At 56.7% G+C, this 66,539-nt stretch overlaps 4 protein-coding genes across 4 annotated transcripts; all 4 read right to left on the reverse strand.

Moving 5' to 3' along the window:
* Window positions 1–20,750: 20,750 nt before the first annotated feature.
* Window positions 20,751–23,561, reverse strand: SOCS1 (suppressor of cytokine signaling 1). Its single transcript, XM_046667657.1, has 2 exons — window positions 22,480–23,561; window positions 20,751–21,886 (listed from the first exon to the last, which is right to left on the reverse strand). The coding sequence occupies exon 2, from the start codon at window positions 21,834–21,836 to the stop codon at window positions 21,174–21,176; it is 663 nt and encodes a 220-aa protein (XP_046523613.1). The 5' UTR covers window positions 21,837–21,886; window positions 22,480–23,561; the 3' UTR covers window positions 20,751–21,173.
* Window positions 23,562–31,838: 8,277 nt separating this feature from the next.
* TNP2 (transition protein 2) lies at window positions 31,839–34,101 on the reverse strand. Its single transcript, XM_046668683.1, has 2 exons — window positions 33,060–34,101; window positions 31,839–32,064 (listed from the first exon to the last, which is right to left on the reverse strand). The coding sequence occupies exons 1-2, from the start codon at window positions 33,388–33,390 to the stop codon at window positions 32,048–32,050; spliced, it is 348 nt and encodes a 115-aa protein (XP_046524639.1). The 5' UTR covers window positions 33,391–34,101; the 3' UTR covers window positions 31,839–32,047.
* A 3,014-nt stretch (window positions 34,102–37,115) lies between these two features.
* On the reverse strand, window positions 37,116–37,385 carry PRM3 (protamine 3). Its single transcript, XM_046666388.1, has one exon. It carries the CDS (start codon window positions 37,383–37,385, stop codon window positions 37,116–37,118), a length of 270 nt encoding a protein of 89 aa, XP_046522344.1.
* Window positions 37,386–38,792: 1,407 nt separating this feature from the next.
* On the reverse strand, window positions 38,793–39,399 carry PRM2 (protamine 2). Its single transcript, XM_046666389.1, is given in 3 exon segments — window positions 38,793–38,891; window positions 38,894–38,937; window positions 39,141–39,399. Coding segments are annotated over 3 exon segments (402 nt in total).
* Window positions 39,400–66,539: the final 27,140 nt, after the last annotated feature.

Consider the following 66,539-nt stretch of genomic DNA (forward strand, 5'->3'; position numbering starts at 1 on the left):
TGGGTGTTTGAGTGTGAGCGTGTGAGGGGTGGTGAGGGTGTGGCGTGGGTGTGAGTGTGAGTGTGAGCGTGTGAGGGGTGGTGTGGGTGTGGCGTGGGTGTGAGTTTGAGTGTGAGCGTGTGAGGGGTGGTGAGGGTGTGGCGTGGGTGTGAGTTTGAGTGTGGGTGAGTGTGAGGGGTGTGGGTGTGGCATGTGTGGTGCGTGGTGGGTGTGAGCAGGCTGCAGGGTGAGGTCGGGCGCCCCGTCCTCTGGAATCGCGTGGAGCCGCCCTGGAGCGGCCCAGCCTGTGGCCCTCGGCTCCAGACAAGTGGGACCAGGGGACCCGGGTTCTTCCAGGAGACTGAGGGGCCTCCTGCGGGCTGTGTGACCTTGGCAGCCCACGTGACCTCTTCTGTGCCTCAGTTTGCACCTCAGGGAGACGGGATGGAGCTGGGACGTGGCAGGGCCTCGGGGGTGGCCCATGGGGAGCCGGCTGCACCTGAGCTGGGACCCCCTGGGTGGCGCCGGCGGCCACTCTCGGCTCCGGCCCTGGAAAGAGCCACACACGAGCTTCGGAACCACGCAGACTGCGCCTCGCCATCTCCTCTCGTCATCGCGTCTGAGGAAGTGACAACGACCCCTAATGGAAAATTAAACTTTCCCGAAGTCAGTGTTCTAAAGTCAGTTTTCTAAAATTCACTAAAATCCCCAAGGCTGGCTGTGCCGAGTGCCGTCGGGGATGCAGACGGCAGGGACTCTGAGGCAGGGCTGGGGGACGGAGCCCACCCAGCCCTCGGGAGAACCGGCACATCCATCCACTCACCCTAGGTGAACACGGCCTCTGGCCCAGCGTCCCCTCCTAGGGATTAACCCCAAGACCGAGCGCCCCTGCCCCACAGCCAGGGACCGGGTGTTAGCAGCCTCATCTCTCAGAATAGCCCCCCGCTGGAGACAGCCCCGTGCCCACCAACAGGATAGTGGATCAACAATGTGATGCACACACAGCGGAATACTACTCAGCCCTGAAAAAGAACAGACTGTGGCCATCCGCTACTGTGTGGGGGACACTCACAGACGTCGTGTGTGGCGAGAGAAGTCAGATATAAGCCATCACACATTGCGTTACTCCACTTATCTGAAGGCAAAATTCATCAACAGGGTCGGAAACCAGAACCAGGGACTCCCTCCGGCCCGGAGGAGGGGCAGGACGCTCTGAGGAACTTTCTGGGTGCTGGCAGTGTCCTGTGTCTCGAACCCAGCGGTGGTTCCATGGGCACACACCTGTGTCAAACATCTGGAGTTAAACACACCACTGATGGGGTGCTTTCCCTCAATAAACACTTAAAAGTCATCTTTTTAAAGGAACTGATGGCTTGTAGGAATCGTAGGAAAGAGGCAGTGACACAGGCCAGGACGTGGCCGAGCCTGGCACACGTCACACCCTGTGAAAAAAACCAGACACAGAAGGTGACACCTATTGTGTGATACTGTCGATAAGAAATGTGCAGACTAGGCAGATCCATCGGGAAGAAAAGATGATTCGGGGGTGGGAGGGGCTGGGGGCGGGGGAGTGGGGGCTGACTGCCAATGTGCACGGGGTCTCCTTTGGGGGTGATGGAAACGTTCTGAAACTCGAGGGTGACGATGGTTGACAACTCTGTAGGCGTGCCAAGTGCCGCTAAACTGCACACTTGAAAATGCTGGATTGGATCTCATGTGTCTTTGACTTCAATTTTTAAAAAGTAACTGATGGTGAAACAAAGCCTTCGAACTCCCCTCTTAATCCTCCCGATGTCCCTGCATGGGATGTCCTATTTTCTCGGTCTTGCAGGTGAGGCAGTCCAGGCCCAGAGAGGTGTCGGAGGTCACACAGCCTCCCCAGACCTTGGCTGTGAGCCATCCCCGGGTCACAGGAAGCGTTCCTGGAAAGCAAGCCGCCCCGAGTTCCTCGTAGAGATCAGAGGAGCCGCAAGATCCCCAGGCCAGGGCAGAGGTCCCCACCCTGGACGCTGGTGACACTTCCCCCGGGTGGGGGTGTGGCGGGGGGGGGGCGGGTACACACAGATCTCAGCCCTGAACAGCCTGTCCTCTCACCTTGTGGTTCTCGGGAGGCAGAGAACAGCCTGTCCTTTGAGCTTCCTGTCGCTTCTCCGCGCTGCCTGCGGGTCTCTGGGGCTCCCGGGGGGGGAGGGGGGTGTCCTGGGGCCCCCTGAGCTGAACGGCCCCAGCCCCCTCCCGAGTGGTTCTCCCTGAAAACGGGTTTTTCAATTAACCCAAGTGATGGGTGGCAACGTGATAAAGGCAGAAAATGCAGAGAAACGGAGTGGGTGCCGCACACCTGGAAACATGGGTAGCGGTTTCCCCCTCCCCTCCCTCTCCCACCCTCTCCTCTCCCCTTCCCTCCTCTCCCTCCCTCCCTCCCTCCTTCCCTCCTTCCTTCTTTCCAAAAACATTTATTGAGCGCCTGCTGTGTACCAGGTGCTCACAGCTCCCAGGCACTGGAGACGCAACAGTGAAAAAAACAAGTCCCTGCTCCTGCACCGTTTACATTCTGGAGGGACTTTCCGTGTGCGTGTGTGTGTGTGTGTGTGTGTGTGTTGGCGGTGGAGAAGACAAGCCAAGATGCTTGTCGAGTACTTTCTCCGAGCTGTTCCGTGTCCTGGACATATACCCACTCCGCTAATCCTCAGAACACCCCCGTGAAGTAGACGATGTTAGCAAAGAGGCCCAGAGAGGTGAAGTGACTTGCCCAACGTCACACAGCCAGCCAGTGGCAGAGCCGGGATTGAACGCAGGCTGCCTAACCACGGCACTGAGCTGCTGCTGGAGGCGATGGCAGCCGAGGATGGAGAGAGATGAGGAAACAGGTTTCTCTTTGCAGCACCGGCCTGCGTTTCACAGGCTGTCTTGTCTTGACGGGTTTTGTTGGTCCCCGGAGCCTCTGAGCTCCTTGTAATGGGGACAGGCAATGTGGAAACTGCATAAAGTCGGCACTGAAATCCTCTCCTCCCCACGGCCCCGTCCCCCCCAATTCCGCTCCCACAGTTCGGGGTATCCAGGTGGGGTTTCTTGGGTTGGCAGAATGCCACCCTGGCTCCCCAGCCCCCAGGTCCCCTCCCCAGGCGGTGGACGCAGCCCCTCCCCGGGGCCCAGCCCGGTTTCTCTTTCAGGCGTCTGTAGTCCCCGGCTGCTGTCACCCACAGCTATTCTCGGCTCCCGGCCCTTTCACTTTCTGCTCTGCCTCTTCCTGCCCCGGGGTTCCCCCGCAGCCCCTGCTCCCCCTTGTCGCCCCAGCTCGCTCTCCGTGCCCCTCTCACCGTCAGCCCGAAAGCCGCGGAGGAGGCCGCAGACAGAAGGCAGCCAGGTCTGGGCTCCGTCCCGCTCTGTCCCTTCCTGGCCGTGGGCCGTGTGCCTCTGCCCTCTGAGCCACGTGGCCCCGCCTGGGCAGGGGTGCCACTCGTGTCCACCTGCCGGACTGTTGGGAGGGTGCAGGCTCCCAGGAGAACCTCCCAGGGGTCTCGTCCTAGCACCGGACCTGGTGCATAGTAGGAGCGCAGTGAGACTCCCATGGCTGGTCCCCCGTGGGCTGGGACGCTGAGAAGGAGGAGGCAGGTGGGGCGGCCTGGACAGCCCGGGGTGGGCCCAGCCCTGCTCTGCCTTGGGCCAGTCACTTCCGCTTTCTGGGCCTCAGTTTCCACATCTGCGCCATGAAGCAGCTCAACAGAAGGATAGAGTGTCACAGTGCAGAGTGACAAAGGCAGGGCTAGAGGAAGCCTGGGGGGGGCTGTGGGAGCCCCGAGGGGCTCTCGACTTGGGTGAGAAGTGGTTTGGGAAGGTTCCCGGGAGAGGGAACACCTGAGCTGAGTCTCAAAGGAGAATAGTGTTCAGAGGTCATAGAAGGTGGGCCAGACCGTCCAGAGGGAGAAATCAGCAGGTGCAAAGGCCCGGGGGCAGAGGGGCAGGGGAGGGGGAAGGAACAAGGCTGGTCTACAGGGACAGGTCACGCAGCTGCTAACCCTCAGGCAGACCTGCTCCCCCGGCCACGGGACGGCTGTAAGTGGCAGTTGACAGGTCCGTCTCCCAGCTAGAGTCGGGGCTTCCTGAGGGGGGGGCCAGGCCTCATCAGTCTTTGAGTTTCCTGCATCTAGAAACCACATGGAATGGGCGAGAAGAAGCAGTCAATGAATGGATCACACTTTGTGCTCCTCCGGAAGGCCTGGCCTCTGAGGAGGGGTTCACGGCGTGAGGCGGTCCGTCCCCGTGTCAGCCAGCTCTTGCTGTGTAACAAACGTCCCCAGCACGAGCGGCTTAAACCAGTAAGCATGGCCGGGTGCTCGTGAGTCTGTGGGTCGGCCGGGTGCTGCTTCCCGCCTGGGCTCATCTCGGCTGCTGCCTTCTTGCATCCACAGTCAGCTGATGGGGCCGCCGGGCTGGCTGGTCCCTGGTGGCCTCGGCTGGGACCGCTCCTCGTCGTTCCGTGGGGTCTCCCGTCATCCAGCAGGCCCGCTGGGGCTTGTTCTCATCGCGGTTGCAGAGTCCCAAGAAAGCAAGTCGAAGCCCGAAGGCATCTCGGGGTCCAGGCTGGGAGACGGCCCGGCATCTCTCGGTCACCTTCGTCACGTCCTGTTGGCTAGAGCGGCCGAGGCTGTGAGTGGAGATAGAAGCTTCCCGACGAGGGGGCAGCGAAGGCGTGTTGTCAAGAGCACGGGTACAGGGAGGGACGAAGAACGGCAGCATTGATTTCCCAGCCAATCTGACACCGCGTGCCACCACCTCCCGCGTCGCTAAGGAAGCTGCAGTCCCCGGTCAGCGACCGTCTCAGCAGCGGGCGGGGACCCAGTTCTGGTCCAGGAGGCGCGAGGAGAGCCCGCGGGGCTTTGGGGGGAAGCTTTCTGGGCTCCTAAGGGGAGCCCTGGGGAGACAGGGTGGCTGTTTTTCTGCTGGAGGTGACACCTGGAACCGCACGGCCATCCTAGGACCAGCCTCAGGGGAACCAACGCCGAGGTGTCACAGCAGAGAGATGGTGGCCCACGTGGTGGGGCCGCTGAATCGACCGGGCCAGAAAGCCACGCTGCATCTGGACTTCCTGTCGAACGAGATAGAAAATCTCCAGCGTCTTAAACTCGCTTTATATCAGGCTTCCTGTTACTGGGACCCACGGCGTCCCCGGTGACCCTCTGAACGGGCCAGGTCGGAGCTGAAGGGGCGCCAGACTTTTCTCTTCAATGATGCTGGCGGGTCCCAAGGGTGGCCCCCCAGCGTCTGCCTTTCATTTTGCACGGGGCCCACCACCTGCCAACTGCACCAGGGCCTCAGCCCCAGTGGCCGACCCAGCGGCCAGCAGCCTGGCTGCAGATGACCTGGGTTTTGTTGAGTTGGGCTCTGCTCCTTTGTGCTGTGCAGCACCAGGCAGATCTCCTGACCTCTCTGAGCCTTAGGTCGCTCTTCCATAAAATGAAGAAATGAAACCCATCTTTTCATGGTTAGTGCTTAATGATAGCAAGTTGAAAATATTTCAAAAGCTCCGTCGGGCAATGAAAATTTGCATCTCAATAGCTTTTTATAGTTTCCAGTTTGCTTCCTAGTACCTAACAATAATAATAACCACAGGAATAATAACAGCTGGCAATTATGGAGCCCTTCCTATGTGCCAGGACCCCTCCTGGGTGCTTCCCACGCACTGTCTCATTTAATCCTCCGGCAGCTCCTCTGCCCGGAGCCGTCCCAGCTCCCATCTCACTCTGAGTGAAAGCCTAACTCCTGGCAAGGATCCACAAGTCCCTGCAGGATCTGATACTGCCAGCCCCCCGCCGACATCGTCTACTCTTCCCCCCCTGGCTCACATTGCACCAGCCACACTTGCCTCTTTCCCTGAACGTGCTGCCCCAGGGCCTTTGCACCTGCTCTGGCTTCTGCCTGGGATGCTCTTTCTGTGTCCAAATTAGTAGCTCACTCACCTCCTTTAGTTCCTTGCTCCTCAGAGAGGCTTCCCCTGACATCCCCCCAAAATAGCAACTCTTCAGATGATGGCAGTCCCGGCCAACATCTTGTCTGCAACCTCAGGAGAGACCCTGAGCCAGACCCATGCACCACTCCCTGATTCCTGACCCACAGACACTGTGTGAGATAAACATTTATTATTTTAAGTATTTGTGTGGGTTATCTACTGCTGTGTAACAAATTACCCCAAACTTAGTGGCTTCAAACAACACAGATTTATTATCTCACTGTTGTCGCAGGTCAGAAGGTTGGCGTGGTGTGGCTGGATTCTCTGCTCGGGGTCTCATTGGGCTAAAATCAAGGTGCCAGCTGGGGTTTTGGTCCCCACTTGGAGGCTCTGAAAAAATCCGCTCCCAAGCTCATTCTTGATTTTGGCAAAACTCAGATCCTGTGGCTGTAGGACTGAGGTCCCCGTGTCCTCGCGGAGGGCTGCTCTCGGCTCTAAATGTGGCCCACGTTCCATCCACACGCAGCCCCTTCCCCCTCCGCTCCAGCACCAGTGCATCCCATCTTTCTCGTGCTTCAAATCTCTGACTTCCTCTTCAGGCACCAGCCAGAGAAAATGCTGCCCTCGTAAAGGATTTGTGTGATCAAGTGAAGCCCATGGGAGAATCTGGTTCTTTGTAAAGTGAACCACGTCACGCAACATAACCTAATCGCGGGAGCAAGATCCACATATATACACATCCTGGGGGTTAGGCGGGGCGGCGGGAAGCGATGGGGCTCTCTTAGAATTCTGCCTCAGCCTCTGAGAGCCGGGGAAATTTATACACAGAAATAGGAAATTAATGCAGTCGCTGATGGGTTTTCCAATATGAAACTCACGTCCTTCAGTTTTAGAGAATTTCTTCTCTCTGTTTCCTCTGTTTCTCTCTTTAACTCCTGTCAGTCGGGTGTTATATCTGGTGGAATAATCCTCTAACTTTCTCATCTTTTCTCTCATATTTTCAGTCCTTTCCTCTTTGCAGATTTCCTCAGCCCTCCCTCCCAGGGCGGAGGTTCCACTTTTTCTTTCTGCTCCCATCTCTCTGGTCCTTCCTCGTTCTAGGAACGTTCCTGACGCGGCCTCTTGTTCTTGGGTGATAGATGCGGCATCTTTTATTTCTCTGAGGGTTTTTTTGTCATCTTGATTTTTCCTGCCTTTGCCCCGCACTGGCTCTGTTTCCTAGAAATTCTTTTCCTCTGTTGATTTGCTATCTGGCTTTCGTTTTACAAGCTTGCCTCCATGTCTGTGGATCCTCGGCGATGAGTTCCCATTGAAGAGCAGAAAACTGAGAACGGTCGGAAGCTCCGTGCCTGCGGGCGGGGCGTGTGGACGGGTGAGTGTCACCCAGGTGATTGGGCAGGGTCTGGCTGCCACTGGAGGATCCCAGAGGCAGCATCTGAAGCGTCTCCTGCTGGGCAGGTCAGAAACTCCTGCCTGGGGGAGAGCAGGGCTGCCAGCTTCCGGGGACCAAGCCGAGGGATGAGGAAGGGGCATCTTGCTGATGGGCACATGGCCTTTTTCTCCACCCCTGATCCCACCCTCCACTCAGCCTGGCGCCCTCAAGTTCACAGCCTCCAGCACAGTTGTTATTTGGTTGGTGTGTTTATTAGGGGTGTGGGGAAAGAGGCGGATATAGAGACTGAGGGGCTGAGAGCCTCACAAATTATCCCTTGGCATCCCATGATGCCAGGTGGTGGGGAATAAAAATGAACCAGACATGCTCTGCTGTCAAGGTTGAAGACCTACTAATTTCTGAGCACCTACTGTGTGCTGGGCACTGAATCTGGATCACGGTTTTGCCCCTCAGGGGTACATTTGGCCATGTCTGGAGACATTTTTGCTGTCACAACTGGGGTGGGGGCTGGTTGGGTATTACTGGTGTCTACTGGGTGAGGCCAGGGATGCTGCTGAATGCCCCACAATGCACAGGACGGCCGCACAACAAAGGATTCCCCAGGCCTGAAAGCCAAGAGTGTCAAGGTGGAGACAATATGTTCTAGGATTTCCTGACTTCACGGGAAAGGAGCAAAGAATTTCTATGTCCTCAGCACCAACTATGTGTTTTCTCAGCAACCTACAGCTTAGGGATCCTCGGCCCCACTAGCTGGCTGGGGAATCAGAAGGTGAACCAGCCTACAAGGGGACACAGGGGACGAGAAAGCTGGCAGGGGACAGCTCTGCTCTCTGCCTGCGCCAGGTATGTGTTCGGGGAGCGGGGGGCCGCAAACGCCCGCCTTCCTGCCCAACCCCCTCCTCCCGACGGCCCCGGGGAGGGGGGAAGAGCAAGGGTGGCAGCAGCTGCCGGGGTGCGAGCCGGCCCAGACCTGTGGCCCTGCCTGACGTTTGTCCCCACCGAGCCATGTGACAAGCCCAGGCCACAAGAAAGAGGTTTCAACAAGCGTTATCGCTTCCTGGAACTCCGACGCGGCAACTTCCCCGAAGACCGGCTGTGCCTGGCGGGCGGGCTGCGCGCAGTGGGGACCAGGCTGCCCTGTCCTCCTCCGCTGTCTCCGCAGCTGCCACCCTCTATCTCAGTCTGACTACCTGGAAATGCTCCGCCCCTCCAGGCCCGGCTTGGCCGTCAGCTCAGCAACATCCTCAGGAGCCGCGGGGTGGGGCTGGACCAGAGGGTCCTCCCAGCGGCCTCTGGGATGCTCGGCCTGGGCTGGACCAGGCTGGGATCCCTGATGTCCAGAAACCCAGCCCCTCTCCTCTCGGCCCCTGACGAGGGCAGTCGGCAATCAGGCTGGGCACAGTGGCCTCAGTGTTACTGGCAGCAAAATGGGCACACATCTCCCATCCCGTTTCGTCTGCCCGCCGGCCAGGGGCCACTTGCAGGCAGGCACATGATTTCTGTTCCTGTCTTGCTGCTTCTGGCCTTGGAAATCCAGAGAGGTGGGAGAAAAAAAAAAATCCCATTTTGGTGAGGGCAGGGGGGTCGGTCAGAAACTCCGAATTCTTGGATGCCCGTTATCTCTGGGGTGGCTGTGATGACTCTGGAATAAGTCATTTCCTCAGTCCCCAGTTCACAGAAACCCCAGGCCGTAAATAGAGAGCCGACCGCAGAGGGGCGGGGTGGTGGGTGTGCGGGTAGCCAGAACGAGAAGGCGGGTGAAGAGGGAGGGACCAGGGACAAAATCGGAATCCTCAGAGCGGGCAGACCCCTCCCGGCCCCGCCAACGGGGTTCACTCGACCTGCGACATGAAGATGCTGTTAAGGCGAACCGCATGAAATTGCCAACACGCTGGTGTTTTTCACCTGCGGAAACGGCAATTTCGTGTGATTCAGCCTCACAGGCGCTGCCCGGAAGATGTTTGAAAAGTTGAAGGCGCTCCCGGGAGGCGCTCGGCACAGGGCCTGCCTGGCACACATGCTGAAGAAAGAGCAGCCCTCATGCTACCTTATAATGCACACTTTCTATCTCCTGTCTAGCAATAGGGTGGCCAGTGAGAATGATGGTAAATATTCCTGCCTCTTCCACCCATCCTCCCCTTGTCGATCCCATAGCGACTTCCATTTATGGAGCATCTCGCACGTGCCCGGGATGGGCGTCAGCATTCCCTGTTGTCACTAACGCTCGATGTCACGCAGGATTCCTGAGCATGCGCCGTGTGCAGGCACGACGTGACGGCTCACCGTTCGTGCCCACGGGGGACATAAGCCAACACTGTCACTGTGGGTCACTTCTCATTCTGAGCATCCCGGCTAGGAAGGTCCTCTTGCCGGATGAACTTGAGCGAGCCGCGCTGTGCTCACGGTTCGTCCCGAGCTTATGCTCAACTAGAGTGTGAAGGCCAGAGGTCACCCTGTCCCAGGACGATTGACTCTTTTAGCCCCAGTGTAGGACTTTGCATTAATGACTTAACTTTCACCTTGGCGCCCGCTCAACGTCTTAATCCAGAGCTCATTTGGGATCCTGATTCTGCTGGCCAGTGGGTTCGCCGTCCTTGCGGTAAACAGATTGTCTCGATTCCTAGGAAGGGGTCCAGGAAGACGGAATGAAGGACGGAGCTGCGGCCAGCGCTCTGGGGCACACCCACCACTCAAGACCGCTCAGCCAGCTGGCCTGTGCGTGTGCATGTGCGTGTGTAGCTAAAAATTTACAAAGTCAGCGGCCCAACCTGGATGTTGATGCTTCTGCCTGGATTCAGACCTCACTGAGGTCTAATTCTGGTTTTGTCACCCATTAGCTGTGTGACCCTGGGCAAGTTGCTTCATTTCTCTGGGCCTCAGTTTCCCCATCTGAGAAAGGGGGCTAATAGTGGTCCGGCCCCTATAAGGGGGTAAGAGGATTGACTGAGACCGTGTGTGTGTGTGTGTGTGTGTGTGTGTGTGTGTGGAGCTCCCAGCACCCAGGGGACACGTCACACGGGCTCCAGTTTGAGGAGTCTGAGGCACGACGCGCTTCTGCACCAGACACATCCTAGAAAGTGAAGCTGCAGGGCGTGCATGGAGGCAGCACTCTAGCCGAGGCAGGGGTAAGGCGAGGCTGTCCCCCAGGGACTGGAGGAGCACTCGTGTCCCCATAGAGGGCCCCTCGGAGGGCCAGCCTCCCTCCTTTCCCCACCCTGCCCAGGGGTTTGGGGTCCCTGTGCCAGAGTGACAGCGGCTCCCTCAGCGGCAGTTTCCCCATCCATGAAAAAGGAACAAAACCTCAGTGGACAGTGAGAACATTCGATGAAACGTCCACCCCGAGGTCAAGCCTGGGCCCCTCCCCTGCTCCCACTGGGCCCCCGCTTCCTCCCCATCCTGCCTTGTCCGCTGTGACCTGGAGGGCTGCTCATGAAATGCTAAGTAGAAAAACTCGGTGACAATACGGGTCATAAAGAATTGTGCCCTTTTCTTTTTCAAAGAAAAAAAAATCTATGTCTCTGTAGAAATCAGGAAAATATATATGATGCATTTAATACTAACATTATTGGTAGATGCTTTAAAAAATTTAAAAGCAAATGTGGAAATGAAAACGTAATGTGGACTGGTGTGGGATGTCGAACGTGGGGGAGGCTGTGCCGTGGAGGGCGGTGGGTACACGGAAACTCTGCTTTCCATTCAGTTTTGATGTGAACCTAAACCTGCTCTAAAAATAGTCTGTTTCAAAAAATGGGAAGGGAAAATTTTTTTAATGTGGAATTTTTTTTCCAAAGCAAAGAAAGTAAACTGTTAAGAAGAACCACGAGTCCGGAGGTGTGAGCGTCTGCATTCCAACAGACATCACAGAGGGGGATCCCCGTGGGCCCCAGCTCCTGGCAAAACCAGTCTTGCCTCTTCCAGACCAGAGAGCTGTTTTGTCTCTTCTTAGGATGCGTGGCTCCGTTTCCCTCACTCGCCCTTCCTTCCAGCCAAACCTGACCCCGACCCTTGCTGCTCTTCAGGCTCTGATTACCCAGGGCTCTTTGGGTTGCAAGTGACAGAAACATAACTCGGACAGGCATAAGCAAAAAAGGGAACTCGTGGTGTGTCTAACAGGTAAGTCCAGAGGTGGGTTTCAGGCATGGCTGGATGCAGGGGCTCATACAGTGCATCAGGGCTTGCTTGGGCTCCATCTCTCCCACCCCTTTGACACGGTGAGCACAATGGCTGCCTGGGGCAGTAACACCGATGACGGGAGATAATAACATAGATCACTTTGCAAATGCTATTCCTCTGCCTGAGATGCCCTTCCCCACAGAGGCTGCCCAGGGGAACTCCTTCCCACTCATCCTTGAAGACTCAGACACTGACGCCTCCAGGAAGCCCTTCCTGACTCCCAGTCTCCCACCCTCCTCCCCACGATTCCTGGGCCTAATTACTTCTTCTTTTCTTGGTGCCACCCCAACCCTCCAGCCACCTTCTTGTGGGGCCTGGATCAGGCGGTGCTGAAACCCTGTCTGTCCTTTTCTTCTCTCCGAGTGGCTCAGGTTCTCCTGCTCCGCCCGCATGTGCCACACAGGAGACGTGAATAAACATTTATGGGATCTGTGTGTGACCGTCATGCATCTGGGGAGCATGCTGCCGGCTCCAGCACGGGCCTGTCTCTGCCGGCAGCATGGCACCCGCCAGGGCGAGAGGCCCCTTGGGTGAGGGAGGCAGCTGGAAGCCCAGGCACCTGACTTCTAAGAAACCAGCTGAGGGACAGGAAGGTTGGGCAAAGCCCTGGACAGCTTTTGCTTTCAGTTTCCTGGGGCTGGAGTCCAGCAGGTGCCCAAGGTTCTCGGCTGGAGGGGAGAGGGTTGAGGGCACAGCTTTCCAGCGTCCAGGGTCAGGAACACGGTCACCACTTCAGGACATGACCCAGGCCGGAGCCCAGAGAGGTCCTGCATCGCCCAGACACACAGCCATGAGGGCTGGAGCGGGCGGCTCCCGGGGCCAGGCGCCTGCCACCTGGCTCGGCCACCCTTGCTTCCCCTTCCTTCATTTGCCCTTTATTTTACGAGTCTCGTATTGTTTACTCCTTCACCCGCTCATTCACTCATTCATCCTTTCACTCCTGCATTCCTTCACCCATCCACCCTGTGCCCCTTTTTTTATTCTCACGCCCTCTCTGTTTCTCCTGCCTTCTTTTCTTCCTCCTCATCCTCCCCCACCCTTTCTCCCCTCTCCCCTCTCTCTCCGTCCTGCTCTCTCTCCCTCTGTCTCTGTCTCTCTGTCTCTGTCTCTGTCTCTCTCTGTCTCTCTCTCTCTCTCTCTCACCCTCTCGCCCTCTTTGCATGTCTCTCCCCGTCGCCATCTCTCTGGCGCCTCTTCCCTCTCTGTCTCTCTCTTTCTCTTTTCTTTTTTCACTCCAGCATTTCTCAAACTCCATCCTTCACCTAAGACATTCTTTACATTTTCTAACCAAATGCTCCTCCCTCAACTTTTTAGAAACCTAAATACCTTTAGTCTTGTCTCAGGCGGGAATAGCCACGTCAGATTCAAGGTGCTAAATTTTCCCTAATACACATTGCAATAAACATGGAAGAGAATTTTTGCCAGTTTTGTGCCTCACATATCTGTTGTGTGTGTCGGGGGGGGCACCCCTGCACCTCGGGGAAGGGCAGCGTTAGTGCCTCCTTCACGGGGGGCCCTGGTACCCACTTCTCTCTCTTTTCTCACTGCCCTTCAGTTTACTGTCACCTGTACTCACCGTGGATTGTTATTGCATTTCTAGAGAACTTTCTTTATACCAGGAATGCTTCTAAGCTCTGGACAGGCATTAAGACATCTACTCCCCCTAACAGTCCTGGGAGATAGCCACGATAATAATTGGGAAACTGAGGCACAGAGCAGCTAAGCAACTTGCTTGTATCACACAGCTAACAAGTTGGTCCCTGCCCTCCTGGCACTCAGTCTTGAAGACAGAGCAAACCTCTCGGCACTCTGACGTGGGCTTTGACAGAGGCAGGAGAGAGGCAGTGCGGGCCAGCAGAGTCAAGGAGGGCTTCCCGGGGGAGGCGATGGCTGAGCTGGGCTTTGCAGATTGAGTAGGAGTTCGCCAGAGTGAGGAGGAAGCAAGAGAAACATCAAAGGCTCTCCCTGGCTTGCTCGAAAGGCCTAGGGAACGATGGGAAATTGGGATGATGGAAGCAGACGGGGAATGTACAGGGGATGGTTTGGCTAGAACTGTACTTTGGGGCCCGTGGTGCAGGACCTTGCCTCCACAGGAAAGGGGTTAGAATTTAGTGTCCAGCAGTTGGGCGCCACTGGAATGCTCCGGAGTCATCTTGCTGGGACCACATCTGCTTCTACTCCTTTTACCAGCTGTGAGATCACAGGCCTTAACCTCGCCTGAGGCCCCGAAAGTGCTGGATAACAGGGAGCTAATAGGAATCGTCATCGGCAGCGGGGGCTCGCTGTGCGTGTGATCAGGCGTGGGAGTGATTGAATGTGCAATTTGGGCAATCAGGCCCACTTGCCTCCTAGTGCCTGCAAAGGGGCCGGAGCCCACCTCCCTGGTCCTCAGTTTCCCCATCTGGAATCCAGCACGGGGGAGGCCCACTCATGGCTCAAGTGTGCATTCCCGCCCTGCCCCCACGCCCCTGCCCGGCGGGGGAGCCCACAGCCCCTCCCAGCTGGACCTGAGCGAGTTTCGCTTTGATCCACCTTCCAGGAACTGTGGCCCTTCCTGTCACCAGGCTAGCACACAGGGGACTCGGCGAAAGATGAGACAAATGACACGGAGGAGCCCCAGGCCGGGCACATTGGGGTTTCATTTTCAGTGTCCCCAGCTGAGGTGGGGGGGCCAGGTCCCCGACAAAGGGCCCAGCCTGCCCTGCCAACATGGGGCTTCTTACTGAGCACGTCCTCTGCACTCAACAGTTTACATCACTTCCTTCAGTCCTCCATACCCTGTGCCATCCAAACGCTTACCCAGTTTCACAGGTGAGGAAAGTGACGCTTAGGGTCAGTAACGGGACTGCCTGCCCAGGACACACATCTGGCAGCCAAGCTGGGCAGTGTTTCTGGGCTTGAGATGGGTACCCTGGAGAGTCTCTGGATGATGGTGTTAGGTCTTTTCTTTCTTTCTTTCTTTCTTTTTTTTTTTTTTTTGCTGAGGAAGATTGGCCCTGAGCGACCATCTGTTGCCAATCTTCCTCTTTTTGCTTGAGGAAGATTGTCACTGAGCTAACATCTGTGCCAGTCTTCCTCTATTTTATGTGGGATGTGGCCACAGCGTGGCTGGATGAGTGGTGCTAGGTCCGCACCCAGGATCCAAACCCGCAAACCCTGGGCCGCCGACGCAGAGCGTGCAAACTTAACCACTATGCCATTAGGCCAGCCCCCAGAAGGTCATTTTTATAAAACATTGAGCCCCCCCACGCCCCCGCCCGCCAGGAACCAGCAGTTTCCTACGTTCATTCCCTTGCCGTCTTTCTGCTTAAGTCAAGGAGAAAGTCCCATGGGGGGGCCACTGTGTTTTAAGCACCTCTCTGACACGTGACATATCCCGCCCTTTGCCTCCCTCCTTCTCAACCCCACACAGAGCTGACCTTCTCAGAGCAGAGCCAGCCGCCAGTACCTAGCTGGGACTCACGAACGTGGTCTGCATTTCGCCGCATCTTTCTAAGTGTCGCCTCTTTGTGGCCGGTGGCTCTGGCTTTCCATGTGTGGGAACGCTGCATTTCCCTTGAAATAAGACTTCCTTAAGGAAACCGAGTAACTCCCCTTGCGGAAAATAATAATGGAAGGACAGACTAGCTGGAACGTGGATGGATCTGGCAAAAATCCTACAAGTGGAGCTCCAGGGCCTGACGGTTTGGCAGCCTCCGCTTAGAGCTTAAAAAGAGGGAACGGCTGTAAAATCGGGCTGCCTGTGTTAGAATCCCCTGGCTTCTGCCCTCTATCTGCTGTGTGACCCTGGGCACTTTCTTTAACCTCTCTGTGCCTGAGTTTCCTCATCTGCCAATGGAGGAGCATAAGAATGATTGTATCTGTTTCATAGGGTTCTTTGAGGATTAAATGAGATACCAGGCATGGAGGACATATGACAATGCTCAGCGTCCAGTGAGCATTCCATGAGTTGGAGGCCCGGCAGCCAGCACTGGTCTCAGCCAATGGCAAGCTGGGAACGGGAGCAGGTGTGTCTGCCTTGATGGCCATGCTGATTCAAATACATCTGCGTGGCTCGTGTGATGTGAAATGATAATTATTATTATACTTCTTTATTTGAATGGTGATGCATTTTGCCTCCACTTACATTAAATCGGTTGGTCCTGCTGACCCCTGGGGAGCAGAGCAGAGCGGGGGTAATCGAGTCTACTGCTTGTTTTACAGATGAGGCCACTACAGTCGGCAGGCTCAGGACTCGAACCCAGGTCCCTGGCAGCTCCTTCGGCTCCTCCTGCTGCCTCCGGGGTGAAATGCTGGTGGGGAGGGGCCAGCCCAGGCTGACCTTCGTAGGCCTTGCCCCTTCCTCTTCTTCATCGCACCTTTGGCTGCCCCTCCCGGCTGCACCCGGGTGTGGGAGGGCATACGCATCTCGTCACACAGGCCCCTGCAGGTCCCCAGGTGGAGCCGGCCCTGACTGCCACCCTCCCAGCCCTGCCCTGGCCCGGGATCCAGCTCTCTGGCTCACGCGGTCCCCTCCCTGTGCAGCCCCATTTGCATCCACAGCCTCATTTGCAGCCAGACCCACCGGCTCCCAGAGCCACTCCCAGGGTCCCGTCTCGCCGCCGTTCTCCTAGTTCTGATGCAGCCTTGCAGATAAGCTGCCAGCCCACGGCTTCTCCTGGCTTCCCGGCCTGTGCCGTGGGGAGAGGGTGGGACAGAGAGATGCTCTGAGCCCCAGCTGGGCCTCGGGATTGCTCTGAACATCCTCCAGGGGGGTCCTACGTGTCAGAGACGGAGCGCAAACCCATGAACCCTTGAGCATCGTAGTGGTAAGATCACGAACTTGGGCATCAAGCACCTGGAGTCAGATTCCGGCTATGCTATGCCCTGGACCCACACGGGGCGATTCCTTCCCCTTTCTGAGCCTGTCCCCTCACCACGCACCTGGTGAGGTGTTGGCACCCACCAGGTGCTCAGTAAAGGGCATTCTTTTAAAACAGCAGTAGTGCAAGGACCAAGAAGCAGAGAAGGCCAGTCCCGAGTATTGGAGGCACCCTTTACTTGGCTGCTCCCAGGGGGTGGGGACACTCCTCCATCCTGTGTCCAGGCGAGGAGATGCTAAGGGCTGTGAGTCCGGGAGGCAGGGATCCATGTGGACTGGGATGGGGTGAGGTGCTTTGCGGTCTCTGAGGACTAGAGGGGGCGGGGAGACCCACTATCATGGCCTTGACCTGGCCTGCCCTTAGGACACACACTCTCTGGGCCCCGGTCTTCCCAGAGCCCACAGATGGCCCGCAGATGGCCTATGAGCAGCAGCACGGGTGGCCTTAGGACCCCATGGAGGCGCAAGGCTGAGGGGAGCTGAGCATTGGCGCAGGAGTCATCGGCACATGTCATCACCACATGTCGGCCAGGGGAACAGCATGTGCAAAGGCCCGGTGGCTGGAGGGCTCATGGTGAGTGCTGACACCAGACACGTGGGCAGGGACCACCTGCAGGCCTCGAGGGTCCTCGTGGGTCCTCGTGGGTGGTGGGCCTTCTCCCAAGTGTGGCAGGGAGCCATTGCAGGACTGGGGCTTGGCGATGTGCCACCCCACACTGGGTATGTGGGTGGGGGAGGGGACGGGGTTGTATGGGGCCAGTCGGTGTACAGCCGGGAACCCAAGTTTCCCATGAGGGTGGTCTGTCATATCCCATGGCCAGGGGCAGGGTTGGGAGGGGCAGTCTGAGTGCCCACCTTGGGCACCATTGTCCCTGGGTGAATTTGCTTTGTTGAAAATTGCACTCCCCTCTCTGCAGGACCTTGAGACCCCGGAATCAGGGGAAGCCCATGTGATTCCCTGGAAGCCTCGGGCCCTGGGGAGTCTCTGGATGATGATGGTGGAGGCCAGGGGAGGGGGCTGCAGAGTGGGCCTCCAGGTGGCATGGCCACACCCACCCTGTGCCGGGCCTCAGTCCACCTCCACTCAGGGCCTCACATCCTCCCCCAGAGTTGAGGCCGCCCCGCCCTGCACAAGTGAGCCCCACCTGCGCTCACCTGCACTCCGGGCCCTGCTCAGACCAGGCCGGGGGGGGGCTCAGGTCTTCCTTGGGGTTTCTGCGTGACGCCTGCCCCAGGGCCGGCCGCCCCAGGCCTGGCCCACGCTTGGTCCTGTGGCTGTCTCTGCCTTGCTGTTGGCCTGACTGCCTGGACGTGAGGGGTCTGGCCCAGAAGGAACCAGCCCCCATCCCTCCCCCTCCCCGGGATACACACATAAGGCAAGAAGCCGAGGGCCATGTCTACCCAGCGGTCACCCCCAGGCCCTTGTCACACTCCACATCCACACTCCTCACCACGGCCCCCAGGGCTCCGGGCCTGCCCACCCATCCCACCTCCTCTCCTGCGCTCGCCTCCTTCTGCCCCTCCAGCTCGGCCAGCCTTCTGGAACCTTCTGGAAGGTGCTGAACTCCTCCCCAGCTGACTGCCTCTGCCCTTGCGTTCCCTCTGCCTGGAACTCAGCAGGTGCTCCGTGAGTGCTCATCACTGAGTGCTGAGATGGGCTGCCAGGTGCTGTTCTAAGTGCTGTGTACATCACCTCAGGAAGAGGCACAGCTCGCTACTTCCTGGCTGCGGGACAGGGCCAGCTCCGCTCCAAAGCTGGGGAGGATCAAGCAGGTCGAGGTGAGGCCTAGGAATATGCCTTTTCACAGGCTTCCTCCCCTCCCCTCCCCCACTCTTTAAGAAACAATTGCCTTTAGAGTCAGCTGGACCCGGTGCCAGTCTTGGCTATCACTTTTGAGCTGTGTGACCCCAAGTGAGTGACTGTACTTCTCTGAGCCTCTAAAATGGGGATGAGCGTCCCCGGCTGCGGGGCGGCTTTGATGTGGGTGGAAGGCCACTCCCACACCTGTACACAGTTCCCATCGCTCTCAAGAGCCGCTCCCTTCCCATCCTGCAGGCCCCATGCTGCCCAGCTCGCCCCCTCTGGGGAAGGACACCTCAGAGGCACCTGGGCCCCCAACCCGGGCCACCACCCCCCCACACACACACTCACAAACCCTCCTCTCACTTTTCATTCTTGTAAATTGACGTCAGCACTGCTGAATCATGAAGCTGAGGTTTGAGACAGAGAGAATCTGTACCTCCGGGGAAGCCACATGGCACCCATCGCCCCCGGCCCACCCCAGCCCTCTCTTCCTCTGCAGCGCTGTCTGCACACATCTGTGACACGGGCCTGCAGTGCGGCCCACTGTGCACGGCTTAGCATAGATCTTTTTGAAAAGGACTCACAAAGAGAAGGGGCCGGCTCTGGGGAGCGTGCTCAGATGGGGGCCTCGATTCTTAGCTGCTGGGCTCCAGGTTTTCTAAGAGGAAGGGGTTTGTGGAAGGAAGATGTGATTTTTCCACTTTTTTTTTTTTTCAAGGAGGAAAAAACCCTGAAAATATTGGAAACTACCTGCGAATTCATCCGTTAGATGCGGACCTGGTTCCTCATCTGTAAAGCGGGGATAGTCACAGGCCCTAAGTCATACACAAGGCGGGGGTGAAGGCTGATGTTTTAATATCAGTCACTAGGGGTCTGGAGTGGGGCCAGCAGTGACGCTATCTCTAAAAATGTCAGCAGCTGCTGCTGTTTATTCTTCTTATTATTGAAACCATTAGGCCCTCGTGGGAGGCTGTGTTGCCTTGTGGTACCCAGCCGCTGAAGCTGTACAAAGTTTGAAAATCTGGCTCCCCTACTTGCTGTGTGTCCTGCTAGGCCTCTCTGAGCCTCAGTCTTCCCATCTGTAAAATGGGGGAGCGGTTTTTAGCTCACAGGCTGGTTGTGAGGACTCAGCGAGGGAGCTCAGGACCCGGCACGCGCAGCAAGCGCTCCCTCCGTGTCTGTGATGTGCCCAGGCATCGTCTCCTTGGACCTCTCTATGTCTCCACGCACTGCCCAAGCTGGCTGGGGGACAGGGAAAGTCAGGCCCAGGGCAGCAATGGATCCACACAGCCGACAACAAAAGGCAGGGAGGTGGTTCAAAGAAAAGGCACAGAGCCGAGCGTCAGCTCCCTCGCTCCCACCCCCTCATTAGAGGATGAAATTGCGGAAACTCTCGGAGATCCCTCCTCGCCGTCCTTCACCTGGAGGCCTGGAACCTCTTTAATCCCCAAGACATGCCGGGGCCGCTCCGGCTCTCCGACGCTCAAGTTAATTTTATGCTGCACTTTCGAGGCGGAAAGGTATTATTAAATATTAGGACACTCCATTTAGAAGCGTGCCCAGGGCTGCAGAGAGCCGTGCCAACATCTCGGAATGAAGCGCAACGCGTCCGCTTCACCCTAAACCCGAAAGGGACTCGGTTCACTGGGGACAGCAGTCCAGCGTGGCTTATCTGTCAGGCCGGCCACAGACACAGGAGGAGCCCTAAAACCCGGGTCACAGGCTCTTTCTGGGGACGCGAGCCGGCCCCACAAGCATCCTGGAACAGCGGCTCCCTCCCCTGCCCTTGCAAACATCACCTCCTCCGTAAGATGCAGACTGAGGGTTCCAGCAGACGCCTCCTCCTCCAGCGAGCCCATTTCGGAGGCAGACACGGAGGCCCCAAGAGGGGAAGGGAATTGCCCAAAGCCACCAGCAGGGCCCTCCTGCCACTACAGCCCACAAAGCCGCTTTCTGGCTCCAAGCTGTGTGTTCAGCGAAAAGTACATGAAACAGAACAGGGTGGGAGGGAAGTCAGGCCCAACCCCGGGTCCCCATCCCATCTAAAATGTCTCCCTTGACTCCGGGGTTTCAGAATGTGCCACTCCTCCTTCCACAAACTCATCAAGCGTCTCCCCCACCCCGGGTTCCTGGAAGTAGCTGTGGTCACAGAATGAAAGCAGTTTCCTCTCTGTCACCCATTTCAAACAGATTCTGGGTGGACAGCCAAAAAAAAAAAAGACCCAAGTGTCTTCTGGGACACGGGAATGACCACAGGCCGATTCACCCCAGCCTTGGTTTTCTCTCCTGTAAAAGGGGGCTAAGAGGTGGCTTCACAGGGTTGTCTCTGTAGGATTAGATTTGAGCCTGTAAAGCACAGAATCGGGCCCGGCACACATTAAGCGCTGAAATGTGAACTTGCATTTTCCCGGACACAAAATACCAAAACCAGACCCACGTCCCCTCGGAGCCCTGAGAGCTGTGGGTGGCCCCCAGCCAAGGAGCACCTCCAGCCAACCACGGCAGCCTTAGGGCCCCCCTCTCCCCGGCCCTGTTCACAACCAAGGAAAACCTCGGACAAAGCACACGCTCTAGAAACCTTGTTTCTTTAAAAAAAAAAAAACTTTCATAATAAAGTTTATTCCCTAAATTAGTTGTAAAAAATATAAAATAGGTTTCTGCACAGCAGAAAAATAACGCCAGAGGCCCTCCCCCAACCCCTGGTCTGTGCAAAGATAAGTGGATATATGTAAACATGAAGAGGTAGGAGGTTCGACTTCAGGTCGAAGCTGCTACAACAACCAGGGGGACCCAGAGGGAGCACCTGGAGGGGGCGCGCCCGCCCCAAGAGCTGGGGAGGGGTCTGCGGCCTGGACCCCCGGCAGCCAGGGGGAGGCGCATCGCCCCCCCGCGCCCGCTCCCTCCAACCCAGGCGTGGAAGGCACCCCCAGCCCCAACGTTATTATTCTAGGGAAATAATAATTAATAATGGGAAATAATAAGGAGGCGCCCCAGTTAATGCTGCGTGCGCGGCCGCTCAGATCTGGAAGGGGAAGGAGCTCAAGTAGTCGCGGAGAACGGGGTTGAGGGGGATGCGCGCCAGGTTCTCGCGGCCCACGGTGGCCACGATGCGCTGGCGACACAGCTCCTGCAGCGGCCGCACGCGGCGCTGGCGCAGCGGGGCCCCCAGCATGCGGCGCGGCGCCGCCACGTAGTGTTCGAGCAGCTCGAAGAGGCAGTCGAACGTCTCGCGGCTGCCGTCCAGGTGGAAGCGGCCGGCCTGGAAGTGCACGCGGATGCTCGTGGGGCCCGAGGCCATCTTCACGCTCAGGGCGAAGAAGCAGTTCCGCTGGCGGCTGTCGCGCACCAGGAAGGTGCCCACCGGCTCGGCGCGCAGCCGCTCGTGCGCCCCGTGCACGCTCAGGGGCCCCCAGTAGAAGCCGCAGGCGTCGAGGAGCGCGCTGGCGCGGGTGATGCGCCGGTACTCGGCGTGCGAGCGGAACGTGCGGAAGTGCGTCTCGCCCGGGGCCGGGGCCGGGACCGCCGGGCAGGGCCGCAGGCGCGCCGGGGCCGCGGGCGCCGCGGAGGAGGAGGCGGAGGAAGAGGAGGAGGAGGAGGAGGAGGAAGGCTCTGGCCGCCGTCGAGGCTCTGCTGCCGTGGAGATTGCATTGTCGGCTGCCACCTGGTTGTGTGCTACCATCCTACACGCGGGGCCGGCCGGAGGGGTGGGCCATAGCGTCCGGGGATGCGCTGATGGGGAGACAGAGGCAGTGAGCGGAGGCGCCGGGTGCGGCCGGGCAGGTGGGGGGCCGCGGGACCACTTGGAGGGGTGGGGCTCCAGGCTGAGCCGACCCCAAAGCGCCGAGGGCGGAGGATCAAGGCGGCGGGGCCCCTTGGAGCCTCAGTGGACGCATCTAGTAAATGGGCTTCCCCATCCGCCGAGGGCTTCCAGGGTGGGTGCGGACTCCGGGTGGCGGGGAGGCGGAGTCCAGCCTCCGGGGCGCTCGGAGTTTGGGTAAGAGAAGGGGGCGTGGAGAGAGGTGCCGGGGAGAAGCCAGCCCCGACTCCGGCCACCTGGCCCTCGGCTCGCCGCCCCGCGGCCGCCGCCTGCCGGCCACACCGGGGATTGGCCGCCCGTCCGGGCGATTTGGGCAGAAGCAGGAGAAAAGCGGCGCTGCGGGAGCCCCGCGCGCGGGGGGCTGCCAGGGTGGGGCCGGCGGGAGCCAGGGGCGTGGCGGCCGCGACCCCAACGCGCAGCCCCCGAGGCCGGCCTGCCAGCCGCGATCCCGTCCTCCCCCGGCCTCCCCTGTCCCTCCCGCTTCCTTGCCCGGTGCCTGGCTCACCTGGCGGCGGGGCGCGGGGCCGCGGGCGGGGCGGCGGGGGGCTCCGGGGCGGCTCTCGCGCATGCTCCGGGGCCGGGAGCCGTGCAGCAGCCACGGCCGCAGCTCGCTCTGCCCGCGCCCGCCCCTGCGCCAGTCTTTTAAACCGGCGTGGGGGCGGGCCCGGCGACAGGCCCCGCCCCGCGGGCTCCGCCCCCCCCTCAGGACCCGCCCTCCCCGCCACTTTCGGTTTCTTTTTCAAGGGTGGCGCTGGCGCGCGGCGGGCCCCCGCCAGCTAGAGCTTTTCCAAACCTCCGGGGACCCGCTCCGCGGAGGCCCCCTACGCTGACCCAGGCTGCACAGCCCTAGGACCCGTCCATCAAGGTCTCCGGCCCCGCCCCTGAACCCGCTGGCCCCTTCTCGGACGCCCCCTTGGGACCTGAAGTCCCTGCTTTTGCCCCCAGGACGCTCGATCGCGGGTTTCTGCATCCAAGCCCTTAGGATGCTCTGCACGGGTCCTGACGCACCCCTCGCCCCCGCCAGGTCTCTGTCTTCTACTCCCCTCGAGCTAGACCTCTCCACCGAGCCTGGGGTCCGGCCTGAAGGTCCGGGCCTCCCGCCCCTCCGCACTGCTCCCGCCGTCGCCCTGCCCCCAGGGTCCCGGGGTCCCGCCCCCGCACCCCTCCCGGCCCGTCGGCGTCCTTGGTCTAGTCTTGGGCTTCCCAGGAAGCGGCGGCCTGACCGCAGGCTTCGGAGGAATCCTTCGGCGGCGGGAAGGGCGCCTCTACTGCGGGCCGGCCGAGTTCCTCGGAAACCGGGCGGGGCGGCGAGGCCGGCGGCTGCCTCGGCTTGCCCTCGCCGCTGCTCCACTGCCGGGGAAACTGAGGCCCGGGCGGGGCCGTGATTCGCAGCGACTGGCACCTCGGGAGCTCTGCACGAGGCACACCCTCCGCGCTCTTAGCTTGGGGACAGGAGCCGCTGGGCACCTCCAGACGCGCTTTGGAGCCCAATGAAAAGATGGTTCATTTTCAGATGCCGTGGTTCCAAAACCTGCTTTGAGTTTCCCGGCCAGTCCTCCGCTTCCCCCACCTCTGCCTGACAGATTCCCCTCCCGCTGCCCGGTCAAGCATCTACCCGGACCCGCAGCCCCACCTTGGGCTCCGGATGATGGGGGTGGTGGTGCGGGCTATGATTTGTACACTGGTGTGTGTGAGCGATCCTGGGTCGTGGAAAGGGGCTGGCACATGTAATTTTTTAAGGAGAGAAAGAACAAATGAGGGTTGGAGCTGGTGGGTAAGTAGTGTTGGTCTCAGGGTCACACAGAAGACAGGCCAGGCTGGGGGCACGGTGGCTGGCCGCTCATTGGGGCACACTGCCCTCTACAGGCTGCAGCCCAGCCTGCACCTCTCCTTGAAGCCCTGGGTGCCTTTCTGGCCCTTTCCTTCCCTGGCCCCAGGCAGCTCTCAGGTCCCCTGTGTTTCCTCCTGGACACGAGGGAGTGTCCCGGAGCCAGCCTTTCTTGGGACCTGTCGGCTCCCTGAATTCGTGTCAGCAGCAGCTGGTGGTGGCCATTGATGTGGTCGCCCTGGGTCATGTGCTCGCACGCTCCGTCTTGTGCAAGGGGATGAGAGGGAAGACGCAGAGCCGAGCGTGTGTCAGTGGTCAGGTGCTGTGGTCATTCCAGAGCAGTGCTGGGGCCGTGCCTGTGGGGGGTGCTGAGTAAGATATAAAGCAGTGCTTAAAAGCCACACTTTGGACCCAGACTCCCTGGATTTCAATTGCAGCTCTGCAAGCTTTCCAGCTTTGTGACCTTGGGCGTAACTTAACCCCTCTGCCTTGGTGTCTTCGTCTGTGTGATGGAGATAACAGTAGCACCTCCTTCAGAGCGGTGGGGGTTGACTAAGTGACTGTGGGTCAGGTGCCTGGGACAGTCCCCCGTGAATAATCGGCTTGCAGTGGGCGTTGGCTGTCTGTCACTGTCTCTCATCCGAGGGTGCCTGTGGGCGTGGCAGCGTGTTGGAGCCTGCAGGCACATGGCCTCATCCCTGAGCCCATTTGAGAAGCCAGAGAAGGCTCGGGTGGAGTGGAAGGAGGGGAGTTTTGGGGGTAAACCAGGCCCCTGGGTGCCAGCACTGGGTGGTGGGGGGGTGGCACCTCCTTCCCACTTGAGCTGAGGGCAGTGGTCCAGGCCCAGAGATGGCGGCCATGCTGGGCTGACTCCTGTATGACTTGTCTTCCTTGCATCATGTCTCCTTGGCAGGCCTCTGCACGAAGGGAAATCTATAAATACCTAATGGCCCATGTGTCTCCCGTCGACAGCCTCGACGGCTACTGGGGACAGTATTTATTTTTCCCCGGGGACTGAGGCCTCCTCTCGGCCCCCCTCTTGCTGCCACACTCCCACCCATCGCTGTGGATCCCTCTCCTTCATTTCGTTTACTGTGATATATTGGCCTAAGCTGACTGAGCTCAAGGCTTTCCAGTCTTTAGAGCACTGGATTGGGACAGCCATCCAATCTGCCCATTTCACAGATAGGGAAACTGAGGCTCACAGGGAGAGTCACTTGCCCAGGGGCACACGGCTCAGAGCTGACACTCATACCCAGAATGTCAGATCCCAAAGCTTTTGCCCATGTCTACTGTGCTGTTAAACTCCCTCCACCCCCGGTTCCTGGTGGCCTCGCATCCTGGTCTGTTTTCTGGGAAAATAATAGATGCTGAAGAAGTCAGAGTCATCCGTGTGTATCCTGAGGCTGCCTGGGGAGGAGTGGGGACTTCCCTCTTGTCTGTAAGCTTTGGGCCCTTCTGAGTCTCAGATTCCTGGCCTGGACGGTGGGCCCGGCCCTCCCTGACCGGATCCTGCTTGTGAAAGCTGTGGTGACTCAGGCACAAATCAGCCAGCACGTGTGTGTTCTCCTCGCCACCAACAGCGACAGTTGCTATGGCTTTGGTTTCATTTTCTGAAGTCCTGAGTTCTTTTGAAACCAAATCCAGATGCCAGAAGAGACAAGAAATGAGCTGATTGACACACATCTGCCTCCTGGACAGCTCTTGTGGAGGACCAGGGCTAGGCTCCCAGGAAGCCAGGTGGGGGTGGGGAGCCCTGAGGGGCTGCCTTCAGACTCCAGGCCTGCTGCTTCCCAGCTGTGTGACTTCCGGCAAGCCACTTGCCCTCTCTGGACCTCATTTGCCCCATCTGCAAAATGAGTTCTGGAAGTTTGGTGCCTCACAGAGCAGCAAGGCATGCAGAGCTGGGAGCCAAGTGCCAGGCACAGGGAAAAGTGCTCAGCACAGATGATTTCCTGTCACAGGGCCGTTGGGACAGCCCTGTGTTCATAGCTTGCTGGACCACAGCCAGATGTGCGGGATGGTTCCCGAGGAGTGAGGGGCCCAGCCAGCAGCTTGGACGAGTCAAGATTCTGGCCCGGACAGCTAGGTTTTTCAGTTTCTCTTTCCAGCTCTGGCACAGTTCTGCTGGGAACAGTGGCCGCGGGACAGGGCCTGTAATCCTGAAACTGCCCTCTGCCCCCGTGCCCCTCAGCCCGCCTTTTCTCCGAACCCACGGGGCAGCCTAGGTTCCCACGGGAGCCCGTGCCTCTGGGGGCCCTGAGCTGTGTGGCTTAGAGCCTCGATTCTGCCATGAGCGGCCTGAGTTTCAGCCTGCCACGTAATAAGCATGTGGCCTGGGGCAAGCTTCTCCATGCCTCAGTTTCCTCATCTGCAGGATAAGGGGAATAGCGTATCTATTTTCCTCCTTCAGTATTTATTCTGCAAGTATTTATAGAGTGCCTCCTATCTGCCGGCACCAGGGGCCCAGGGGTCTTCGAGCAGACAGGCGGCGAATTCACGCCATCATCTCAGATGGTGGCAGGTGCTGGGGGGCAATGAACAGGGAGAAAGGGAGCAAGGAGCTGTTGGTGCAGTGCGGGAGGAGTGAGAGAAGGCAGTCAGGGAAGGCCTCTTGGAGGCGGTGACAGCAGAGTTGAGGTCTTTCTAGAAGCCGGATAAAGAGGGCTCTAGGGAGAGAGAAGAAGTCCCAGTGGTGGGAGTGCTGGGCACACTGGAGAACCTGGGGGGAGCCGTGCGTAGCTGGTGTGGAGAGTGGGGGGGGGGGGGGGGGACCTTGGGGGGGGGGGGGCATTTGGATTTTCCCCCTAATTGCAGGAGACACTGCAGGATTGGGTGTGGGCAGAGCTGCCTGGCGCTGGCCTTCCAGGCAGCTGTGGTGTTAGCCTCAATGACCTGCAGTAGAGGCCTTGGAACACACCCCATGTTGATCCCTGACCCCTGTGGGGGTCGCCACGCTAGCCCCTGAAATGGGTGCCACACTGGGACGTTGATGCTTTGTGGAAGAGAGCACTGCTCGGGGAGTCCACGGCCCGGGTTCTGGGCTCAGCCCCCGTACCCCGGGAGACCTGGGAAGGAACGGCTGTTTGCCGAGCGAGCCCCTGCTGGGGCGGGGCCAGGTGGCAGCTTTGGGGTCTGTCGCCTTATTTGCTCTGCCCCTGGTTGTGAGGTGGAAGCTTCATGTCGCCATTGGCCAGCTGAGAAAGGCTCTCCTGGAGCCGGTGGGACTCCGTGGAGGTGATTCGGGGGGGCCCCGGGGGTTGGCCAGACCCCGCCTGGAGAGGTGGCTTTGCTGTGCCGGTGGCCCCGACAGCCTGAAAGATGGCATGTCTCAGTGGGGGAGGGATGTGCTGTGGGGACACTCCAGCCCAAGGAGAAACTTCTCTGGGACAGAGGAGGCTGACCGGCCCCGGAGCGATGACAGGAGCGGTGGCTGGACTCCAGGTGGTGACAGGCTGGCTCCTCGGCTGTCCTCGGAAGGCTTGATGAGAAGCTGCCAGTAGACCCGTCATCCCTGTGTGACGGGGAAAGAAGGGAGAGATCAGGTCAGAGAGGCTGTGAAGTGTTAGCCGGTCGCTGTTATGGTGTTAGTGACACCGACACAGGAGGGGCCCGAAGGAGGACTGCTGAGAGCCCTGGTTGTGGAGTGTAGACGCCTGTTGCGGTCCCAGCACCCCACCCCCACCAGCCCCGTGGCTTCAGGCAAGTGGACTTAACCCAGTGGCCCAAAGAATAGTGCCAAAGCCCAAACGTGGCAGAACCAGTGTGTTTTCGTCAGTGGCTCCCTCAGGACCTCCTGGGAGTCCATTTGTCATGTTTCCACACGCTATTCTAACAAGCCGATCTGGTACCCTATGCCATCCCATAGCTGCTGAGGACAAGAAGCAATCGCAGTTTCCTTTGGGAGCTGAACGTAGAGGGGAGGAAAGAATTTGCAAAAGCTGCGAGCCTGGACGTGAGAAGGGACCACACAGCAGGCCGGGGAGATTGAGAGGCAGAACTCAGTGTCCCCTCGCCACGAGAACGCGGTTGAGAGTGGCAGGCACGGTGATGAGAGGTCGGATCCGGCCGGCCCTCTCTGTCTGGGCAGGCCTGTTGTCTCGGGGCACACAGACAGGGAGGCCGTGACGTGGGAAGCCCAGGGTGCTGACGCAGGAAGGGGCGCCTGGCCAAGCTGGCAGGGCCCAGAGGCAGGCTGGGAGGAGGTGATCCTTGACCTGAATTTTAAAGATCAAGTGGGACTAAGCCAAGGGTAGACGAGGGAGAACAGCCTGGCCGAGCCCAGCACAAGCACAGGCGTGGAGACGAGAATCTGAGGACCCCAGCGGCAGGTGGCGGGGGACGGGGAGTGGGGGAGGGGAGAAGGTAAGACGGCCAGCGGCCCCGCGTGCCAGACCAGCTGGTGGTTTATAGGGTGGTCCATAGGGTGAGGCTGATAGGGTGGGGTAGGGCTGGAGGAAGGCAGGGCCTGGGCTTGGCTTCTCCCTGCCCTGGGGCAATGAGTCCCTCTGCAGAGAGCCTTCTGTGTCACCTTGCCCAGACCAGCTAGCCCAGAAAGGGACCAAAGCCATTGGCTCAGAAGAGATAATAACACCACTTTGCCTGCACAGAGTTTATATTCAACATTCCTGTACTATCTCTTTTCAGAGTCCGCAAAGCTTTACTAAGCACCCATCAGAGACCTCTCCCTGATGCTCGTTCCTTTTTTCCTCCTTAATTTGCTCTCTCAATTCCTCGCGTAAAATAATTAAATCAGTTCCCCTCCCCAGACGTAACTCCAGGCACCAGCTTGGTCCCTGTCTTTCCAGATCTTTTTCTCTGCACCTCCATAGCTGCGTTTTTCCCCGTAAAAATACAGTGGCTCTGTGTAGAATTTGTTCCTCTCTCGCTGGTTGTGTCTTTCTCCATCTTGCTCTTTTCCTCCTGGACAACAGATCCTAGCCACCTGGATAGATCACGTGGCCATCACCCTATTATTCTAAAAACTGCCTGCTATTCCTCAATGAACCTTGTGTGTTCGTGCAGCCGTCCCCTGGATGGACACATAGGTTGTTTCCAGTTTTTTTGCTCTTGCAACAATGTGACCCTTAACGCTCCCAGTGCGTCCTCTTGGCCCACGTGTGTGAGAAGCCCTTTACGGATTCGCAGACGCTGCCCAGTGTCCTGTCTGTGCGTGTCCCCCCGTCGGCAGCCGTGTGCGACAGTATCTGTTTCCCCGGGACGTCGCCCGTGCTTCTTGTCATCAAACCTTTTCTCATTTTGCGCATTTAATGGGTACACAAGTGGCATCTCACTTTTGTTTTAAGGCTTGCTCATTTTTTCATTTATTCAACAAAGAGTTACTAAGCTTCTCCTACGTGCCAGGCCCCCGTGTTAAATACTGGGGATGCGACAAGAACAGCACGCTCCCGTGGACCCCGTCACAAAGCATGAGATGCAACTAAGGCTCAGAGAGGTTAAGAGACAGGCCTAGGGTCGCCCAGCGAGGAAATGGAGGAGCTGGGAGTTGAACGTGAGTCTGTGTGGCTATAGTTTGAGGTCTTTTCCTCCTGAATTGGACTTCAAATGGGCCTCTCGACTCAGGCTCCAAATCCTCTTCTTTGACCACCCCCCTCCCCCAGGACTGCTGCGTCCCGTCCCGTTAGTGACCACCAGGGTGGGTGGAATGACAGCCCCGGGCAGCTGAGCGGGCAGGCCCACCACAGGTAGGGCCGTAGTATCTATTTCACAGACTCGCTGCACCCCAGCCCCCCAGCGAAATTGGATCTCTCCACCCGAAGGACAAGACAGCCCTGCTTCAGCCTCTGCACAGCTCTGGGCGGCTGCGTTTAGCATCTGTTTCTCTTTCCTGAATTTGGGTTTCCAGCAGGCCTGCCCCCAAAATAGCACTGCCCCACCCCAACCCAAGCAAGCGAAAGAATGAATTTGTGGTTTGATTTTTTTCTCTCATCATCGTGTGTCTGGCGGTGAGAGGGGAGGGGTGTGGTGGTGAGCGCGTGTGTGCTTCAGGCTGTGGGAGGGGAGGCCTGGGAGAGTCTGCGTGCATGCGTGTGTGCGTGTGTGTGTGTGTGTGTGTGTATTTGGGAATTCACACGTGAACCTAGCTCTCTGTGTCTGAGCGGATTTGAACGGCGACTTCTTTGTATATGTGACTGGCTATCTGTGTGTGCTTGTGCCGCTTTCTTTCTGAGTGCTGGTTTCAGGGAAATGTGAGGTTAATGACGGGTCCATAAACCACGCATGTGACCCAGTCTGTCTGCTTTCCAGTTGACTTCCTCTATTATAGAAATCATGTGTCTATAATAGATCCCCTGCTTCCAGTGATCATATCACAAAAGGACACCATCCAAGGAATAGGAGGTCTTTTGGTGAGCGGGGCTCAAAGTCCCTGACCTTATCCTCTGACCCTCTGTCTCTGTCTCCTCCCTTAAAACATGCTCCCTGGAAGGGCTTCCCAAACTCTGTTGCACTGAGGTGTTAATGACTATCATGGCATCATGGGGCCTTACATTTTTAAGTGGGAAACGGGATTCTGGGCAGAGCACTGACCTCTGATCGCAGACCTGCCCTCCAGGAGACCTCAATCAAATCATTTCACCTCTGAGTCAGCTTCCCCACCTATAAAGTGGGAACAGGAACTCTCCTGCTGAGGGCGTGTGGATTCAGTGGAAACACTTATGCCAAAGCATCTGGTATCCAGTAGGCGCTCCATAAATGGGGATTTCTCCCGCCTGCTTGGGCCTTTCCCCACACCCTCTCATGGGGCGCATGATGCCAACCTGGAACCTGTCCCTGTGGTGAGGGGAGGTCAAGGACCCCGGGGTGCAGACCGTGGCCCAGGCCCTCTGCTGGATACCCGCATGTGTGGGCTCTCAGTGAACCCCCCAAGGAGGCTCTTTGCCCTGCCATTTTCCAGACAAGGAGACCGAGGCACAGAGAGGGGAAGTGACTTTCTGAAGTCACACACCGATCTGAAAGGAGACCTTCCCCTGCAGGCCACGGCCCGGGGCGGGCTCTGCTGAGCTCGGGGGCCTGCACAGCTCAGACTTCCTTTTTTTTTCCATTGAGATAAAATTGGCATAAAACATTCTGTTAGCTTTGGGTGTGCACCACAGCGGCTCAATATATGTACAGACTGCCAGGTGATCACCACCGGAGGGCGTTCCCCAGGGCTCCCCCGCAATGCTTCCCGGTCCCTTTGCCTCCCCGAGGACAGCCTCATCATTTCCACGCCCGCCCTGCCTCCCATCTCCGCGTGCTCCACCCTGTTCCTCTAGCCCAGATGCCAGATGTGACACCAAAGGGACAGCAGGCAACCATGTGCCCCGCCCCGTGCTAGGTGCCCTCACCGCGTCGGGCTGCTGTGACCCGGCTCCGCCCCCCTCTGCCCTCTCTGCTGGCCCTCGGCCTGACCCCCGCACAAGCAGGTGCTCCTTCCCGCCCACCTGTCTCGGAAGATCTCCAGTGTCACCCTTCCGTCCAGGCCAGTGGTCCCTCTCTCCTGGCCACACCTGGCTAGCAGCTCTTCCTCTTGTCCCTTCTGTCCTCGACAACAGCCTCCAGCAGCATCTTTAGAAACACACTGGACCTTGTCACAGGGCCTTGTGTGTCTTCTGTGTTCGCAGAGCCTAGCACAGCCCCCAGACACATTCGGTTCCTTAGTAAAAGTTTGTTGAAACAAGTGTGGCTCAGAGAGGTTCATCCCCAGCCCAAGGTCACACAGCAGGGCAACTCAGTGATCCAGGATTCAAATTCAGGATGCTCTGGACTGCAGAATGCACATTCCTGACCCTCTTTCCGCCTGTCTCCCGCCATGCTCCTGGGCGGACTATTGCGTGGGGAGCACATAAACAGTGTGTGGGCCCATGGACATCCCATGTGTGCAAGCAGAGTGTTGCTTGTCTACTTCACAGGCTCCTCGGAGTCCCCACCCCTCATTCGTTTCTGCCCCTGTGCCAGCATTAGCTCCTTATGCTTTCCTGAGGTCACGTGGCCCGTCCCTACTCCCTATGCAGCATCTTCCCTGCTTCCTGCTTCCAAACCAGGGCCCCGAACGCGAGACACCTTTAGTGCAATTAAAATGCCAACACAAGAAGAGTCATCCAGTGTGCAAGCTTTAATCAGTGTTGCATAGAAATCCCTGTAGATAACGTGTTCCTGCAGAACGCTTTCCTTCTAGCGTTCCACGCGGGATGGCGTCCTCATTTGGGTGAAACCAACACAGGAATGAGCCGTGGGGTGCCTCTCAGTTGTGTTTCCGCCCTAAGGAAGGGAATGAGAAAGGGGCCCTTTAAGAGCTGAGTGTTTCCTGAAGTCACTTAACCTCTCCTTGGGGTCAGCCTGCTCCTTTGTAATGAGATATGCAGCGTGGATGGTGCTTAGACCATCGAGGTCCTTTTGACTTATGTGAATCCATCCATCCATTTATCCCGTTTATCACCCACCCCTCCGCGAGTTCACCCAGTCCGTCCATTTACCCGACATTAATCCAGGCTGCCCATCGAGCCCAGACGTCCGTTCTTGCATCAGTTGGTCCATTCAATTACTCCCTCCATCCAATTAACCATTCAATCCGTTCATCTACCCATCTTCTAGCCACCCAGCCAACCAGTGTTTAACCAGTTCATCAAATGCCCATCCTCCCATCAATACTCATACCTCCATCTTTCCAACTACGTCCAACCAAGTCACCATCCGTTCACCATCCACGTCCTTCCAGCCACGTCCAACTATTGTGGATCAACCGTTACCCAACCAACTAATTTCTTTCTCCCACCAGTGCATCGATCCAGTTCAGCTAACCACATCCATTCGAGTTGCTGGTCATTCAACAAGCATTTCACTCCACCCTCCCTCCCTCCCTCCCTCCATCCCTCCCTCCCTCCCTCCCTCCCTCCATCCCTCCCTCCCTCCATCCACTCAAGCAATCACCTAACCCTTCTATCACCCATGCCTCTACCTAACCAACCTTCTAATTTATGGATCCACCCTGCCTCTCATCCACCAGCCAAGCTTCCATCTAGCTAATCTGCCATCTGTCCATCCTCCCAATAACTCATCCAATTTATCCAAAGGACTAGTCCAGCAATGCATCACATATACAACCAGCCGGAGCCCCTCCCTCTTGGCCCTTGCCTGTCGTTCCTCTGTGTTCCCCCTTGGAGGCTGCAGCCTTCCCCTCCCTGCCCCCGAGGTCCAGCTGGGTTGCCGCCCCTCCCCTGGGGGGCCCTGTGGCCCTTCCCCTGTTTGAAAGGTACCTGAGTGCCACCTCTGTGTTTTGCCAACCCGCTGGCTCCTCTTCACCGCCTTCCTCTTGCTCCCCTGTCTTTTCAGGTTCTTCCTCTTCTTGGAGTAGCTGCAGGAGTGGGTGATGGGCCGTGCGGGACCGGAGTGGGAGTGCGTGGTATGACTGTGATGCTTTGGCGCGTTGGGGCTTGACCTCTGGCTGCAGCGGCCGGTGGCGAAACTCTGGCTACAGTTCTGGCAGTGGTGGCTGCAGTCGCACTGGCTGCAGGTGTGGCTTTGGGGCCGAGAGTTGCTGTGGGGCTGAGAGTGGGTGACGGGGAGGCCCTGTGCTTTGGTGTCCATGGGAGGCCACGTCTGGAGGGGCAGAGGCCTCCCCTCCTGCTTTTCCAGCACGTCCAGATTTACAGAGGCCCTGGCGGCCCCTGGTTATATAGCTGGGGTCGATTGTGATGGCACAGGTCACAGGGGTGTAACAGATGCGGCTCGGCTGGCACAGAGCCCTCTGTCCCTGCCCCTAACCCGCAGGGCGGGACAGGTTTCAGGGGCACTCTGGGGTCGTCCCATCTCTGGTTAAGAGCGGGGACCCGTGGGTCAGCTCGTGCTGAGTCCGCAGCCCAGATGCCCTCCTTCCTTTCCTTCTGGACACTCACCTCTCCAGGTCCCTGTTTCCCATTTGGTAGAATGGGGACAACAGGAATACCTACCTCCTAGGGACATCGGACGGATTAAACGGGAGCCTCCGTGTCCAGCCCTCGGCTCAGGTCCAGCCCACCGGAAGGGCTCAATAAACGTTGTGTATGCTTTCTCGGGTGTTTGTCTTCTTCGCCCAGGCAGCTCGGAAGCTGGGAGCCCAGGGCAGCCGGCCGGGGGTTGGGGGGGGGACAGGGTTGATGGGGAGACGACCAGGGCTCAGGCAGATGATGTCGGATGGGTTGGCTGGCTTACCAGATGGACAATGATGAGAGGAACCCAGTGGCCTGGGGGGTGGTCCTGGGGCCAGCCTGGCAAGCCCACCTCGCCAGCAAGACTGAACGCCGGGAGCTTTAGAGCCGGGTTCGAACCCCGCTTCATCCTAATGTCCAGTCTTGGGTGGGTCATTTGGTTTTCAAGGCTTGGTTTCCGCATCTGACAAAGAGATGTCATTCCTTCCTTCCTGGTATTCTCGGGAGCCTGAGGTGCCTGTGGAGCCGCCGGAGTCTCCTGGAAGCCGTCTTCCTCCCTCGGCTCCTGCCTCCTGACTCTACTCCATCCCCTGGTAACAAAGACCCGTGGGACAGCTGGGGTCACGCCATCCCTGCTCCGGCCTCCCAGCACCTTAAGAGGAAAGCCCCCATGTGTGGGCACATGAGGTCCCCTCACCTCGGGGGTTCCGTCCACAGCCCCCCACCCCATGCCGTGGCCCACGCCCTTGGGCTCAGCTCTCGGCCGCTCTCCGCCTGTACCTCCCTCTTCTCCACCCACGAAACTCCCTCCGTCTCCATCTCCCTTCCACCAGCCAGCCCCCCATCTGGCCGCCATAGTTCACTTCCACTCCTGCACAACTTTGCCACTTGTTACAAGGATTTGCTGTCATCCGCTTTTATGGCAGTTTCTTTCTTTCTTTTTTTTTCTTGAGGAAGATTAGCCCTGAGCTAACATCTGCTGCCGATCCTCCTCTTTTTTGCTGAGGAAGACTGGCCCTGAGCTCACATCCGTGCCCATCTTCCTCTACTTTATACGTGGGACGCCTACCACAGCATGGCTTTTGCCAAGCAGTGCCATGTCCACACCCGGGATCTAAACCGGTGAACCCAGGGCCGCCGAAGTGGAATGTGCGACCATAACCGCTGCGTCACCGGGCTGGCCCTATGGCAGTTTATTTCTTAATAAACATGTCACATTGTTGAGGGTGGAAACATCCCTCATTCACCGAGCGCCTCCAGTGAGGCTGGGCTCTGGGTCCCGCCCTCTCTGGGCATCTTTGTCCTCGAGCCTCACAAGGACCCTTTGTAAGTGGGCTGAAGGGTGCCCCCAAAAGATAAGCCCACATTCTAACCCCTGGACCCGGCAACACAACCGTGTTTGGAAAAAGGATCTTCACAGATGTGATTAAATTAGGGATCTTGAGGGTGCCCTGGATCGTGCGAGCGGGCCCTGGACCCAATGACGTGTCCTTATAGGAGCCACAAGAGAAGACACACAAGGGTAGAGCCCGTGGGGAGGCGCGGGCACAGGGTAGCGTCGTGCAGCCACAAGCCCGGGAACACCTGGAGCCGCCATGAGGGGACAAGCAAGGAAGGATTCCCCCAGGACCTCTGGAAGGAGCACCCTGCCAACACCTTGTGTTCAGACTTCCGGCCTCCAGACTCCAGGATAAGTTTCTGCCGTTTTAAGCCACTAAGTCTGTCATAATTTATTACAGTAGCTCTAAGAAACCAATGCACCCCGTGAGATAGGTACGATTGTTACATTTTACAAAGGTGGAACAGGCTCAGAGAGGTTGAGTCACCAGCCCGGAGTCCCACAGCTAGTCAGCAGCAGAGCTCGGATTCAAATCCAGTCCAGCCTTACGGTCACTACGGGATCCACAGGGATTACGGAGGGCTCCCGCGGCTCTGTGCTAATGGCCCTGCCTGTGTGGGCTCGGTGGGGCAGGTTGGGGCCGGGCGGGTGCTGGGCCACGCTGTGAAGACTTTCTGGGTCTCTGGACATTCTCCCCCACTCCCCGGACCCTGGAGTGCATAGTAGGACGGAAAGTGTTTTTGATTCACGTTAGGGCCCCTAGTGACTGGCACGGTGTGTGGCTTACAGCGGGGGTGTGACAGGTGTTTGCTGGGCGAAAGGATGGGCAGGTGTGTCAGGGCGACTCAGATAAGAGGACAAAGCTGCTGACCGGGCTCCCTGGTCAGAGGGCGGGGGCAGGACTCACGGGCCATGAGGCCCCCACCTGCGGACGGCGCTCGCCTCTGCCCCCCGCAGGCTCACACATGGCGCCAAAGGAGCAGGTCTCCCCAGGAGCGCCGCCTCCCCCACCCCGGCAGCCCTGACCAGGGTCCTTGTCGCCGATGGCTGGTGCCCCGGGGGACTCCTGAGGGAGGAGGGTGGGGATCACGTGTGTCATGTTTTTCGGGAAGAAAAGGGTTAAGGGAGCCGGGGGCAGGATGAGAAGCTTCTGGAAGGAGAAGGAGGTAGGGGAAGTGGGCACAGGGCCTGGGTTCTGCAGCTTCCCCAGCCTTCTGATGAAGGACCAGCTCTGTCTCCATCACTGGACCCCTTGATGGAGGCCGAAGGGAGCCCCTGGTGGGGGCACGGATGGCCCCCTGGAGCGTGAGACAGCAGCCCAAGACTCTGGCTGAGAAGGACTCGGGCCCCTCCACAAGCCCCGACCCCAAACCAGGGCTGGCTTGGTGGACGGACCCACCACGACTCCAGCACCAATACTGGTCTGACTCCAACACTCACCATGTGCCAGGCCCGACCCCACCAGGCATCTCAGTTCATTCTCCTGACCACTGACCTGTGGGGTAGCCATTAATCTCACCCTTAAACAGGGAGGGGCCGGCTGAGGATCAGAGACAGGCAGTGACTCACTCAAGGTCGCACAGCTAGCAGAAAGAAATTTGAACCCAAATCTGCTGAGCTCCAAGCCAGCACTCTTTAAGATAAGACTGTCTGTGGTTAGAGTGGGAAAATGGGGGTTTGGCTGAGGGGGTTGCTCTGTCCCATGGGGTGCTGTGTCTGCTCAGACGTGGAGGAGAGCCTCCCCCTGCTCCCCCTGGCCTGACTTTCCAGCCAGGCCACCGCGTTTTCCACCCTCCAAAGCAGGAGACGGCGACAGAGACGTCACGGGGATCGGACCTTGTGACAGCTTCTGGCTGGACATCAGGGACAGGGGTCACTGACTCCTGCCCTTCAACCTCCCTACACACACACACACGCACACACACGCGCCTGCACACACGCACCGGCACGGGGTTAGGGACACAGAGTAGGAGCAGCCTTTCTTGGAGACTCTTTATTGACTCTGTTCTGAAAGCTCTCCTCGCTGGAATGGCGGCGGGCACCTCGTCCTGGGCCGTCATCGCGGGTCAGGAGTGTGTCTGCTTGGGCTCCGGGCTCTCCTGGGCCGCTTCGGCGTCGTCTTCGGCGCCCTCCTCCTCCTCCTGCTCCGCCTCCATCAGCAGCAGCTTCCCCTGCACTGGGAGCTCCTCGTCCTCCTCTTCCTCTGCCTCCTCCTCTTCCTCGCCCTCCGATGACAGGGAGAAGTTATCCTGACTCACGCAGGCTACCAGCTTCTTCATGGAGGATTCGTGGCCCCGGCTGTGGCCCGTGCCCAGCTTGGCACAGTGGGAACCCATCGCTCACTTTGGCTTCCTCTCTGGACTGGGAGGGAATGCCACTGAGGGGCAGCGGAGGGGCTGTGAGGGTGGCGGGCAGGGCGCTGACATCACAAAGGGGCCCCAGAATACCCCTCCCCCACCCTGGACACCTGAGTCTGGGCTGACACCTGACTCAAACCTTGGCTACCAGTGGCCCCGCTGGGTTCCGGGAGGCAGAGGCAGGATGCCATGTGACCCCACCACATGGCCTCCTCCATTGGGCCCCACCTGGCAAAAGTCCCCCTTTGAGCTGGGCGGAGAGTTGGGGGTAGAATTTCTGGAAGCAGGAGAGCACAGATTCCTCCCCACATCCCAGAAACACTCAGCCCAAGAGAGCTGTCAGCAGGACATGAGGATGGTTAGAACAGCGGCGACCTGTGCGGGGGGCTGGAAGCGCTGGTTTCTTGACCTGAGCGGTGCCTACACAGGTGCACTTAAGACCCGTGCGCTGTGTGTAAGCTTTAATTCTAGAAGACTAAAGAAAACCCTACTAACCCCTTCTCGTCCCCAAAAATCACCCTTTAAAGGCAGCGGGTCCTAAGCTTTGGAGGTTACAGGGCTCTTTAGCTACACACACCCGTACAACACAGTTCCAGCCCAGGAGGGGGGTGTCCCCTGGGTCATTTCTGAGCACTGGGGGTCCATTTTCCAGCAGGTCAATGAGGTCTTGCCGATTTTGAGCCCCAAGTCCTCTGTGGCTGCGGTAGGCTGCATGAGGACCCTTGCTGGATTGTCTGGGCGGGCCCTCTGTACAATAGCCTGCGCCCCTGTGAGAGGCAGTCAGAGTCCACACGGCCAGCACTGTGACCAAGGATGGCGGGATGCGGCCACAGCCGAGAAACACTAAGGATTACGGGGAGCCACCAGGAGCTGGGAAGAGGCAGGAACGGATTCTGTCCCGGCGTCCCCAGAGGGAGCGTGGCCCTGCTGACACGGACTTCAGAAGTGCGTAGTAGTGCAGGGTCCCATCAAAACTCTAGCGACCCACAAGGCCCACACAATTCAGCCGCTTGTCTTTTATTCCCTCCGTGTTGGCCTTTTCTTGCTGGAGCATGCCAGAACTGCTTCCCACCTCATCTACCCAGCATCCCTTAAGATTCTTTGGTTGTGGAATAGCATTGTGGTCCTTGGCATCATGGAAGGCCCAGCATCAAACCTTGGCTCTGGGTGATGGAGGATGCCCACAGAGTAACATGCCAGCATGGTGCCTGGTGCCTAGGAGGGAGCCCTCAGCCCCAGTCCCCCTTCCTGCCCCCACCCCCAGAAGAATTTGTGCCATTTGCGTAAAGAAGACCCTGACAGGCCAGCACGTTTCTTTTCTCAAGCTTTATTGGGTCGATGACTTTCGGCTCGTTTTATTCAAGATCTTGTGGGCTCCTTGCAAACTCAGGGCTTGAACATCCAACGTCGGGGGGGGGATTGCTGTGGTCTTGAGAGGTGGTCCTTCGGCAGGTGACTTTCTCTTAACTTCCAACCAGGAGCAGGTCGGGCCCCGGAAGGCTAGTACCGCCTTCTGCATCTTCTCCTCCGCCTCACCCTTCTGCAGACTTTGGGAAGAGAAAGTCCCGGTTATGGGGCCATCTAGGGGATCCAGGCAGAGATGGGGGCAAGGATGGGGCTTGGGGACTGTCAAGGTGGACAGGGTCCCGGTGCTGCCCGAGCCACCCACTGCCCCCCTGTGCCATGGCCTGGGGGTGTCAGGGTAGGGAGAGGGAGCGAGGTGGGGCGGCCGACCTCTGCGATGCCTCCGGCGCCTGCAGGGGCGTCTCCGGCGTCTCCTGGAGGAGCGGTAGCGCCGTCTACGGAGCCTGTACAGCCTCCTTGGGGAGCAGCGCCGTCGTCTGTAGCGGTAGTAGCTCCCGGCGGTCCTCCAAGCAGCCTCGATATTCTCCGGGGTGTGCCCCGACTCCTGACCCTGGTCCTCGCCTCCGTGCTGCTGCCCAGGCCCCGACTGGGGCCGTTCGCTGGGACTCCGCACGCGGTATCGGACCATGGTGCTGATGGGGCAGGCGGCTCAGGCTGAGGCTGCAGCTGACCTTGGGGACAGGGGGGCCACGGCTCAGCCTGCCCACCTGCTCTTGCTGTTACTGTTGGGCTGGTCTGCCGGCCGCTCGCGGGGACTCGTATATAAAGGGGGCCCCCCACTATGACCCGGCGGCCCCGCCCCACTATTGTCCCCGCCCTGGCCTGCGCACAGAGGCAACACAGAGCCCGGGCCACAGCCAGTCGGGCCCAGAAGGGCGAGCCACCCCCTTGTCTTACCTGAAAACGTGTCCCTGGTCCCAAGGAGCAGGTGCGACTCTCGGGCCACAAGAAGGGCGCCAACTCTTTCTGGTCCAAATCCAGGCCCTCGTCCCACCCCACTGGTGGGAATCCATACATAGTATTCCAGAATCTTCCTCACCACCTTTGGGGCTGTGCCGTGGGCGGGGGGCCTTCATTACCCGTTATCTGTCCACACAGTTATTTAGGGGTTACTGTATGCCAGGCCCTTATTTACTTTCCACATACCCATTCACTCCACATTCTTAGCCCCGTTTTCCATGGGGGGAAACTGAGGCATGAAGAGGTTAAGTGACTTGCTCAAGGTCACTCTGCAAATAAGTTGCAAAGCCGGGCTTCGGAGTCCGTGCCTGTGGCCCTCCGCCCCCTTTCCCAGCCCGAGGATGCCCTGCCCTCCTCCAGCTCTGCCCTCCTCCTGGGCCTCTCACGGTACAGGGATGACCCCATTAAAACCCCGAGTCAGAATCCTAGCAGCTGAAACATTGTGGCCGGGCCCTGATCCCCAAACCTGGGCATGTCACTCACATGCCAGAGCGGGTGAAGGGTCTAGAGTTGGGGGATCATCTGGGACTATCCAGGTGGGTTCATTGTGGTCACATGGGTCCTCCTAAGATGGAGAAGGGAGGCAGAGGGTACTTCTACGCCTCCGGCTTTGAAGATGGAGGGGGGGCCATGAGCCAAGGAGTGCAGGTGGCCGCTAGGAGCTGGGAAAGAGAGCATTCTCTCTTAGAGCCTTCAGAAGGAACACAGTCCTGCGCAGACCTGGATTGGAGCCCCCTAAGCCTCATTTGGGAATTCTGACCTGCATAACTAACATAATAAATGTGTTTTATGCTATGAAGTTTTCAGAAATTTGTTACAGCGGCGACACGAAACAGATACGGACGGCTCAGTTCTGTCCTGGCGGCCGCGTGCTGCCTCTTGCTGAGGCTCCCTAGGGCGCTTGTTAAAAATACAAATGCCCGGGCCTCACCCCCAGACCCTGCCAAACCAGAATCTCCACGGCCAGAGCTGGTCTCTGCTCAGCCATCCTGCCTCCATCTGCCTGGGATCGGAGAGGCAAGCTAGGAATTGGGGACCTGGAAGTGGGTTCAGCTCCCTGCTCAGTGTCCACACCTGAAAAGATGGGGTTGTCCATACCTGTCCTGGAAGGTCGGTGTGAGGCCGACAGTGATGAATGTGGAACCCCTGTACGCATGATAAATGGAAGCCGCGGCCGTGACATTTCTGAGGTGCGGGGTGGCCCTGTCCTTTCAGGGAAAAGGGTTTCGGAGCTCCAGGTCCCTGATAAATGCCCTGGGCTTTGTGACCGAGCTCCGTGTCAAAGGATCTGACAGTTCTCTGAACCGAGTTGAGCCAAGTAAACTAAAGTCCACTGGGATCCCCTTTGTTGGTATTTTGGGAGCCGTCCTCACGTCTCCGGGCTTTGAAAGCCTGGGCGTGTCATGAGTGGAGCAGGTAGACGAGGTGGGCGAGTTGCCCTGTTTCTTCAAGTGAGGATGCTGTGCCTCCATCCATGAGGATTAACGTGAAAGCTCAGCTCAGCTCCCTGGGGGCAAGTCATCCCTCTACCCAGCGGAGCCTGAAACGTCTAGGGCCGCAACGTGAATGGGAAGTTCTGAAGCCACTTTTTCAGAGTGGGACTCTGAGCTTTGGGCTGAAATAAACCCGTGTGGGCATGTTGGGGATTGGTGGGGTGTAGTGATGGGCTAGTAAATCTCAAGCTGGTAAACGTTCAGCTGGCCCTCGACGGTGGGGCGGGAGGGACGTACTCAGAAACCAGCATGACCAGGCTCCTCTCCCCACCAGGGAGGGGTCCACAAAGGAGTGGTTGGGGGGAGGCAGATTTTGGGGTGTGACTTGAGAGCAAGTCAAGAGTCCGGAACAAGATCCAGTGTGACAACCGTCACTCTCGTGTCCCCTCTTCCCGGCATCCCCAAGCCCTCTCCCCACTTCCAATCCCCGAGCAGCAACCCCCTCCCCTGAGCTCCCTCTCAAGGCAAAGAGACAAGAAGTGCAGTGATGTCCTCAACATTTATTGACAGGCGGCATTGTTCGCTAGCAGGCTCCTGTTCATTTCACTGGGATGGTGGCATTTTCAAGATGTGGCAAGAAGGTCTTGAAGGCTGGTAAAATTTCAGGCAGGAGTGTGGTGGACTTGCTATCTCGTGCACTATCGTCTTCTCCTACACCTCAGGACAGTGTAGCGGCGGCAGCACACTGCGGGGGGAGCGAGAGAGGGTGAGAGGCGATTCCGGCCCAGGCTGAACCCCCAGCTCCCCCCTCCACCCTTTTTACCTCTCCTCCGCCGAACGCATCTCCTCCTTCGCCTGCGACTTCTTCGTCTCCGGCGGCGACGGCATCTGCTCTGGCTCTGGCTGCGGCAGCATCTGTATCTGGCCATGGTGATGGATGGAGTCGGCCCGGGTGCTCAGAGCAGGGGGTACCACCCTGGTTGAGCCAGCCAACCTGTGAGCAGGTGGAACTTCGTGGGCTGTGAGCCAGGGGCCGGCTCCAGGGCCCTCTTATAGACGCGGGGGAGGCCCGGGGCATTGTGAGGTCGCAGAGGCCTGGACCTCGCAGACCAGAGCTGTCCTGCCTCACATCCATATATGGGCATGTGGGGGGCCCTGGGCGAGGGCAGGGCCGGGTCATGATGCAGGAGGGCCTCCCGTGTCACCAGCCGAGCGGGGACAAGAGGACATCTCTCCAAGGGCAATCACTCATTCGTTCGTTCAGTCAGTCAATTAACAAAATATTATTGAGCACCTACGGCGTGCCACATTCTGGGCTAGGCCCCAGGGTACAGTGATAATAAGGCAGATGCATTGCTGCCTAATAAACTTTATAATGTAACTACGGGGAAACACGAATGAGATAACCACACAGAATAATTGTAATTGTGAAAAATGCTGAGAAGAGAAACTGCAGGTTTTTATGAGGGTGTGTGTATGGGGGGGGCATGTGACCTCATAGGAGGCCCTAGGACAGCCCCCTAAGGAAGTGCTGGTGAATTCCTAAAGGATGAGTCAGAGTCGGTGGAGGGAAAAGCATCGGGGAAGAGGGAACAGCAGGGGGGGGTGAAGTTCTGAGGCGGCACACGGTGTGTGGTTCCCTTTATCAGAAGTGTCCAAAAGAGGGAAATCCGTCGACAGAAATCGACGGGCAGCTGCCCAGGAATGGGAAGAATGGGGAGTGACTGCCTATGGGGACGGGGTTTCCTTTCGGGATGACGAAAATGTTTTGGAACTAGATAGAGTTGAAGGTTCCACAACAGTGTGAATGTACCAAATGCTGCTGCGTTGTTCACTTTAAAGTGGTGAATTTCACGCGAGAGCGTGGGCAGGATGGGGCTGGACCTGAGCTTTGTCTGGTCCCTCCCACATGCCCGTGGGGGTTAGGATGAAGAGAGTATCAGTTAGAATTAGACTGGGTTACTTAGAACAGAAAACCGAAATAAGCGGCTTTTGCATAGAAGTTTGAGGTTTCACTTAAGCAGTCAGAGGTGACTTGGATGGTCATTGGGGTGTCCTTGTTTTGGGGACATACACACGGGAGTATATCGGGATCATGGGCATTGTGTTTGCCAGCTGCTCTCAAGTGATTCAGAAAACGAACAGCAACAACGGGTACACGTCTACACAGAGAAGGAGGGAGGGAGGAACGGAGAAGGGGCTGGTGGAGTGAGCGGAGGAGAATGTTACCAATCGACCCATCAGCTGGAGGGAGTTCTTGGGTTGATTGTTGCAACTTTTCTGTAACTTTGAAGCTATTAAAAAATAAATTATTTTTTTTTAAAACCAAAAGGAAAGAAATCCGGAGGAAGACCTCCCAGGGCTGATGTAGGGGCTCTGCCCTTATCGAGGGCCCAAGCATGTTTCATCTTTCAGCTCTGCCTTCAGCAAGTGCTTCCCATGTTCAAGGTTGCCTCATAGTCCAAAATCAGGGCTGCCATGGACAGTTGTGCAGTTCGTGTGCTGCTCAAAGCTCTCAGCCAAAGGACTGAGTGGAAAATGAAATCCAGCCTGTGCTCTGCTTGCCAAGCCAGGCCTGGCACCCGTAGACACACTTCTGCCCATAGGAGCTGTCTTTTTTCTAATGCGACCGCTCACAGTGGAAGTCTTTTTTTCTAGTTTGAACAAAGGCACGCTAAGGGCTAGCCCTGGGCCTGCTGGAAAATCACCCATATCCACTGTCCAACCAGAAGGAAGGGGGAGGGGGGCACAAGGAGTCCTGACCCTGGATCATCTGCCTTATGGCGAGAGCACCCTGCCCCTGGGAATGAAGCTGGGGTTCCTAGGGAGGAGAAAGGGGCCAGTGGATAGTTAGACAGCTAGTACTCTGCCCCAGAGGGGGTGCAGCCAGAAACTTCCAGAACCCCACCCCCTGACCATGACGTTGAAGCTGACAGCCACCGAGTTACTAGGAGGGCTGCCCGGGGCACACAGTAGCCTAGCCCTAAATTTTCATTCATTCATGCACGTCTAGATCGCTTTACAATTATCACCCCCAACCCCATAACACTCAATGCTTTTTTATAGATGAGCTGTGTGGTCCCGAGGAGCCCGTGGGATGGCAGGGCGGCTGTTTACCCAGAAGACACATTTGAGACCTGTGGGCTGGGTCGCACCTTCATTCAGGCTTTTATTGAGCACCTGCTGTGTGCCAGCCACTCCTCCAGGCAGTGGGAACACAGCCCGAGCTAGAGGGGCGAGCGTTCTTGCCCCAAGAAGCTTGCCTTCTGGTTGGACAGACAGCATTCACGGGAACAGAAAATGATCCAAGACTTCCAAGTTTATGACAAATGTGCAGAGAGTCGGGCGATGCGATGGAGAATGACTAGAGGGTGACTTTAGGGGGGGAGAGCCCTTTTCAGGAGGTGGCATCTGAGCTGAGAGCCAAGTGACAAGAGGGGCCAGCTGTGCCAACATCTGTCCAGTGCGGATGTCCCAGCTGGGGAGGGAGCCAGTGGCTCTGCCGCACGCAGTCACTCAGGGCCTCAGGCCGACCAGCTCTGGCTTTCAGACACACGGCTTCCCACGTGGCCGGGACATCCACTTCCGGCCACTGGACGGAGGGAGACAGAGCAGGGAGGGCTTCAAGGCCTGGCAGTCAAGACCCTGAGCTGCGCTTCCCAGTGGCGTCACACCGTGGGAGGAAAGTGTGACTCTGGTGTGCTTCTCGCCCTCCGCCACGGAGCTGGAGGGACCCAGGGCCCGGGCGTGGACGCGTGGCCGGCTGGGAGCCAGAACAACAAGGAGGGGCCACAAGGTCGCTCTGAGGAGGGGTGTGTGAGCTGAGACTGGGCTGGTGGGAGCTGTCCTCGGCAGGGGGACAGGAAAAAGCTTGGAACTGCAAGGGGGCCCTGTGGCTACAGAGGAAAAAACAAGTCTTAGCCCTACGGCTCAGTGGGGGAGGCAGCATTAGGGCCATCATTGCAGAAATGGGTTATACGCCCGGGAAGAGGCCTGTGGAGCTGTGAGAGGGGCAACCGGCCTAGCCTGGAGCTGGGACTTCAGTGGCCATCTGAATTGTTGCGATTTGCTTGTTCCAGCAGCTGGCCATTACCCTAAAAAATGCAGCGCTTCCCACTAAGTGGTACTTATTGCGTTTATTTGTGTCCAAGAAGAATGCAAGTCCTATGAGATCAGGAACTCAGTTCCATTCACTGTGGCACTGCCAGTCCTGGGAGTAACCAGTATGGAGAAGAAATCCAAATATTTGTTGAACGAAGACCTGAATGATAAATGGATGCTTTCTATGAGCAAATGCTTTTACGGTCATTTTCCAAATGTAAGATCACGCATGATTTTGGAAATGTCGCGCATCCGCTCCCTGCCCGCTGCCCCAGTGCTGTGGGGTGTGGCCTCAGGCGGGAAACACAGCGCTGACCACCGAGACCCCCGCCAGCTGAACACACGCGGAGTCTCAGAAGGACGTCCAGTCCTGTCCCCTGAGGTCCTGGTTGGTCAGTCATGCTGTGTGCCCTGTCCCACCCCGACATCTTGATGTCACAATGGCCACCCACAGCCGCCTTGGTCAAGGGGAGATGTCAGGAAAGAGGTGAAGGCAGGGGTTGGGCATGGGGGCTCCCTCTGCCTTGAGAAGGGTAGAGCCGGGCAGTCAAGTCCCAGGATAATGAAAGGACCTTTTGGCAGTAAGATGACAACGTTATAAACATGCCATTGCCCCCACAATTCCGCAGCCAGGGGTCTGTCCTGCAGACGGTCTCACACGTGTCCGTAAAAGTGGGGTAGGAGGACGTGCTTTGGAGCATTGTTTGTGGGAGGAAAATTGGCAGTAACTTCTTACTGTCCACTCACCGTTCATCTTCAGGAAATGGTCAGTCAGTTGTCACTATTTGCAAACAGCTCGCAGCCGTCCAGAAGAACACTGTAGAGAGATGTGCCCTGAGATGGAAGGGGTCCACAGTAAGTCCAGTTGCTCAAATGCAGGGCATCACCCCATGTTGGTAAAAAAATTCTAAAATAATTGTTCTCGTTAGGGAAAAGTCCTGAATGGAATATATTGGACTAGCGGTGGGGAGTGGCATGATGACGGATTTCACTTTCTATTTTATTCATTTTTGCAGTGTTTGGAATTTTTTGCCTGTCGGAGGGCCAGCGCACTGCTGAGTGTCGAATGAGTTATTTCCGTGATCAGAAAAAAATAACCATGCCCGTTAGCGCATTATCTGAGCGATCGCTATGTATCGCAGTCCCATTTAGGTGTGAGGTTATTTTTTTTCTTTAATAAGCTTTTTCTTTTGGGAAAAGTTGGGAAGTTAGCTGCAGAGAGTTCCCGTACACGTCCCCCCGGTTTCCCCCACTGTTAACATTTTACAGCACGGTGACACGTGTCACAACTAAAAAGCGTCCCAACTCCAGACTCGATTTGGATTTCACCAATTTTCCCACTAATGCCCATTTTTTGTTCCAGGATCCAATTCACGGTGTCACATCCAGTTCTCCTTATTTTTAACATCTTATACCAGGATGGTAACTTTGTCACGATTAATGAACCAATTTTGATCCTTTATTATTAACTAAAGTCTATGCTTTATTCAGATACCCTTCATTTTTCCTTAATGTCCTTTTTCTGCTCCAGAATTCCCTCCAGGATACCACACCTCCTCAGGCGCCTCTGGGCTGTGACAGTTTCTCAGACTTCCCTCGTCTTTGTTGACCTTGACAGTTTTGAGGAGCACACATCAGGTATTTTGTAGAACGTCCCAGAATTGGGATTTGTCTGATGTTTTTCTAACAGTCAGGCGTGGGGTCAAGGGGTCCTCCTTGCCTCCTATCGAGGGCACATGCTCCCAAGATGACCTACCACGGTCGATGTTGACCTTGCCCACCTGGCCGAGGGAGCGTTTGGCAGGTTTCTCTGTGGCAGAGGTACTCTTTTCCTTTCCCCGTTTTGTACAATATTCTTGGAAGGAAGTCACTCTGTGAGGCCCCCATTTAAGGGAGGGGACCTCACGTCCCACCTCCTTCAGGGCAGAGTACATACATAAATTCTTTGAAATTCTTCTACACTGAAAAACGGTCTCTGCTCCCTCATTGACTTATTTAATCATATATTTATAACAATATAGACTCAGGGATATTTCGTACTTTGGGCTACAATCCAGTACTCCTTTATTTATTAAGCTGTTCCAGCTGTGGCCGTGAGGAGCTCCTTCTGTTGGCTCCCGTGTCCCTTTGCCACGCCCCCATCATTGTGAACTTTCTCGCACTTCCTTACTTTCTGGCCCTGGGAGATGCTCCAGGCCCACCCTGTATGCTTCCTGTCTCAGACCTAGAATCAGCCATTTCTCCAAGGAGCCCCGGTGCCTTGTTGGAAATGGTGTTAGAAACCATGATCTGGAGGCTGGGTGGCTCATTGCTACGGGGTGGTGTTGAGCAAGAAAATGTGTGTGTGCATATTCTCCTGCACATGTGTGCAAATCTGTCAATATTTCTACGTGTAGCTACCTGGACCACTGTTAAAACCTGGATCAGAGTTCCGGCTGATGTCTCCAGCTGTAATGCACCAGCACGTGGGCGTTCTGGCCTCTTCCCTTGCTTGGCTGTCACCTCCCACCCCAGGAGTGGGAACCCTGGCACCTGTCCTCCACCGTCCATTTACTGAATTTTTCAATTCCAGCGTACCTGCATAGTGGCTTCAGAATTGTTAACCTTTACCCCAATCCCTTTCCATTTATGAATTTCTTGAGTTAATATTTATTGAATGCCCGTTGTGCTGGGCGCGATTCTAAGCAACATAAACAAAACAAAGATCCTCACCCTCATGGAGTTTATATTCTAGTGCAGCAGACAGAGCAAGCAACATGATAAATAAGGAAATGTATAGTATATTGAAAGGGAAACAGGAAAAGCAGAGTAGGATGAGGACAGCTGGGCTTGCTGTGGGCGACTGGGGATGACAATTCAAGGTGCTCAGGGCAAGCCTTGTTGATAAAGTGACATTTGAGCAAATCCTGAAGGCAATGAGGGAGTCAGTCATGTGGATGTCTGGGAAGAGTATCCCAGACAGAGGGAGCAGCCAGTGCAAAGGCCCTGGGGTGGAGATGTATCTGCTGTGTTCAGGAAACACTAAGGAAGCCAGTGTGGCTGGAGCAGAGAGAGGTAGGGGGTCAGTAGAAGATGAGGTCACAGAGGTGGGGGGGACACCACTTAGAGACCTGAGGATTTGGCTTTTACTCGGAAGGAGATGGGGACCACAGGAGCAACATTCTCTGACTTAAGGACCCCTCTGCTGCTGCATCGAGAAGACCGCAGGGGCAGGGGTGAAGGCAGGGAGCCGGATGGCAGATGGGAGGGGCAGGCGTCTCAGACCAGGTGGCAGCAGTGGGCATGGCAAGGAGTGGTCTGATTCCGGCTCCGTTTTGAAGATGGAGCCAGCAGGACTTACCAGCAGCCTTGATGGGGGCAGGAAGAGATGAAGAGGAGTTGGGGATGGTTGTGAGGCTTTTGGCACGAGCACCTGGAAGGAGGGAGGCCCCATCAGCGGCATCGGGGAGGAAGGCCCAGAACTGGGGCGTCTCAGCGGAGGCGTCGAGTAGGCAGTTCGGTATCTGAGCCTGCCGTCTGGGCTGGAGGTGACCCATTCGGGCCTTGTCAGCATGTCCGTCTTGAGACTGGATGAGATCGCTGAATTAACGTCTGATAGCTGCTGTCACCAAGCCCCACAATTTCGCAGCTTAAAACAGCACAGATTGATTATCCACAGTTCTGCGAGTCGGAATTCCGAAACAGATCTGTGGGGCCACTAGCAAGGCGTTCCCTGGGCTCTGATCCCGTCTGGAGGCTCCGGGGGAGAACCCGCTCCCCGGCCTCTGGCAGCTTCTGGCTGCCCACATTCCTGGGCTCGTGGTCCCTTCCTCCATCTGCAAAGCCAGCAGGGTAACATCTTCAGATCTCTCTGACTCTGCCCCTCCTGCCTCCCTCTTTCCCTTCTAAGGCTCCCCCGTGATTACATTGCGCCCACCTGCATAATCCAGAATAATCTCCCCAGCTCAAGATCTTTAAGCACGTTTGTGAAATCCTCCTGCCGTGGAAGGTAACAGAGTCATAGTTTCAGGGATTAGCTCGTGGACGTCTTTTGGGGCCACTGCAGCCCCGAGGGGGTGGGTAGAGATGGAGAGGAAGACAGTCCCCACAGTCCCCAGCAGCAAGCCTGGGGACCCCCAGCGTTAGGAAGTTGGGGAGCTGAGGAGCAGCCAGAGAGGTCTGAGGGAGCCGGGAGAGTGCACGGGGTCCAGGGAGCCACATGGACCAAGGGCTCCGGGGAGGAGAGAAGAGAGCTGCCTCGACTCACTCGGCAGAGGGAGACGGGGAATTCAGGCCTGGAGTTGGCAGCCTGGAGGACTCTGGTGACCTTGGGCACAGGTCGTGCGAAGGGGTGGGGCGAGGAGAGCTGGCGGGAGCGGGTTTGAGAGGGAAGGAGAGGAGAGGAAGTGGAGAGCCAGCGCTGACAGCTCCTCCAAGGACTTCCACTGCAAAGAGGAACAGGAGCTCAGGAGAGCGGGGCCAGAGGAAGTGGACCCACGAGGCTGGGTTTGGTTTGGTTTTGAAACGGGAGAATCAAGCATGACTGTTTCCCGGCAGGAGTGAGAAGGAACAACAGAGGAGACCAGACCGAGGAGAGCGCGGCTGGAGCCCTGGCCCCGAGCCAGCGAGAGGACGCAGGACAGCAGGACGCTAGTGTTAGTGTCGGCCGGCTTCTGAGAGGAGCAGCGAGGCAGGGGCTGTGGTGCTGATGCTGCCGTGTGGGCAGACGAGCCGGCTCGACCGAAGGTCCCTGCTGAGAGCTTCCACTTTCTCATCAGAGGATGCTGATCGGGTCCGCCAGCGCCAGCTGCCAGGCCTCCAGCGTCCCTGGTCCACTGCAGCTCTGTGCAGGCAGGAAGCATAGGGAGCCCGGTTTATAAAGAAGGGAAATGAGGCACAGAGGTTTGGGGAGCTGACCAGAGTTGGGATTCCAGCCCCTGCCCTTGGTGCCACCTCCAGCTGATTTTTTGTTACTTAGTAAATAAGTAAACATCCTTATTAAAAAGAATTTGCACGGGGCCAAACCAGTGGCGCAGCGGTTAATGTTGTTCCATTTCAGTGGCCTGGGGTTTGCCGGTTCAGATCCCTAGTGTGGACCACTTGTCAAGCCATGCTGTGGCAGGTGTCCCACATATAAAGTAGAGGAAGATGGGCACAGATGTGAGCTCAGGGCCAGTCTTCCTCAGCCAAAAAAAAAAAATTTGTACCATTCAGAAGAAGATGGAGTAAAGAGTGGTGGTCCTCCTTTTCTGGTGCATTCACACACGTGTGCATGCACACACACAGACACACATAGGCACGAAGTTTGTTATCTTTAAAAAGAAGTAGATCCCACTGCATTTCTGCAACTGACTTTTGTTCAGTTACCCGCATATCTCAGCGACATTTCCACGGACATTACTGGACTGAGCAATTCCACGTGCATAAATCTATCCTCTCAGTCAGGGCCGTCCAATAGAAATATAACGCAAGCTACAAAGGCGGGGTATGGGCCAGCTTAAATTTTCCGGTAGCCACCTTAAAAAAAATCACAAGAAACAAGTGAAATTCATTTTAATGTTTTATTTAACCCAGTATGTCCAAAGTATTATCTTTTTAACATCATCAGCATGGAAATGATGAGACGCTTTACGTTCTTGGAAATCCAAGTAGATTTCACCCTCACGGCTCATCTCACGTCTGATGAACCACGTTTCAGGCGCTCCACAGCCACATGGGGCTCGTGGCTCCTGTATTGGAAAGCGCAGCCCATGGCGACGGACTGTGGACTCGCCCAGAGGAGCAAAGACCACGTCCGTGACCAATTCATCACAGCCCTGCCAGTGAGAGCCGCACCGTCGCAGCCAACCTCAGTGTCCATGGCGGGGGCTGGCCGGGAACTGATGGCCGGTCCTTCAAAACGCCACGGGCAGCCAGAAAGAGCAAGTTTAAGGACGGCTCTGAGAACCCTTGTGTGATTGAGAGCTGCTTTTCATTTAAAAAAACATTAAAACATCTGTTAAAGAAAATATTCATTTTAGGGTTAATTTATTTATTTAAATTAATAGACTTTTTTTTTGAGGAAGACGGGCCCTGAGCCAACATCCGTGGCCATCCTCCCCTACTTTATATGTGGGACACCACCACAGCGTGGCTTGACGTATGGTGCCACATCCGTACCCGGGATCAGAACTGGTGAAACCCTGGGCCGCCGAAGCAGAGCGTGCAAATTCAACCGTTAGACCACCAGACCAGCCCTTAATAGGCTAGGTTTTAAGAGCAGTTTTGAGCTCACAGATAATTGAGCAGAAAGTACAGAGAGTTCTCATATACCCAGCTTTCTGTCCCCCTCCTGCCTCAGTTTCCTCTGTTATTAACGTCTTGCATTAGTGTGGCACATTTGTTAGAATTGATGAACCAGTATTGACCCATTATTGTTAGCCGAAGTCCTTGGTTTACATTAGCGGGAACAGTCTCTGGGTTTGGACAAAGGCATAAAGCCACGTGTCCACTGTTACAGCGTCCTGCAGAGAGGTTTTACTGCCCTAAAAAATCCTCCGTGCTCCATCTCTTCCTCCCTCCTCCAGCCTGGCAGCCGCTGATCTATTCACTGCCTCCGCAGTTTGTCTTTTCCAGAATATCACGTTCATTATTTTTAAGGACCCGGCTTTGCAAGTTTATTCACCACATATTCCGAGCAGATCTGGGATCGAAATGAGGGGCCCTCTCTTTTAACTTTAGATGTTTCCTAGGAATCATTTTTAAAGAGCATGTATCCATCAAAATCATTTTAATGAAGCTTCTCAGTCCTGTCAAGTGTCTTGTCCCCAATCTCTGGCTTGAAAACGCACAACATTTTAACGAGATCTGGGTCCCCTTTTCACGCCTTGCTTCCCCATCTCATTCCCTGTCCTCCGTCTCTCCCGGAATATTGGTGTCTGTCACTCCTGGGCCCGTCTTTATGTACATGTGTGTATCCCCAGGGAGAACAGTCTTGGGGGCTGAACCTTTGTCTGGCATCACACTGCGTGTCCCGCAGGACCTGCTCTGTGTGCCGAGTTGTGTGTGTGAGGTTCCCCCGTGGACACACGGGGCTGAGGACAAGCAGGGCTGGGCCTCAGTTGCACCGTTGCAGAGCCCCATTCAGCTGCCGGCTGCATCTGCTCCCGCCGGACCCCGAGGCTGTTTCCAGTCTTCCCCCGTGACAAACGGGGACCAGCTTTGGGCCTGTGCACAGGGATTTCTCTAGAATACATTTGGCAGACTGACAGTTCTCAGCTCTCAGCATGCATCAGAATCTGTGAAAACACCCATTGCTGACACCCAACCCAGAAGTTTGGCTCTGGTTTTTTGCCTTGTTTTTCAGTGTGTTTGGGGCAGAGCCTGAGAATCTGCATTTCTGACAGGTTGGTCCAGGGCCGTGCTAGGAGTCCCCACAGCGGAGGGATGTGGGGCCGAAGGGCGCCCCCTTTTGAACTGGACCCGCCGTCCTCGCAGGCTGTGCAGGTGCTGGTACCAGTTCACTCCCACCCCGTCCTTTCTCCACACCCTCACCGACCTCTGGTGTTTCCAGGCTTTATCTTTCTTACCAACCTGATGGGTCTCTGTTTTAAACTTCTGTGTTGGTGTAATGTTGGATGTACAGAGAAGTTGCGAGGTTGGTAGAGAGCGTTCCCACGCTCCCCTCACCGCGCTCCCCCGTTGTTCACATCTGACATCACTGCGGTACGTTTCGCAAAACGACAGACACCGAGTTGGTCCGTTCCTAGGTCCGTTCCTATTAACAATATTGCAGACTTTATTGCAGATGTCACGTTTTGCCACTAATGTCCTTTGTCTGTTCCAGGATCCAGACCCGAACCCCACAGTGCATTTCCTTTTAAAATTAGTATAAGAAGCAACAAACCTGGGGACAACCTCACAAGTAGGATGGGTTCCCGTGAGGAGTGGGGGAGGGGCAGTGCTCCAGGGCCCCGGGGGGCTTGGCCCCACCCAGTGGGCCCCCTCCTCTCCGCCCAGGTGGGTTGGGGGTGGGGGGTGGGGCCTTTGTCAGCCCTGCAGGCCCGGGGTGGGTGGGCTCCCAGTGCGGCCACCGTAATAAGAGGGGTTGGGGTACCCTGGGCTTTTATACCCTGGGGAGCAGGAGAGGTTGGGGGACCTCCGTCGGGGACCTCCGTCGGGGTCCCCCGTGCAGAGGAGGCTGGGGTAGGAGAAGAGGCTCTGAGGGGTGTGGACTCAGACTCAGGGTCTTTCCCTTGTATGGTAAACGTGGGCCTCCTGTGGGCCAGCCCTGTGCTGGTGCCAGGGGTCAGTAGGGAGCATGACCCTCCCTAGGCTCCCAGCGGGGAGGCCCTCGGTGTACAAAGAACACACAAATCAATATGTAAAAGGAATTGCCAATTGTGCTAAATGCCACAAAGGAAAAGGTCAAGATTGTAGAGGAAGAATGAAGGGGAGCGACTTAAGTTGGGGTGCAGTCTGGGAAAACTCTCTGATACGTGACATTGAAGCTGAGACCCCCCAGGGCGAGTAGGAGTTGGCTGGGAGGAGATGGGGAAAGGCGTTCTGGACAGTGGAACAGCAGAGAGAGACGCCCTGAGGAGGGAGAGAGTTTGGAGAGTCAGAGGACATGAGAGAGGACCATCGCCTGGGGTGCAGTGAGGGCACAGGGCACAGGTTGGCAGGGGACCTTGGTCAAGTCACCTGTCACTCCTCTAACCTCTCACCCACCCAGAGTGTGGGCAACCCTCTCGGGCTGGACATGGAGGTGCCAGATTGTCACTGCCCGGAATGGAGGGCCTGGGATCCCCTCACCCCCGAGTCCCAGGGGCCCCCAGGGCTGGCCTGAGACCAGACTCCCCGTGCCTCTCCCCTGCACACACCCATCTTCACCTCCCTCACCCTGCCTGCTGCAGAAACCGAGGATCCCGAGGGCCACCTGGCTAGTCTTCCAATACCACAAGGTGTTCCAGCCTCAGGGCCTTTGCACCAGCTGTTCCCACTGTCTGGAACACTCTGGCTCCATAGCTTTGCCTGGCTGGCTGGTGCTTGTCTTTGGCTCTTCAGAGAGGCCCTTCCTGGCCCCCCTCTCGGATGTTCCTCCTTCTAATCTTTATCACATCCCCTGGTTTGTTCGCCGTAGCCCTGATCACGATCTGAAGTCGTCTTTGTGCAGACCTTGTTGGTCTTGTCCCCTGCCACATCCCCAGGGCCCAGAGCAGGGAGCCAAGGTCCATTCTGAATGCTTCTCGAATGAATGAGTGAATGCCTGCTGTCTGCCCCCTCCCTCGCTCTCCATGGTTCCGAGTCCCCGGCGCCCTCTCCCAGGGAACTCCTTCCGGGGCCATCCAAGATTCTCCTTCCCGACGCTTTGGAGGCCGAAGACCACCTGTTGGAGAACTGGGAGAAAACTACGGCCTGGCCCCAGCACTCAGTATTTTGCAACTGCTTTCAGGGTGCCCCTGGCCCTGCAGTCTGGGTGAGGGCACCTGACAGATGAAGAATTCTGGAAAAATCAGGTCAACAAACATGGGCCAGGCGTTCAGCATGGGCCAGGCATGCAGGGAGTCAGGGAGGCCCTGGACTGTGACATAGGCTCCTCAAAAGCAATATCCGTCACAGTACCCAGAGCTCTTCTCTGAGAGGGTGTGACATCGGGGCCACACATCAGGCTTCTGGACAGAGGGACGAGAGAGGCTACTAGAGGGCTTCATGGAGGTGTGGACCTTTGAGTGGGGTTTTGAGGGGTGAATAGGAGTTCACAAAGTGGGTGAGGAAGGGAAGGTCATCCATGAGATGTTACACGTATGTCTTGTTCATAAAAATCTCCCTCCAGATGAAAAACAGTTTGGGAAGTCAGTTCTTCTTCGTCAGACTGCCCCACGTTGCTGAGAAACCAGTAGACTCACAGAGCAAATGAGTCCCTCAGGGCCAGATAATTTCAAAAAGCAAAATTAGAAAAGCCTCTGAAAAAAGTGTTTTTACCCCTCCCCCCCCAAAAAAAGATGTTTAATGTGGCTCACGGGTCGTATTGTAGGTTTGCTATGATGTGGAGTGGGGTTCTCCTTGCGAAGTCCTGCCGGGGCCTCCAAGGTCTTCAAACGGCTCGGTGCAGCCAGGGAGGAAAGCGTTGTCAGTTTCTCATAAAGTTTAACACACACCTACCCTGCGATCCAGCAGTCCCACCCCTCAGTGTTCACCAAGAGAAGAGAAAGCTCATTTCCACACAAGGGTTTGTGCACGAGTGTGCACAGCGGCTTAGTTCCTCATAGCCCCCAACTGGGAATGGCCCAGACATTCATCCCCCGCAGATGGCACAAACAACTCAGGCCTGTCCGTGCCAGGGGACAACGGTCAGCAATAAAATGGAGCAAACTATGGATGCACGAGCTCACACGTGACCCTCACGTGCGTCACACTTGGGGAAAGACACCGGACAAGAAAGAGTTGTACCGTGTGACCGCTTGCTCTGTAGGCACTTTCAGGACAGGTCAGGGGGGCTGGTATTGGAAGAAGACAGAGCAGTGGTCAGCTCTGCTGGGGGACGGGGGGGAAGACACAGAAAGGAACCTTCTGGAAGGTTTGGGATGCCCTTGGTATTGATTTGAGTGGGGAACACATACGTATAAAAAAATCATCATGCTGGATATGTAAGCTTGATATGGTTCATACACTTTACTCTGTAAACGTTCTTCCTTGAGAAAACAAATACAAACTGGCTCCCGCTGGCCCCGATACGCACACAGCCCCGCGGACGATAAGGCATTCGATTGATGGGAAAGAGAAACTCCACCTCCAACCGCCCGCCCCCTCACCCACAGGGGTTTATTTTCACTTTCCTGCCGGTCTGCGGTGGGCTGTGCAGCTGGCCGCCCCATGGGGAGGCGACAGGTGAGGCCCAGGGCGCGCGCACAGCCGGTGCCTTGCACAGGTCCCCCCAGGGGAGGGCTGCAGAGACGGGGCGCCACATGGGGGGCACAGCCCCAGCAACACACGGCTCTGACTCACTCCAGGCTGGGCCTCAGTTTCCCACCTGCAGAAGGGGATTCAGGCCCCGTCTTGCAGCGTAGCGATGGAGGCGTGCACAGCATGGGTCGGTGCTCCGGGTGGCGACGCTGGGGGCTGTCGGAAAAAGAATGCAGAAAACACGAATGGTTATGAGTCCGAAACTCAGACGATGTCCACATTGGTTTGCTTGAGAAGAGAGAACGGTGTGACATTTGTGTTACACCAATTGCTAATATCATTTTTCCCCAGAAGGCTGGATTTAAGGAAGGGAGAAGATGAGCACGTGAGCACTCGTACCCCTGTCCTGGGGCACACGTTTCAGCACACGTGGGTAGTAGTTTTGTCGTTTCACAAACAAGAGAAAAAGCTAATAAATGAGAGGAAAAGTGAGCACCATTTCTAGCTGTCCCCAGCCCCTGCGGTGAGGACCCCCGGGACCTGTCACAGTGCAGGGGTCTGCGTGTCTGGGAAACCCCAAATGTGTGTCTTCTGGTGCGGGCGGCCATGGGAGACACTTCCCACACGTCTGCTCTGCAGAAGCCCCCGGGATGGGCGTCATTAGCCCCAGTTTAAAGACGGGAAAACTGAGGTCAGCACAATGTTCAGACTGGCCAGGAAGCCGGAGCAGGCTCTCTCCTGCCCGAAGCCCCTCCTGGAAGCCCCCGTCTTACAGATGGGTCCACTGAGGCTCAGGGAGATGAACTGACTTACCCAACGTGGTGACTTGGTTCTGAGGTTCTTTTCATTCCCCTGGGGAGGCCTGGCATGCAATTCAGAAGATGGCCCTTTCGCCATCAGGACGACGGGCTTGGGCAGCCGCCAGCCCTGCCCCTGCCACCGGGGGCGGCGGGAGGGCATCCCTTGTTTTCCTCTCGGGATGATGAGCAAGGGGCAGGTATCCGTCCGCCACCTGCTCTAGCCGGGCCGGCCACGAGGTAACCAGCCACGCTCGGGGCCACCTGGACGTGCACTGCTGGCTCAAACCTCCTGGCTCCCCAGCCCCAAACCCCAGTTTTGGACCAAACGCCTCTGCCGAGGGAGGGAAAGGAAGCCGCTCATGGAGGCAGGTAGCGATTGGTCCTCTGAGCCTCAGTTTCCTTATCTGGAAACAGGGCTGGTAAGAGGGACCTTATAGGTTCTGGGTAAGGGTTAGAAATACCCCCAGAGCAGGGCCTGGCATGTGTGCCAAAGGGCAGGCGAGGGTGGCGGTTAGAGCCGGGGTCTGGAGAGGCTGCTTGGGTTCAGACCCCAGCTCTGCCCCTACCGGTCACATGAGCTTGGGCACAGGCCTTAACATCCTCTCTTCATCCAGTTCACGCTCAGCTGAGGTTAACTGAGCGCCTGTGGTTCACCAGACACGGCAGGCGCTCTCTTGGCCTCCGTCTCTCCATCTGTCAAACAGGAATCACAACGACCCTTGCCTCATGGGGTTGTTGGGGGGATTAAAGATCATTTGACCCATGAAGCCTGACAGCCAGCGGGTGCTTGGGTTTGCTGTTCCAGGACCCGTGGGCTCCCAGGATGCTGGCTTGAGGGCCAGGAGGGCAGAGGCCACACATGGCCAGCCCTGCCTCCAGATCGGGCCTCTGCGCCCTCGCGGGGCCAGAGTTTGAAGCTCCTTGCTCAGGCTGGCTGGCCGCTCTCGTTCCTCTGCTTCTGACACTTTACGGCTTCCATGGATATTTTCTTCCATAAAAAAGAAAAAAAGAAAATTACACTGTACGACCGCATTGGTATAAAGACGACTATAACCCAGGCTGGAGTCATTCCTACATATTCATCATTACCGTATTTGTTTTTCCCTTTGATTTGAAAAGCACTTAAAATTAAAACATTTCCGTGGGCCCCAAAAAGGGTCCTGGCCCAGGCACGGGGCCTGCTGAGTCCCACAGAGGGGTTGGCCCGGGTTGGCCTTTTTCGGATCATAAATTGCTCCCTGTTACCTCTTCTGGGGAGGCCTCCATGGCTGGGCTGGAAACCCGGCTCAGAGTTTTCCAGGGAACGGAACCTCAACCCCGGGCTCCCGAGACCTACGCCTTGTCGCCCTTTCCTGAAGGGAGGGGATCAGAGGGTCTGGACAGGGCTTGCTGAAGCCATTCGACTCACTCTGAGATGGAAGCCACGACACTGGAAGTGTCCGCAGCTGGCATTGATGATGACCTACTGTGCGCCCACAAAGCGCCTTCACTTATATTCTCTATTTTATTTAACTATTGGTCATCTCATTGGACAGATGAGGAAACTGAGGCCAGAGGACGCGAAGAACTTGCCAGCCTTACGCAGCAAGGGATAGATTTGAAATCAGGGAGGCTAAGCGAGGAGTCCCCTAAAAGTCCTTGGTCCCCCCCATATCAGTATAAAATACCAGCAAGAACCCTCGTGTGTGTGAACTTAATAAATTGCGTTCATCGTTGTTCGTTTCCGAGGGCTGCCGTGACAAATACCACAAACCGTCTTAGCGTACAGCCCAGGGCCCGGCACACAGCCAGTGCTCCCAAGCTGTAAACACCATATTTACATCGATGAAAGAGAAAATAGTGGCATGCTCCAGTTTTGCCCACTTTAGAAGTTTTAGCAAAGCCAGCAGGTCTGCCTCCAGCTGGGACCCCCCTCTCAGGGCTTCGTTGAAAACATCTTTAGTCTCGTTTTCTGTTTGGCAAACAACCACGCCTCGTGCGGCCGTTTCAGGTCGGTGCAAGCCCCACATGTGACTTTTTATCTGCTGTTTTCCCAGCCTACGGCCTTGGCCCCGTGCCTCCCCCTCGCCCCCTCGGCTGTTGAGGTGTATTTTGTAAAAGGTGCTCAGTCTGTCCACCCCCAGCTCCAAAGGAACTCAGCCCAGTCTGGCCTGTACGTTGCCATGTCCTCTTGCCTACAAAGGAGCCAGATGTGAAGGTTTGTTGATTGACTAGTTGAGATCTTGCACCCTGCCCCCACCCACCTCTCCGAACCTGGCGTCACCCTCTTCTGCATCCATTATTATGCAGGGTTCCTGAGATTGAAATCATGTTCTGGCCTCAGGGCCTTTGTGGGGCTGTTCTCAATGCCTGGAATGCCTTTTTTATTATTTGGATCTCAGAGGAATGTCACAGGCCTGCCCTGCCTCCCAAGCCCGGCACAGCTGTTAGCACCCACTTATGTTCTCTGCCCGCCCCACGCCTGGATGGATCTGGGGTGCTTTGTCCAGACTCTGTCTGTTTGCTCTGTGCCTCCTGCCCCAGAACCTAATACTCCTGAGAGCAAGGATATCATCTTGCTCACGCGTGCATCTCCAGCGCCCGGCCAATCGTAGGTGCTCAGAAAATACCGTGTGCAACGCGTAATCACTTTGTGCTCTCTCTTTAAGACAAGGACTTACCACGAACCGTGGGTTTGCAAAGGACAGAGAATCTCCTATAATTGCAGGCAAAATATGGTCCTTGCAAAGTGTTCTGGGGATGGGGTCGCGTTGTGTCCATTCGATTCTCGAGGGGGTCAGCGCTCCCCAGGCCCTGGGAACCATTGCTTTGTCTAAAACACGGATGAAAACATCACCTGTCCATACAGCCCCTCTTCCTGTGTGTTCTCGCGTCATTCCCCTGGTCAGTAAACGGAGGCCAGGCTTTCTGCGTTGGTCAAGGATGATGAGGATTTTAGGCTGGTTAATTTTAAAACTGCAGAGGAGAAGCAGGCTCCGAGGACTGGAATTTGCTTGCTCTCTGATGAGAGATATTTGCATTTGTGAAGGAAGGGGGGGGAATGGCCTTATCTCTGGAAACTCTTAATGGGGAAGGCAAGAACTTAAGCTGTTTACTGTCTGGCAACCTCATCTCATGTAACTGACCCTGCCCCCCCCCCCCAAATCCTCTTTTGTCTTTGGCTGAGGATAATATTTAAGCGGTGCCTTCTGCCATTTACTCAATCCGGTTTGATTCTTATCTACAAGTTGTGGGACTGCCCAATGGCCGGACCCTACCGGCACTGGTACCATTTTAACTTTTTTTTTGTCTTGTAAAGAGAGAACTCACATACCTATGCCTTAAATTTAGCCTTACTCTCCACCCATGTTTGCAGCAGAAGCGGCAGCAGTAACATGCCGGCAGCAGTTCTGCCTGCCCATGGCTTCTGTCCCTATGCCAGCGGTGGCAGCAGCAGCTCCCCATGCCAGCCGCAGCTCTGACTGCCCATGGGTCCTGTCCCCATGCTATTCCGTACTATTCTCTAAATAAAAGAGCGCTACTGCCAGATCTTAAGAGTCCAAGAAATCTTTCTTTCGACTCCTCGGCTCACTGACCCGGCATCAAAGGACACTAAATAATGTGAGGGAATGTCTTAGTCTTGGCCATTTGGATCCCCTGGTGCCAGGCATACAGTCGACGCCTCATTAATGCTGGCCAACTGGAGGGAGGAAGTCAGATCCACTTCTGTCTGCTCTGTCTGTGAGACCCTGGGCTGGGGACGTGCCCTCGCTGAGCCTGGATTTGGTCTGTGAAATGGTGCTCGTGAGACCTGCCCTGGACGCTCGAAGGAGCAACAGCCGGGATTGTCAACCCAGGTGGCGGATGGAACCGCCCCAGAGGAGCTTTACAAATCTCGTTGTCCTGCACCCACCCCTCCGACAAATTGGATCAGCGTGCCTGGGGCGGGGCGCCAGCCTCAGCGTGCTTTCAAAGCTCCCCGTGTGTATAACAGAATAGTGTTATTTGGCGGTAAAAATGAATGAAGTTCGGATACAGGCTTCAGCACGGATCAGCCCTGAAAACAGGCCACGAGACAGAAGCCAGACACAAAAGGCACGCATTCTGTGATTTCCTTTATGTGAAATGTTTAAATAGCAAATCCGCAGAGGCAGAAAGGAGATGAGCGGTTGCCTGGGGCCGGGGTAAGGGGAACGGGGAGTTGCCGCAAATGGGTACAGGCTGTCTTTTTAGGGTGATAAAATGTTCTAAAACTGACTGTGGGGATTGTTGCGCAACTCTGTTCGTACACTAAAAACCACTGTCCCTGGGTGAAGTGCACGGTTTGTGGGTTGTATCTTAATAAAGCTGTTATTTAAAAGAATTTCCACAATAGCTAAACTTCTCACGCTGCTGAGAACCACAGGGCTGGAGCCGAGGAGCGAGGAGGACCCGGCCCCCCAGGCCCCCAGCGGCAGAGGAAGCTGGGGTGCGGTGGGCACGGTGCAGCTCAACGCGGGGACTGGGGCCCCTCCCTCAGTCTTCTTAAAATGCAGGTTCCGGGGCCCACCCCAGCCCGCTGAATCCCAGGCTGTGGACGGCCGGGGCTGGGAATGAGGACTTTAACAGACCTCCGAGAGAAAGGGCTAACCCCTCGGTTTAAGACAACAGTGTGTGTGTGGGAGGCACAGACGCCCTTGCACGAGCCGCTGAGCCCTGTGGACCCTTGGCCCGGAAAACCGCACGCTGCATTCTGCCGAGATTCCAGGGGCCCCGGGCCCCTTGAGCCCTGGGGACCCAAGACATGCCTGGACAGCAGCTTATAAACTTTTGTAACCTCAGGAGAAGTCAGCGTGGTGATCACAAAGCATTGGAGGGAAATAGACTGAAGTTACGACTGTCCCACTTTCAAAGACCCTCGTTCACTCAGCTCCTAGGAAGGGGCCCTTCACCCGCTGAAAAGCGATTAGACCCTGGAATGCCGTTCGCCTTTGGGAAAAGAAGGGAAGGCAGCCTTTGCCTTCTGGATCACTTTGGGACTCCTTAGGGGGTCCTCCTGGCTGCTGCACCACTCTGTGAACGAGGGAGGTCAAGACACTCTCTGGGGTCTGCGGGACTGAGCGCAGAGGCTATGCGAGGGGCGATGATGGCGAGAACGCTAACGGCAATAGCTGATATCGATGGAATGCCTCCTGTGCGCCAGGCCCGTGCTGAGTGCTCTCCACGCACCATCTCACCAGCCCTATAAGAGGGCAGTGAGATTATTCACACCATACAGACAAAGACACGGAGGCTCAGAGAGGGAAAGTGCCTGGCCCAAGGTCACACAGCTAGTCAGTGCCTGGCTGGGTCTTCAGCCCAGTCTGACTCCAGAACTGAGCTTCGGAACCTCTGTTCAGCCTCCCCCTCATTCGTGGGTGTGAAACAGTAAAACAAAGTTGTGCATTTGCACACTCAGGTTCGTAGCAGCGTTGTTTGCAATCGCCAAAAGGTGGAAGCGACCCAAGTGCCCATCAACAGAGGAATGGATAAACAAAATGTGGTCTATCCATACTGATGCGGGGTCGGTGAGCCGAGGAGTCGAAAGAAAGATTTCTTGGACTCTCAAGGTCTGGCAGTGGTGCTCTTTTATTTAGAGAATAGTGTGGAATAGCGTGGGGACAGGACCCATGGGCAGTCAGAGCTCCTGCTGCTGCTGCGTGGGGACAGGACCCATGGGCAGTCAGAGCTCCTGCTGCTGCCCTGAGTTGAGGGTTAGGGCTAATTTTATAAGGCATGGGTACGTGACTTATTTTTACTGGAAAAAGAAAAGATGATGTAAAAAGTCATTAAATGATTTCAGTGCAGATGGGGTCTGGTTATTGTACGGTCGTATAACTTTAGATACGAATCTGGCCATATAGATCGGCATGCAGGTGAGGATGCCCTGGGCTTCTCTCCCTGGGGCAGCCCTAATCCATACCATAAAAATCCACCGGGTCGTATAGTTTGGCATGTAGGCCAGGTCACCTTGGGCTTCTCTAACTGGGGCAGCCTTAATCCACATCACATATGTTAGAATATTATGCAACTTTAAAAAGGAACGAAATTCTGACACATCTTACAACCTGGATGAACCTCAAGCACATTATGCTCAGTGGAAGGAGCGAGTCACAAAAGGACAACTAATGCACGACTCCACTGACGTGAGGCCCCTAGAGTAGTGAAATTCAGAGACAGAATGTGGCATGGCGGTTGCCAGGGGCTGGAGGGAGGGGTATGGGGAGTTTAATGGGTACAGAGTTTTCGTTTTGCAAGATGGAGAGTTCTGGAGACTGGATATCCAACTATGTGAATGTGCTTAACACCCCCGAACCGTGCACTTAAAAATGGTTACGATGGTACCTTTCATGTTATGTGTGTTTTACTACAATTAAGAATAAAAAAGAAAATAAATTACCGTGGCATAATGTAAAAGTACAGTGCCCGAATCTTCGATGGAACTTTCCACGTGGACACGCTCCTGCGGGGACCACTCAGACGGAGGCAGAGAGGATGCAGCTTGGGGGCTCTGGCGGGCCCGGCACGGTCAGGGTCTCTCCCGACACAGGTCCCTGGTGTCAGGCTCCATCCGCAGAGCATCCTCTCGTGTTCTTGAACGTCATAAACGGAACCGTGCCGCGGGTCCTGTTTTGTGTCTGAATGTCTGTGTGCTTTGCTCTGTTGACATGAGCAGTTTATCTATTCATTCTCACCGCTGTAGAATATTGTCTTGTGTGAATAGACCACGTTTATTTATCTGATCTGTTGTTGATGGGTTCCGTGTTCCCAGTTCAGGCTGTTAGGAAGAGCGCTGATCTGAGCGTTCTCGCCCTCATTTCTCTTGGGCATACACCCGGAAGTGGGATTTTGGGGTCTGTGCATGTGTCCAGCCTCAGTAAACACAATGTTGTGCCAACCCGCGCTTCCAGCAGCCACGAATGGGAGTCCAGTGGGCCCCCCGTCCACCACACCTGCTCTTGTCCTTTTCGTTTTTCCCCTTCTGATGGGTGTGATGTGAGTGGCTCCTCATTTGGGGTTGGGGTCACTGGTGAAGCCCCGGCCACCGGCCATGGCATTGGGGGTTGGAGCGCTTGAGACCTTTCTTGAAGAATCCTTGGTCTGAGGGCCTTGATGACCAGCTCTTGTCCTGTAACGGATCCTTACGGAATGTAGAGAGCCACCGCTAATTGGCTTTTGAGAATGTTCTAGATGGCTTGTAGCAGCTGTTCACACAGTGTGGGCCCCGACCCCGACCCGCAGCACAGCATCAGCTGGAGCTTGTTAGAAATGCAGACTCTCGGGTCCCACCTCTCGCATGCAGGGTCAGGAACTCGGGCATGGGGCCCAGCACGGCGTGTGGTAACAAGCGCCCCCAGAGGTTGGAGCACGCCCACGTGCGAGAGCCGCTGCCCATTGCTCAATGGTGTCACCTTGACGTGGTTCTTACCTGTCTGGTCTCAGTTTCTCATCCGGAAAATGGGCATACTAACCATACCTACTTCACAGCGTGTTTTCAAAGGATTAACTGAACTAATGTCTGTACTGAGCTTGAAACGGTCCTTGGCGCCAAGGTGGCCCTCAGTAAGTAGTTGTAAAATTAACAGATAAGCGTCTGCCCGGCCCAGGGGTGCTTGGCACCCGTGTGGCCTGACCCATCGCTGCCATATAACTGTCGGTTAAGTGAACACACAGAAAAGCTGCTCCTCCAGGCCCTGGTCCAAGACTGAGATGCTTCGAGGTGTGTGGGTGGGGGTGGGGGTGGCACAGGGCTGTCACCCCAGGCGAAAGGGAGGCCCCGGGTCCTTATCTCTGCAGCAGTAGCCACACAGCCAGGTCCCTCGTGCTCCAGGAGCCTGCAGCAGCACCAACACCTTCCTCTGGTTCCACTTTCAGTTTCTTGGAAAGCACGGGCCTTCTCTCCTCCGGGCCCCTCCCCTCAGCCCCCACCCAGGATCTGGGCACAAGAGGCGCCAGACATTTTGAGTCCTGTCCAAGGCTGGCAGATAAGAAATGCCCCTTGGATCTGCCAAGGTCGAAATCACACACACCCGGCGCTGGGCGGTCCCACGTCTGGGAAGCATCTTGCAGAAGGGCTCCAACCGCAGTGCAAGGTGGCTGGGCCCAGCATGCTGTGGTTGTAGAAGATTGGAAACGACCTGTGTGCCCAGCCGTCCGGAAGTGGCGGGGTGAACGACGGTATATCCTTAGCACAACCTGGGTTTTATGTGCAGATGGAGAGGCAAAGGGCAGGATGGGAAAAACAGGCCTGGATGTAGAATATGCTACCATTTGTCTAGGTGAGAAGACGGTATGCATTTCCACGTGCTGATACACGCAGAGCATCTTTTCTGAAAAGCCATGCAAGACATGGATCACAGTGGTCGCCCCTCCCCCCCGCCCCCCGCCCCGGAAGACAGCTGGGAGGCCGAGGAGGGGGTGGGAGGGAAGCTGTTTCCTGCAAAGCCTTGGGATGCTTTGAATTTTTGTTTAAATCATGTGCATGCATTATTGTTGTGTGTGTGTGTGTGTGTGTGTGTTTTAAGGAAGAAAGAAAACAAAGAAGCGTTGTTTCTTAGACTGGCTCGCTGGAGAGACACCCCACGTTGCTCATTTTCTGAGCGATTTAGGTTAAAATCAGTTAGGGCTTTGGACTCAGCCTGGGTTCAGTCGGAGGCTGCCCCGCTTTGTAGCTCTCTCGGGCGGAGCACCTGACCTCTCCAAGCGTTGGTTATTGATATGATAGTCATATTCATACAGTGTTGATATTAATTAGTATTGATATTAATATGATAATAATATGTCCTGCCGTAACAGCTTGCTGTGTGGCTTCAATGAGCCACTGTAGGGACGTGCTTGAGAAACAGCCGAGCACGTCACCAGCCCCCAGTGGACAAGGTTCCCACTGCTATGGTGGCCAGCCAGGCAGAGAGCTTTATGCCTACTTGCAGATGGGTAAGTTGAGGCACAAAGTAGCAAAGTCCAGGGCAAGAGGCCTGGTTGGGGCGACTGGTGCCTTGGATCCGTCAGTCACCTGCTGTGTGACTCCCTCCGGCTCTCGGGAAATCGAGGGAGCTGGAAGGCTCTCTTGGGGGGGCGGGTTGTGAAATGCCCCGGGCGCCCGGTCTGGGTGATACAGAGAGGTCTAGGGATGGCCAAGCCACTTCAAGGTCCAGGACATGAATGCCCTGGGGTCTTGCTCAATGGAAGGAGGATTCTGACCCAGTAGGTGCGGGCGGGGCCTGCGTTTCAACAAGCTCCCTGGAGAGGTGGGTGCTGCTGGTCGGAGGACCACACTGGGAGCAGCAGAGTCCCAATCTTGATCTGGGACGTGGTTTATGAGCCGGTACATAGGTGTAAAAGTTCACTGAGCTGTGCGCTTCAGGTGAGCGCACTTTACTGTGCGTGGATTATACCTGGATGGGAAAGATCATGCACACGCACGCACGCACACTCACGGATGACTTTAGGTGCTACGTGGACAGGGAATTAAACAACATTGAAAAAAGAAATCCAGCCCAAGAATGGTCTCCAGAGGAATGCAGAATGGCTAATGAGCCGTCGCCTGGGCCTGGCCACCCACCATGCTCCCCAGACATCCCCCCCCCCCCCCCCCCCCCCCCCCCCCCCCCCCC

Source organism: Equus quagga, chromosome 7 (genome assembly GCF_021613505.1).
Source record: "Equus quagga isolate Etosha38 chromosome 7, UCLA_HA_Equagga_1.0, whole genome shotgun sequence".
Lineage (NCBI taxonomy): Eukaryota > Metazoa > Chordata > Mammalia > Perissodactyla > Equidae > Equus > Equus quagga.

Excerpts from the sequence above, each read along its gene's own strand:
- TNP2 (XM_046668683.1), bottom strand. The coding sequence starts at position 33,390 with ATGGACACCAAAGCACAGGGCCTCCCCGTCACCCACTCTCAGCCCCAC.
- PRM3 (XM_046666388.1), bottom strand. The coding sequence starts at position 37,385 with ATGGGTTCCCACTGTGCCAAGCTGGGCACGGGCCACAGCCGGGGCCAC.
- SOCS1 (XM_046667657.1), bottom strand. The coding sequence starts at position 21,836 with ATGGTAGCACACAACCAGGTGGCAGCCGACAATGCAATCTCCACGGCA.